The 72,089-nt window shown below is 41.9% G+C and overlaps 5 protein-coding genes and 1 pseudogene across 5 annotated transcripts; all 6 read right to left on the bottom strand.

The window, feature by feature from the left end:
• Window positions 1-16,459: 16,459 nt before the first annotated feature.
• On the bottom strand, window positions 16,460-17,407 carry LOC126007063 (olfactory receptor 6K3-like). The gene has a single exon (XM_049772572.1). It carries the CDS (start codon window positions 17,405-17,407, stop codon window positions 16,460-16,462), a length of 948 nt encoding a protein of 315 aa, XP_049628529.1.
• A 17,186-nt stretch (window positions 17,408-34,593) lies between these two features.
• LOC126007463 (uncharacterized) lies at window positions 34,594-34,709 on the bottom strand (annotated as a pseudogene).
• A 6,505-nt stretch (window positions 34,710-41,214) lies between these two features.
• On the bottom strand, window positions 41,215-42,153 carry LOC126007062 (olfactory receptor 6N1). The gene has a single exon (XM_049772571.1). The coding sequence runs from the start codon at window positions 42,151-42,153 to the stop codon at window positions 41,215-41,217; it is 939 nt and encodes a 312-aa protein (XP_049628528.1).
• Window positions 42,154-50,905: 8,752 nt separating this feature from the next.
• Window positions 50,906-51,859, bottom strand: LOC126006745 (olfactory receptor 6N2). The gene has a single exon (XM_049772270.1). The coding sequence runs from the start codon at window positions 51,857-51,859 to the stop codon at window positions 50,906-50,908; it is 954 nt and encodes a 317-aa protein (XP_049628227.1).
• Window positions 51,860-58,461: 6,602 nt separating this feature from the next.
• On the bottom strand, window positions 58,462-59,403 carry LOC126006750 (olfactory receptor 6N2-like). Its single transcript, XM_049772274.1, has one exon. It carries the CDS (start codon window positions 59,401-59,403, stop codon window positions 58,462-58,464), a length of 942 nt encoding a protein of 313 aa, XP_049628231.1.
• A 4,553-nt stretch (window positions 59,404-63,956) lies between these two features.
• LOC126007061 (olfactory receptor 6N1-like) lies at window positions 63,957-64,901 on the bottom strand. The gene has a single exon (XM_049772570.1). The coding sequence runs from the start codon at window positions 64,899-64,901 to the stop codon at window positions 63,957-63,959; it is 945 nt and encodes a 314-aa protein (XP_049628527.1).
• Between the last annotated feature and the right edge of the window lie 7,188 nt (window positions 64,902-72,089).

Raw genomic sequence — 72,089 nt, 5'->3', positions numbered from 1 at the left:
GAGCTGGAGAGAAAGACCTCATCCTCCATCCCTCCATCAGTCAACCTCTTCAGGGGCTGACTTGCAGCAGTCTCACTCATCTATGTGTTTTAAGAAAAATGAAAGATATTCTTGCAATAATTTTCAGAGATGAAAGAAAGGAGGGCTGAAAGTTCCAGCCCACTTCGTGAAGCTGCCACAAAAAGTGATGAGTGTAGTTAGAGAAATAACTACATTGAGAACTATCCTAGCAATGTGAATGAATGAGGGAAGTAGAAAGCCTGTCTCAAGTACAGGCGGGGGTGAGGTGGGGAGGAGGGAGATTTGGGATTTTGGGGATGGGAATGTTGTACTGGTAAAGGGGGCTGTTCTTTATGTTTCTATGTTTTTTGAAACCCAACCACAATCATGTTTGTAATCAAGGTGTTTGAATAAAGATATTGATTAAAAATAAAAGAAAATAGTCTGATAAAAATTAAAATAAGGAGCCAGAGCTGTGGCGCAAGTAGTAAGGCATCTGCCTTGCCCACACTAGCCTAGGACAGACTGAGGTTGGATCCCCAGCATCCCATTTGGTCCCCCAAGCCAGGAGTGATTTCTGAGTGCATAGCCAGGAGTAACCCCTGAGCTTTTAAAACAGTTGCAGTGCTCAAGAGATAAAAACAATGTATCAAAAACATGTAATAAAAGTTGTAGCTTCCCACAGGAGCAATAGCACAGCAGTTGGGCCTTTGCCTTGCACACAGTTGATCCCAGGTCAGATGTGCTTTGAATCCCAGCATCCCATATGGTCCCCCAAGCCAGGACGATTTCTAAGCGCATAGCCAGGAGTAACCCCTGAGCTTTTAAAACAGTTGCAGTGCTCAAGAGATAAAAACAATGTATCAAAAACATGTAATAAAAGTTGTAGCTTCCCACAGGAGCAATAGCACAGCGGTTGGGCCTTTGCCTTGCACACAGTTGATCCCAGGTCAGATGTGCTTTGAATCCCAGCATCCCATATGGTCCCCCAAGCCAGGAGCAATTTCTGAGCGCATAGCCAGGAGTAACCCCTGAGCATCTCTGGGTGTGGCCCCCAAACCAAAAACAAAATAAAAATAAAAATAAAAGCTGTAGCTTTCATTATTTAATTAAGTTAAATTTTAGAAGGTATACATTACTTTATGGAACAATTTAATAATTAAAAAGGAACAATACACCTGACTTGCATGATGCAATCTCATTATAATTTATTAATCAGTCTATGTATAATTTAAATAGTATTTTAAAATGACTAAATTAAATAAAGATATTAAGAGACTGGGAAATTTATAGGAAAAAAGGAAAGTATTCTTTTCTGTAACTGAAATCTGACTACAAACATGTATGTAATCATGGTTCTTAAATAAAATATCTCATTTCTGCCATGTTCCTGTCATGCTGGTTTCTCCATTTGGTCCTGGGCTTACCCTTCAAAACTCTGTAGAATTCACAAGATAGAGAGCATGCTTCTTACACTCTCCAGCTCTGCTTATTGTCTCCCTCAGACATAAATCAGCCTTGAGAGATGCTCTCAGAGTGTGAGACTCCACCGCACTCCTCCACCAGTAGCCGAGTTCTATTCTTGCAGCATTGAGGGAGAGGACCTGTTGAAAAACTACAAGTCCTGCTGGGGCCGCGGAATCGCTTTGCCCTGCCCTGCCTTTGTTCACTCTGAGGACTTCGGAGAAAAACTCCTATCTCTGTCTGCCTGAAACTGTGCTTCTGAACTTCCGAAGGTTTCCTCAGGGGCCTAGGGAGCGCACCCCCAAAAAACACTGCATTTTGAAGCTGGTGAGTGCGTGCATTCTGGGGCCGCGCTTTGCCCTGCCCTGCCTTTGTTCACTCTGAGGACTTCGGGGAAAACTCCTATCTCTGTCTGCCTGAAACTGTGCTTCTGAACTTCCGAAGGTTTCCTCAGGGGCCTAGGGAGCGCACCCCCAAAAACACTGCATTCTGAAGCTGGTGAGTGCCTGCATTGTGGGGCCGCGGAATCGCTTTGCCCTGCCCTGCCTTTGTTTACTCTGAGGACTTCGGGGAAAACTCCTATCTCTGTCTGCCTGAAACTGTGCTTCTGAACTTCCGAAGGTTTCCTCAGGGGCCTAGGGAGCGCACCCCCAAAAACACTGCATTTTGAAGCTGGTGAGTGCCTGCATTGTGGGGCCACGGAATCGCTTTGCCCTGCCCTGCCTTTGTTCACTCTGAGGACTTCGGGGAAAACTCCTATCTCTGTCTGCCTGAAACTGTGCTTCTGAACTTCCGAAGGTTTCCTCAGGGGCCTAGGGAGTGCACCCCTAAAAAACTGCATTTTGAAGCTGGTGAGCAGCTGCATTCTGGGGCTGCGGGATCGCTCTACCTTGCCCTGCCTTTGTTCACTCTGAGGACTTGCAACTAGAGGCAACAGAAGCGCTCAGCCGCTTCGCTTCCCTTTGCAGCCGCGAACTCTTCCTAATCAATGAACCCCACCACAACACGCAGGAAAAACCACACTACAAGCGTGACAATGGGGAAAACTCGCAGGCAAACACCTTCCATAGAGAATGAAGACGAAAGCTCGGTTGATCTAATAAATTACAACCACCTGATTAACCTTTCAGATAAGGAGTTTAGAGTAGAAATATGGAATATGTTTGTAGACCTCAAAAAGAGCATAGATCAATCTGAAGAGAACACAAAAACAGAAATCAGAAAACTCCAAACTGAAATAACAGATCTGAAAAATACGGTTGCTCAACTGAAAACCACAATGGATAGCCTCACCAACAGGGTATCAGCAGCTGAGGAGAGAATCGGAGTACTGGAAGATGAGATGCAGAAAAGCTCAATACAACAGAAGAAATTGGAAAAGAACATTAAGACAAACGAACAGGCAATGGAAAATGTACTCAAGGCATGCGAAGAGATGAAAATAGAAGTCTTTGATAAACTCAACAGAAACAACATAAGAATCATTGGAGTCCCAGAAACCCAGGAAGGAGATCTCCAAGAAGAATCAACTGTCAAAGACATCATCAAAGAGATACTCCCAGAGTTAAAGCCTACATGCAATCAAATACTGCATGCCCGAAGAATACCAGCTAAAAGAGACCCAAAGAAAAACACCCCAAGACACATCCTCGTTACAATGACAAATCCCATAGATAGGGATAGAATACTGAAAGCAGCAAGATCAAAAAGGGAAATTACATTCAAAGGAGCATCCCTAAGACTTACAGCAGACATGTCACAAGAAACTCTCAAGGCCAGAAGACAGTGGTTGGATATTGTGACAAGATTGAATGAAATGAATGCCTCCCCAAGAATACTGCACCCAGCCCGACTCACATTCAGGTTTGGAGGAAGAATACACAGCTTCACGGATAAACAACAGCTCAGAAACTTCACAGAAGATAAACCAGCCTTAAAGGAAAAACTGACAGGTCTACTTTAAGACAAGAGAGATCAACAAACACAGCAAACTTATCTACAAAGATGACATTAAATCCTATGACAATCATCTCCCTCAATGTCAATGGACTAAATTCACCAATTAAAAGACACAGAGTGGCAAAATGGGTCAAAAAGATGAATCCAACCTTCTGCTGCCTACAAGAAACACATCTGAATAGTCAGAACAAACATAGACTCAAAATCAAAGGTTGGAAGAAAATTATCCAAGCAAACAACACCCTGAAAAAAGCTGGGGTGGCCATATTAATATCAGATGACACCAACTTTATACTCAGAAAAGTGGTAAGGGACAAAGATGGACACTATGTACTAATCAAGGGATATGTGCAACAGGAAGAAATCAGACTATTAAACATATATGCACCCAATGAGAGACCAGCAAATTATCTAATACAATTACTGACAAATCTGAAAGAAGAAATCAATAATAACACAATCATTGTGGGAGACTTCAACACAGCCCTATCAACACTTGATAGGTCAACCAGACTGAAACCCAACAAAAACATACTAGCCCTGAAAAGTGTTATGGAAGAAAGAGGACTAGTAGATATATACAGGACACTCCATCCCAAAAAACCTGGATACACATTCTTTTCCAATGTACATGGGTCATTCTCCAGAATAGACTACATGCTGACACATAAAACATACCTCCATAAAATCAAGAGGATAGAAATCTTGCAGGCTACCTTTGCTGACCACAAGGCTCTGAAATTAGATGTGAACTACAAAGCCACACAGAAGAAAAACTTTAACAATTGGAAATTAAACACCCTGCTACTGAACAACCAGTGGGTCCGAGATGAAATCAAAAAGGAAATCAAAACTTTCCTGGAAACAAATGATAATGAAGACACAAACTGCCAGAATCTATGGGACACAGCAAAAGCAGTCCTGAGAGGAAAATTTATAGCTCTACAAGCACACATCAGGAAGGAAGAAGGAGCATACCTGAATAACTTAATGGCGCAGCTTAAACAATTAGAAAATGACCAACAGAATGAACCAAAAATAGGGAGACAGAAGGAAATAATAAAGCTGAAAGCGGAACTCAATGAAGTGGAAAACCAAAAAGCAATCCGAAAGATCAACGAAAGCAGAAGCTGGTTCTTTGAAAAAATAAACAAGATTGATAGACCATTGGCAAAACTGACAAAGAAAGAGAGAGAGAGAAATCTGATAATCCGTATTAGAAATGAAAAGGGGGAGATCACAACAGAAATTGCAGAGATCCAAAGGATAATCAGAGGCTACTTTGAGAAACTTTATGCTACAAAACATGAGAACCTAGAAGAAATGGAAAAATTCTTGGACACTTATAACCTTCCACATTTAAGTAAGGAGGATGTAGCATATCTAAACACCCCCATCACTACTGAGGAAATTGAAACTGTAATCAAACATCTACCAAAAAAGAAAAGCCCAGGCCCAGATGGTTTTCCTAATGAATTTTTTCAAATCTTTCAAGAGGAGCTACTACCAATCCTAGCCAGACTCTTCCATGAAATTGAAAAAAGGGAACTCTCCCAAACAGCTTTTATGAAGCCAACATTACCTTGATACCAAAACCAGACAGAGATGCTGCCAAAAAAGAAAATTACAGACCAATATCCCTGATGAATGCTGATGCAAAGATCTTCAACAAAATCCTGGCAAATAGGATCCAATGCATCATCAAGAAGATCATACACTACGACCAAGTAGGCTTCATCCCAGGAATGCAAGGATGGTTTAACATCCGTAAATCTATTAACATCATACACAACATCAACAACAAGAAAAATAAAAATCACATGATCATATCAATAGATGCAGAGAAAGCATTTGATAAGGTCCAACACCCATTCTTGATCAAAACTCTCAGCAAGATGGGAATGGAAGGAACCTTTCTCAATCTAGTTGAAGCCATCTACCACAAGCCAATGGCAAATATTATCCTCAATGGAGAAAAACTAAAAGCCTTTCCTCTAAATTCGGGTACAAGACAAGGCTGTCCTCTCTCACCACTCCTCTTCAATATAGTACTGGAAGTTCTTGCTATAGCGATCAGGCAAGAAAAAGATATCAAAGGAATTCAGATAGGAAAGGAAGAAGTCAAACTCTCATTGTTTGCAGATGATATGATACTCTACTTAGAAAACCCTAAAGACTCTACCAAAAAGCTTCTAGAAATAATAGATTCATACAGCAAGGTGGCAGGCTACAAAATCAACCTACAGAAATCAATGGCCTTTTTATACACCAATAATAATAGGGAGGAGATGGAAGTCAGGAAAGCAATCCCATTCACAATAGTGCCACACAAACTCAAATATCTTGGAGTCAACTTGACCAAAGACGTGAAGGACCTATACAAAGAAAACTATAAAGCCCTGCTCCAAGAAATAAGAGAGGACACACGGAAATGGAAACACTTACCCTGCTCATGGCTTGGCAGGATTAACATCATTAAAATGGCAATACTCCCCAAAGCATTATACAGATTTAATGCGATCCCCTTAAAAATACCCATGACATTCTTCAAAGAAGTGGATCAAACACTTATGAAGTTCATCTGGAACAATAAACATCCTCGAATAGCTAAAGCACTCCTAGGGAAAAGGAAAATGGGAGGCATTACTTTCCCCAACTTTAAACTGTACTACAAAGCAATAGTTATTAAAACAGCATGGTATTGGAATAAAGACAGACCCTCAGATCAGTGGAATAGGCTTGAGTTCTCAGAGAACATTCCCCAGGCATACAATTACCTAATTTTTTTTTTTTTTTTTTGTTTTTGTTTTTTGGTTTTTGGGTCACACCCAGCAATGCTCAGGGGTTATTCCTGGCTCTACGCTCAGAAATCACCCCCGGCAGGCTCAGGGGACCATATGGGATGCCGGGATTTGAACCAGCGACCTTCCGCATGTAAGGCAACCGCCTTACCGCTGTGCTATCTCTCCGGCCCCACAATTACCTAATTTTTGACAAAGGAGCAAGAAATCCTAAGTGGAGCAGAGAAAATCTCTTCAACAAGTGGTGCTGGCAGAACTGGTTAGCGACTTGCAAAAAAGCGAACATAGACCCCCAGTTAACATCATGTACGAAGGTAAAATCCAAATGGATTAAAGACCTTGATATCAGACCAGATACCATAAGGTATATAGAACAACATGTCGGTAAAACACTCCATGACATTGAGACTAAAGGTATCTTCAAGGAGGAAACTGCACTTTCCAAACAAGTGGAAGCAGAGATTAACAGATGGGAATACATTAAACTGAAAAGCTTCTGCACCTCAAAAGAAATAGTGCCCAGGATACAAGAGTCACCCACTGAGTGGGAGAAACTATTCACCCAACATCCTTCAGATAAGGGGCTAATATCCAAAATATACAGGGCACTGACAGAACTTTACAAAAAAAAAAAAAAACATCTAATCCCATCAAAAAATGGGGAGAAGAAATGAACAGACACTTTGATAAAAAAGAAATACAAATGGCCAAAAGACACATGAAAAAATGCTCCTCGTCACTAATCATCAGAGAGATGCAAATCAAAACAACAATGAGATACCACCTCACACCACAGAGATTGGCGCACATCACAAAGAATGAGAACAATCAGTGCTGGCGGGGATGTGGAGAGAAAGGAACTCTTATCCACTGCTGGTGGGAATGCCGTCTAGTACAGCCTCTATGGAAAGCGATATGGAGGTTTCTTCAAAAACTGGAAATTGAGCTCCCATTCGACCCAGCTATTCCACTCCTAGGGATATACCCTAGGAGCACAAGAATACAATACAAAAACCCCTTCCTCACACCTATATTTATTGCAGCACTATTCACAATAGCCAGGCTCTGGAAACAACCAAGATGCCCTTCAACAGACGAATGGCTAAAGAAATTGTGGTACATATACACAATGGAATATTATGCAGCCGTCAGGAGAGATGAAGTCATGAAATTTTCCTATACATGGATGTACATGGAATCTATCATGCTCAGTGAAATAAGTCAGAGGGAGAGAGAGAGACGCAGAATAGTCTCACTCATCTATGGGTCTTAAGAAAAATAAAAGTCATTTTTGTAACAATCCTCAGAGACAATTAGAGGAGAGCTGGAACACCAGCTCACTCCATGAAGCTCACCACAAGAGTGGTGAGCACAGTTATAGAAATAACTACACTGAGAACTACCATAATCAAGTGAATGAATGAGGGAACTGGAAAGCCTGTCTGGAGTACAGGTGGGGGTGGGGTGGGATGGAGGGAGATTTGGGACTTTGGTGGCGGGAATGTTGCACTGGTGAAGAGGGGTGATCTTTATAGGACTGAAACCTTATCACAATCATTTATGTAATCAAGATATCCAAATAAAGAGAAAAAAAAAAAAGAAAAACTACAAGTCCTGAGAATTCTGGCTGCCCCCTGCCTTTCCCCAGGCTCAGCCCAGAGTTCAGTTCTTCCCATTCCCCAATTGTTCTAGCAATAAAAGTTAGTTGTACTATGTTTCTGTGATTAAAAATGCCCCTATATACACCATGCATCATGCATGCAGATTCATGTATCTACATTTCAGGTCAAGAAGTTCTATAAGTAGAAAAGATATTATACAGGAAGAACAATAGCATTTGCAATAAGCTTTTGTTATGACATCTTATTGATTTTCATGGATGAGAATAAGTAGCATGTCCTAACTCTGTTTATTTAACTTGGCTTTTTAAAAGAAAGTATTTGGCCCACTTAATAGGCAGATTTAATAGTAGTTTTCCTTTTTCCTTTTTCTTTTTTTATGGGTGAGGGCAAAGCTTGTGTAAAATCACCCCACATGTCATTTCTCCAACCTCAAGTGAACGAGCATAAAGCAAAGTTGCTGCATGAAATTATCCAGACCAGGCTGAAGGTGAAATACAGGTATTCTGGCAACATTCTATCTTATATTAAGAACAAGTTGCCTGCCAGAATGGTCATTTTTATTAAGTACAGTACTCCCAGGTGGGGAAATAAGAACAGATAGCTCAGGCTATCCTGAGCCAGTCCCCCAGGTTTACATGTAAGACAATCTCTGTTTTGGGGTAAAACCAAGTTGTAAACAAACAGATACAAAGGAACTAGGGATGATCTTTGTTTTGGGTGAAATCAAGCTATAAACAAACAGATAAAAAGAAACCAGGTTTTATCTTTGTTTGGGATAAAATAAGGTGGAATCTAATAGCCTGGTGGCTCTCAGTGGTTACTCTTTGATCTGTTCTCAAAAATCACTACTAGTGGGGGGTATTCTTATTATGACTGAAACCCAACCACAATTATGTTTGTAATTACAGTGTTTAAATAAAGAAATTATTTTAAAGAATAAAATACTACTAGTAAGCTCAAGGGACCATATGGGATGTCAAGGATCAAACCCAGGTGAACTATATGCAAGGCAAATGCCATATCTGCTATGCTACAGCTCCATATCCAGATTTAATAGTCCTTAATTATGTTTTTCATTTGTTTTTTGACCATTAGCCCGTTAGCACTGGACTCCCAGCTTGGAGCTTGGAGGTCACTCCCACAGTGCTACAGGAATCATTGGCATTGAGGCAGTAAAACCCTTGGATTTCTGCATGCAAATATTGGGTTCTAGTCCTTTGACTCATTCTCTGGCTCTTCTTCGTAGAATTTGTTCAAGATCTAGACTTTGTTCTACATGAAAGCTTGTTGTCTTAAATAAATAAGGATGGATCTGGATGGTGAAGGATGGAGGCCTTTGTTCTTAGCCCCGGCCACGTGGCTTTATCCCCCATTCAGCTGGCGGGTTTGGGGTCCAGGAAAGCGATGGGTATTGAACTCACTCACAGGCAGGCATCAGGAAGCATCAGCTTTATTCATGCCCTATTCACCACATGTGTGTGGCCTATCTCATAACCTTTCAAGCATTCAGCCATTCTTAGCTACCCTGCATCTTAATTCCTTTCAGCCATCTTTCCTTTGACCTCCATGCTGGTCAAAGACCAAAAGGGCAAAGACCCAGCCTAAAGCCAAAAGGGCAAAGACCCTAATTCCCTGGGTCAAAGGCTTTATATAACCTTCCAAGACCACTTCCTGGAATGGGAGGGGTCTTGCAGGTAAGGTTACACCTAATATTCAGTTCCCAAGACCCCTCCCAGAAAAGGGCGGGTCTCAGATATGTACACCTAAATCCAGGGTGGAGTTACAAAAGCTCTGAAGATATATCAAAATAATTTGATATGAAAGAAGTTTTACACTTACTTTGTGAGTAATTTTGTGAATAGACTCTACTCAATCAAAAATTGACTCTTGGCCCCAGGAGTATAAGTAGTCTTCTGTCTTTAGAGAACCCCCCCCCCCCCACTACTATGCTCTCCTTAAATTTCTGTGACATCCATATGGTTTCCTTTGTTGGGAAGGGCTGGTAGCCTAGAAAGCAAATAGATGAATTTATACATTTTTGGCAGTTTTCCTGGAGTGTGCCACAGAGTTCTGAACCCCCAGTCCTGGTTCTAACAAACCTGCATTTCTTTCTCAAAATGGGAAATATCTTGAAATGTAGCATGCTCCTCCAACCCCCCTGATGACTTCTCTGAGGACATGCCCTGATTTATTGGGAAGGGGTGGTTGCCTAGAAAGAAAATGAGATACAGGTTGGCCCAAAAGTTGAGGGTAGGTCAGCCATGATGGGGTCAGGGGTCATGTGCAAGAATAGGAATTAAAAAATTGGAACCTTGCCCCCCATCTCACTCAGCACTTTGCTGCCTGGGTCAGAAGGACTCAGAGTTAGCGCCCACAACAGAAGTGAGGTGAAGGAACTGGTTCCTCTACTACATCCTTCAGACACAGAAATATGGGAGCTATTGCTGTCTGGGCTTTGTGTACATGCCAGGGTTGAGGTAGTGGATCCAGGCAGTTTTATCCACATTAGAAGGTTTTTTTTATAATAATATTTTATTTAAGAACCATGATTACAAACATATTTGTAGTTAGGTTTCAGTTACAGAAAAGAATACTTTCCTTTACCAGTATAACCTTCCCACCACCAATGTCCTCTATTTCTTTCTTCCCCCACTTTCATCCACATTTGAGACAAGCATTCTATTTCTCTCACTCATTACCATTGTCATTGATAATTGTTAGTGTAGTTATTTCTATAATTGCACCCACCACTCTTTGTAGCAATGGTCCTCAAACTACAGCCCGCAGGCCACATATTGTATTTATTCCCATTTTGTTTCTTCACTTCTAAATAAGATATATGCAGTGTGCATAGAAATTTGTTCATAATTTTTGTTTTTACTATAATCTGGCCCTCCAACAGTCTGAAGGACAGTGAACTGGCCCCCTGTTTAAAAAGTTTGAGGACCCCTGCTTTGTAGAAATCTTTATATCTATTTTCTCTGGGTATTATTACTATCTGTTTTTTATTTTTCTTAAATCCCTTAGATGAGTAAGACTATTCTGTGTCTGTCTCTCTCCCTCTGACTTATTTCACTCAGCATAATAGTTTCCATGTCCATCTATGTATAGGAAAATTTCATGACTTCATTTTTCCTGATGGCTGCAGAGTATTCCATTGTGTATATATGGACCACAGTTTCTTTAGCCACTCATCTGTTGTCAGGCATCTGGATTGTTTCCAGATTGTGGCTGTTGTAAATAGCACTGCAATGAATATAGGTGTGCACTTTTTATTGAGTTTTTTTATTCCTAGGACATATCCCTAAAAGTGATATAGCTGGATCATATGGGAACTCATTTTCCAGTTTTTTGAGGAATCTCCATATTGTTTTCCATAAAGGTTGGACCTAGACAACATTCCCACCAGCAGTGAATCAGAGTTCTTTTCTCCCCACATCCTTATCAGCACTGATTATTCTTGGTTTTGCACAAAATACAATAGCAGGGTTCTTACCTGAAAATTGTCGATTAAATCTTTCAGTGTCAGAGACTGTTTGCTGCCAAACTGCTCTGCCAACCAGCATCTCCTGTATCCCCATTACTGACCACTCTGAGACTTCCACCAGTCCTTCCCTTCTTACCTGGGATGGCTGCACTACTTTTCTGAGTCTGAGCCACATCCATGCAGGAGAGTGTCATATGTGCAGTCCTGCAACACCTCTGGACTCCCTATGGTGCAATTCCTCTGATTTTCCAGTCCCTGTCACAATTCCCTTTCCCTGATCAATTATGGCTCCCCTCCCAGGGACTTAATCAAAGATGAAGTTCCCAGATCTCCCCCAGGAAGGACCTCATTAGAAAGACTGACAGAGGTAAGGCATGTAAATATACTGTTAGGATAATCAGGGAATGTGGACACTCTTTCATGGAGATGACTTTTCAAGGAGCTAGGGAATTTCTTGCCTCCCTCATCAGGACAGAGACATTCTAATATTTGGGAATTTCCTAATTTATACCAGCTTCTTAAGTTTCACCATTGTACTTATTTGTGTGATATTTTTAAAAATATATGGATCAATGTTCAGAGATAAAAGAGAATAGGGACAGGAGGACCAGTCTACAGTAGGAAACTTATTACTAATACCAGTGTAGTTAAGGGTAGAGATGGGACCACTATGACAATGACATTTGGAAATGATCACTCTAGAGCAAAATAGAAAAAGAGAGAAAGAGAGAGGGGTGAGTTGGAGAAAAATCTCTGCCACAGAAGGAGGTGAGCAGAAGGCAAGGGAGAAGCTGAGACGGAATCTGGGGACAGTAATGGCAGGAAACATACAATGGTAGAAGGTGTTGTACATGCATGATTGAAACTAAATCATATACGACTTTGTAACTGTGCTACAAAAGAATAATTTTTCAATTAAAATTTTTTTATTAAAACATTCAAAAATAAAATAAAGTATTTTTATACAAGTACATCATTCAAGCTGTTCACCTGCTATTTCCAGCTTTGGGAAGCCTGCTGGCCCAGTCTGCCTACTTCTGTAACCAATCTGCACATCACTACCTCTACATAGCTATTCTAATCAGAGCCTCTCAGCACTCAGAGAAAAAGAAAGAACCCTCAGGACACACTAAGGACAACTTCTCACCAGTGATTCAGACTTAAGTATCAGCACTCTGAAACCTTAAACCAATTTTGTTCTTTGCTGACCCAGCCCTGGAGATCTCCTCAGGGTAACCTCAGGAATATGGAATCCAATCTCTAACTCCACTATCCTCACAGATCCTAGGGCAAAGCTAGGATCAAGTCTTTATGGTCCCAGGAAAAGTTCTGTTCGATAGCAGTTGTTGTAGTCAGTCTTCTGTAATTAGAGATCTTGGTTTTTGCAGATTCTAGGTTGAAGCATCTTCTGATTTGATCTTACTGCTAGGTGATGTGATAGGGCAACCTTCCCTTAGATAAAGATTGTTGTTTCTTCGTTATTAGGGTATCATATGAACCTACCTTGGTTCAAGTTAGTGCCAGAGTGGTATTAGGGTCTCTACGGGGGAGAGGGTGTTATGATTCCTCATGTTGCTGCAGGGAAGTGTGCAAGTTCTAAGGTTGGGTTCCGGGGTTCGAAGTTGGATTGTCTATGTCCAATCTCATGAGGTCTAAATCGAGTTCTCATGACAAATATTCATGGTGGAAGGCACCCTTGCATTATAAAATTTATGGGTTCTTATCCTTATAAGATACGAACATTTTTCTATATATAACATTTCCCAATTTTAATGTGCCTATGCAAAAAGAAATGATGGCACATTATATTGTTGGTATGTTTGTGGGTAAAAATAACATGCTATATAGTTTCTGTGCTCTGGTTTTGATCTGAAGTCTTATCTCAAGCAAGACTTTTTGACTCAAATCTCCTACTAAGTAGAAACAGAACAAGAGATAAAAAAAAGAGGGGGGATTGGGGAGTACCTCTACATATGGAAGTAATTACTAAGAGTTATAACTATTAAGGAAATGCATCAACAGAAACTGACAAAAACACAGATATCCCCATTAAATTTTTGAGATGGTCTGAGGGGGGAATAAGATCCAGGGTACATTTTCCTCCCACAGAATGGTCTTGTGGAGTCTGAGAAATGGTTTGCAGCAGTCAGGGGTCTGGTAGTGTTCTCGAATTGGGGGTTCCTTTAGAGCTGGATCTTGTAGCAAACTACAGTCCACACTGAGGGCAGGTAGGAGAAAAAGGGCCACATTGAATGAGTTGGCAGGAGCGGTGGCTGTATCTTCTTGCTGGAGTGAGAAATGGGGGGCAGAAAGGGTGACCTTTCACTTTGAGAACCAGGTGGCAGCTTGCTTGGTAAGGGAAAGATTCCAATTCCTGAGGAGTAAAGAACTAAGGGTAAAGAGTATTAAATAGAGAGCAATAATGGGTCAGGGTTAATGGGGTGAAAGATGGAAGGTATTTCATAAGGTAGTGAATGGGGTGGAGGGGATAATATATAATAGGAACGATAAGCAATATAGGCAATGATTGTATACAATATAAGTTAGACAAACATAAAGTCCACCACCTATCCACTTCCAATCACTTATAGACAGAAATTGGAGATCTATTTATATATTATAGTTGTAGCCTGACCCTTATGGTATGGATCATAGTACTTAAAAACAAAATGGGACCAACACATCATGGGTTAAAGGTATTCCAATTTCTAGTTACTTCATCAATGGTGGGGATAAACTTTGCTAAATCTGAGTTTCAGGGCTTGAGGCCGGTGAGGTGGCGCTAGAGGTAAGGTGTCTGCCTTGCAAGCGCTAGCCAAGGAAGGACCATGGTTCAATCCTCCAGCGTCCGATATGGTTCCCCCAAGCCAGGGGCAATTTCTGAGTGCTTATCCAGGAGTAACCCCTGAGCATCAAACGGGTGTGCCCCCCCCAAAAAAAGACTTTCAGGGGTGTTTTGTACATGAAGCATTTTAGGATAAGCATAATTTTCATGTCTAGAGTACTAAGCAATATGATAGTGAGCACTATAAGAAGATCTACCCCATGTACTATCATCTACTGTGTCTTGTGCACCAAGGTTTCTTTCCTGAAAGAAAAATGAAAGTGTGGGCAGTATAATATAATAGTAAGACAGCTTGAATTGGAAAAAATGATAGTAACTTGCAGAAACATAGTCAATGAATGGGGCTTGTAACAAGAGTCTATATTGTGCAGTTTCCTATTTTGGTGGCCTCTATCAACATAAGCATTAGATAATAGTAGCAGAAGTAATCAAAAGGGAATGGATAAATTGTAGTATTTTGTTAAGACCTTGTCATAAAGAGGACTATAATTGGAGTTTAATATGATAGAGCATTAAAATGATAAATTAGGAAATCCAACCTATATTTCCAAAATCCCTGTGGACGAAGTTGAAGAGTTATTTTATATATAATAAAATTAAAGCATAAAACATACTGATAGTAAGTACTGCAGTGGGAGTCTCTAGCTTCCAATCATATTCTGCCCTTGTTTCTGTAGATAAAAACATTAGAACATTATTATAGGGATCTGTAGTGAGAGATTTATTGGACACCTGTTCAATCTACACAGCTGTTTCCTTTTTGCAGGTTTCTTTGTAGTATACAAGAATGAAAAAACTTTGTGATTCTCTTCCACTTGATTTTCATTTTAATTGGAGCACTAATGTTTCTAAGATCTCACTGTAAGACTGCAGCTCCTGAAAGTTATGTCTAGTAATTTTCATTTGAATTATATAACTAAAGAAACATGTACTGAACTCTTTATGCAACATTATTTTCTGGGAATGGTGATAAAGTGGGGTCCCAGGCTGTGGGATGGGAACTTCTAAAATAGTTCTTCTCAGCTGGTCAAAACTGCCAGGAAAGCTGACAGACACTTTCTCTGTGCTCCAGTGACATTTCATGATTCTGTGTCCTATGTCTTCTTTCATAAAAGATTGAAATGCCTTACGCAGGAGCTGTAGTGATGGCATAGCAGTGGGCTTTCACACAGCCTTGCACCTGGCCAACCTGGGATGGGCCCAGGTTCTATTCCCAGCATCCCATGTGGTTCCCTGAGCCTACTAGAAACAATCTCTGAGCACAGAGCAATAAATAACCCCTGATTACTGCCAGTTGTGGCCCAAAACTAAAAAATTAATTATTAAAAATGCCTTATCCAGACACCAGTGTTCCTATTAAGGTGCAGGAACTTAGTCTTGTGAAGGAACTCAGTGGTTCAATAGATACCATCTATACGCTTCAGTGTATAGAGAATGTCTGGAACAAAAGGTAGTAGAGGCTGGAGTTCTAGAGCAGATACCTGGGTAAATAAACTTTGGAGCAGGGACCACAGAGCAAGAAGTGCCCAGAACCTGCAAGAGTGATCTAAACAGGAATGATTTACCATGACTTGTACATCTTCATATCTTTCCATAATTTAAGTGTTTCTTTGGGGAGATAAGTCTATTCACATAATCACCTTTATCTTCAATTATCTGAGTGCATTGGCTTTTTATTTTATAAAGAACCAAACACACCAATGGGTGGTTTATGATTATAACCAAAAGGGTCAACTCTAATGATAGGACACATGAAACAAAGCTATGGTCATGGTACCCACATTACTGGTGTGTACTCAGAAAGAAAAAATGCCAACCTGCTCAGAAGAAGCTGAGTTCTGGCTCAACAAAAGCCACATTCAACTCCTTATTTACATTTAAGAGACCATAGATCTGGATCAAGACAGTTCATAAATTCAAACACAGTCCAGCATGTTCAAGACCTTTAGTTCCATGCTGCCCCCACCCCTGGCCTTGGGAAGCCCAGCCAAAAGTTCAGAAATGCAACCAAATGACAGGGCATGGCAGTTGCAGATGCAGCAGATGTGCAACCGGAACACCCAAGGTTTAGTCTGTGGTGATACCACTTCAGAAGATTAACTCCGCATCTGAAAACTCTGGTAGTACATGTACAATACCTACCCTCACTGTGTCAGGTAGAGGGGAGCCTCAGATACTGCTGCTACCTGCAGACTAGAAGAACACCTGCATTCAGAAGAAAGGAGGGTGAAGAAATAGATGAGACTCACTGACTGAGCATGAATCTTGGGACATTTCTGAGTCAGTGGCTAGAGGATCCCTCGAGGGCCCGGGAAGAGCAGAAGACCCTTGTGATGGCATCCTTCATGTCCTTGTTTCTCAGGCTATAGATAATGGGGTTGCAGAGAGGGGCCAGCACAGCAAACATGAATGCTGTGGCTTTGTCCAGGGCTGGTGGGTACACTGCTGAGAAGCGCATGTACATGAGTGAGACGCTGCCAAAGAACAGCACAAAAACTGCAATATGAGCTGCACAGGTGGAGAAAGCCTTCCACCGATTTTCCCCAGAGGGGATGCGCAGGACCACCATGATGACCCTCACATAGGAGAGGGTGATGACACATGCACAGATCAGGATGGTTACTGCATGAATAATGTCCTCCACCACGATCATAGATGTATTTGTGCAGGCCAGTTTCAGCACAGGCTCAAAGTCACAGAAGAGTTGGTGGATCTGGTTGGGGCCACAGAAGGGCAGTGTAGAAATCCACACTATCTCAGGGAGCAGCACAAGAAAGCCACATACACAGGAGCCAGCAGAGAGTTGAGCACAGAGCCGTGGAGTCATAATGGATGGGTAGCGCAGCGGGTTACAGATGGCCACATACCTGTCAATGGCCATGGTAGTCAGCAAGATCCCCTCAGAGTTCCCCAGTGAGTGGAAGAAGTACATCTGCAAGAGACAGCCAAGGAAGGAAATGGTCCTCTGCTCACTGATCAAGTTGGTAAGCATTTTGGGGATGGTGGCTGTGGTGTACCAGATCTCCAGAAAGGAGAAGATGCTGATGAAGTTGTACATGGGGTTGTGCAGATGGGGGTCCAACTGCACAGCAAAGAAGATCATGGAATTTCCCACAATAATGAACAAGTAAATAAACAGCAAAAGGAGAAAGAGCAGGAGGTCCCCATTCTCAAATAGAGGGAAATCAGAGAAATAAAACTCAGTTACCATAGTTTGGTTCTTTTCCATTCTGCAGCTGTTTCTCAGGACAACCTGGCACATACAAACACAAGCAGTCAGGACTCTCTTGTGCACAGCACCTCTGTGCCCAGACCAGACTCCCTGTGAGAAAGAGACTGACATTCAGATAACAAAGTCATACTGACTGATAAACAGTCATGCTGCCTGATAGCACCTGCCTTCTTTTGGCCATCACACTAGGATCTCACTGCTCTGAGTTAGCAGTATATCATTCATCCACTCCACTGTCGTGCAATTGGGCAGTAACCATCCAGGGCATAGAGACCATTCAGAATTCCCTTTACCATCCATTCAAAAATAACAGAAAGTGTAGAGCTTTGTTAAACTGATTTCAGTTCCACTAACCCTAAGCCTCACTTTGATGAGGTGAGAAAGTTGGACAGGAAGTGGAAACTGCTACTCTTTAGTGACATGTAAATTTAAAATTTTTTAAATTTGGAAGAGACCAGTCAAGTGGAGCAGTACTTGGACAGCTCTCTGTCCCCATAATTCCTGTGTTTTCTGCAAGAACAGGTAGCATTTCTCCCCCAGCATTACCCACTGCTTTTGAATTTCTGACTTCACTCATAAAAATTTAAACTTCCTGGTCAAAATTGGTTTCATAGATCAGTGATGGGGAATGATCACATATGAAACCCACCCCCCATCAACTGTAAAGGACTTTTCTCAGAGACACCCCAGTCCAGGTATAGGCCCATTCCTGTTAAATTTCTTGAGTAAACAATCCAACTTACAATCTTACAACTGATAGATTCTCAGAGTTGCAGGATGCAATTCTGACACACACGAAGCCCTGAGCTTGTTTCCCAGCATGGCACAGCTTTTAGAAGCCCTGAACCTGTCTTTCGAGGCTCCCAAGTACCCTGTGTGTACACCTATGCAATTAAATAAAGCTACATGGGGCCTGGCGCGGTGGCGCTAGAGGTAAGGTGTCTGCCTTGCCAGCGCTAGCCTAGGACAGACCACGGTTCGATTCCCCGGCGTCCCATATGGTCCCCCAAGCCAGGAGCGACTTCTGAGCGCATAGCCAGGAGTAACCCCTGAGCGTTACCAGGTATGGCCCAAAAACCAAAAAGAAAAAAAAACAAGGTTTTTTAAAAAGGGGAGTAGAGGGGGAAAAAAAAAGCTACAAAAAGTATATATATAGCCTGTGAGATGCATTCCCAGTTCAGGGTAAAACCACTGCTGGAGTCCCAAACTGTGCTCACCTCTTACCCCATAGCTTCCTCTTCCAGAGGCCATGGGGCCACCCCTGGCTTCTGTTCATCTTCAGCTTCACTGCCATGCAGCCAGGAGAGGTTGGTTATAAGTGCACTCTGAGGCACTGTGGAGTCATAGGGAAGCAGATCTTTCCTCTGGAAGGTCCCCCTGGAGCCTTTGTGCCCCTGTGGCTAATTAGAGGTGATGGTTTCTAAGCTCTGTTGGGGCCACTCCAGGAAAATGATGGTTTGGATTCTAAGTAAGAAGTATGGTAGAAAATGCATGTCAGGCCACCCCAAGCATGGAGCAGAATGTGCAGGTACCTAGTGATTGGGGTGGTGACAATTATCACTATAAGAAAGTATGTGCGCCACTCTAGCTCAGTTGGAAAGTGCTGGGGACCAACTCTGAAGTGAAAAAGGTGCCAGAAGATTTATTTTCTTTTTTCTTTATTTTTTTTCATAATATTCTTTTTTGAAATAATAACTTTATTTAAACACTGTGATTATAAATATAACTGTAGTTGGGATTCAGTCACAAAAAGAACACCCCCCTTCACCAGTGCAACATTCCCACTACCAATGGCCCCCATCTCTCTACTCTCAACCCCCCTGCTTGTATAGGAAACAGGTATTCTACTTTTTCACTCATCATGTCATATCTGGGAGCCTCCTCAAGGCTAAACAAGTTTTTCTTTACTTTTTGCCCGAACCTCACTGATATAAGCCTAAGGTTGACATACTTTGTAGTAATTTTCTCTTCATGAAACAATTACCGGCACCACACACTGATGAGTTTCCTTTCTTTTCTTTCTTTCTTTCTTTTTTTTTTTTTTTTTTTTTTTTGCTTTGAGTTTCTTTTCTTTTTACTCCCTTTAAAACTGGATTCAGAGGAAAAGGAAAACTTATTTCTTCTTTTCTTGGTTGTAACACAGAAGGGCTCTTCAGAGCTGAGATTTGGGAGGACCTGTAAATATATTTTGGTGGAACTTCTACCCCCACCTGTGTTTTATTTACATGTGAGATATCCACCAGCTTCTGTCCCCAATACCACACCATCTCCCATATGCACTACTGGGATTATCCCCCTAACAGATGTGAGAATAGATTCTGAGCATGGTCAGGTATGACCCAACAAAAACAGCTATTAATATGTGTGTGTTTCACCAGAGTGGGCTCTGGAACCCAGAGGACTTATCATCCCAAAGTGTGAGAGTGCTAGATGACAGATTCCTACTGAGAAGATAATCCCACCCTGCCCATTTGGTAGTGAAATTTCCACCACCACCCCTTTTAAAAAAAAAAATTCTTTCATTTGTTTTCTTTCAAATTATTTGTAGGTCATACTGCTCAGTGCTCAGGGCACATTTCTGACTCTTTGTTCAGGGCACTTGTGTGGTGGACCAAAATATTCTGGAATCAACCTTAAACTAGGGTGGGTCATCTGCAAAACTGTGCTCAGCACTGTGAGCCTTGTATTGCCCCTCTATAGCTTTAAATCCCAGTGCCTGACATAAAAAGACTTTTCCCCTTTTGGTGATGGGAACCCCCCCAGATGTTGTGTAAATATTTAACTAAAATATTATTGTCAACAACATGTAAACCACTATGATCAAAATAAAAATTATATTAAAAAAAAGAATACAAAAAAAAAGACTTTTCCCCTTAATCTATCTTTGCTCTAAACTGCTTCTTTTCTTCGATTCTCCCTAGAAACTCCAGATCAGATCTAATAGAGCTAGGTTTTCAGGCAGAACATTGGTGTCTCTCTTCTTTTCATTAGGATATGCATATATTTATGAAGTAGATACTTAAAAGATAAGCTAGGCTAAGTAAAGGGGCTATACATATGGGATGGGACCCTTATTTCCCAGAACACTGGCACCACTAAGGAATGCTCTCTTGTAACCACTCTTATTTCTGATATCTTTGCCAAAGAAGATTTCTCTGACTACATATATTCCAGTGATTTTGCAACAGCTGGCCTTGTCCCCTTTGATATATAAAAGTTTGAGTGGGTAAATTAAAATATGTAGGTACCTTGCCAAAGAATATAATTTTATTATGATGATCGCTGTCCTTTAATAAATAATGTAAATTAAGGATAGTCAGAGCTGTTATTCCATGAGACTGTGCTCCTTGACCCCATGGTTTTCTCTCTTATATCTGTCTTGTTTTCTAATCCTTGCCATGTTTCTAGTCTCCTCGCTGTGCTAGGATTGGGATGTCATTGGATTTCTCTCTTTTTGAAGATGTATACTCCTTGCATTCTCTCTCTGTCCTTCTTTAGAGTTATAGTGCAACAGGTAGGACATTTGCTTTGCACACAATTACCTAGATTTATTTATGGAAGCCCATATGGTTCTCTGAGCCTTCCAGAAGTGATTTCTGAACACAAAGAAAGGAGTAAACCCTGATCACTGCCAATTGTGACTGCCCCCCTTCCAAAAAAAAAAAAAACAAACAGTAAAAAGAATGAAGAAGGATAGATTAAAGATAATTCTAAACACAGAGTTTGGGCTAAATGTTGTGACAACTTCCTGAGAAACTGTTGTAAGTTATTTGTGTATGTATCTTAGGAGATGAAGGGCAGAACTAGAGTTTTAGGAAGAATAAGAAGGATTATCAAAGCATGGGGCAAGCAGAAGTGTAGATGCTGAGACCACAGAAGAGCATGGCAGAAAGGAGGGTGAGAGAGGAGGAAAGTTCAGGATGTCTTGTTCTGCCCCATTTTCCTTCATTCTCTTACTGACTGGTGCTGAAAAATATAGCTTTGAGGATGGATACCTGACATGCCTTCTGGGTACTGGTTCATTGAGTCAAAATCAATGGGAAGTTGATATTTCTCTGAACTTGAGTTTAGGGACAAGGCATATTCTGGAGGCTGGGATGAGAGCAGGGCCTCAGGACACCTCCAGCCAGGTGTTTACTCCACCTCCCAAACCAAAGCTACTCCTTGACCACATCTGGTGGTTTTCAAGGGTTTCTCTTGGTTCTACACTTAGTAATTACTCTTGGCTGCCTTGGAGGATCATAGAGTAACAGCGATCAAACTCAGATTGGCTGTGTGAAGGCAAATGCTCTGCCTGCTGTACTATTGCTCCAGTTCCCAAAGCTGCTTTTCACAGGCTCTGAGAAGGTGCTACCACTAACTCACTGCTTTCCTGTTTTAAATACACCATGTTTACAAAAAAAAAAAAAAACCCAAGTAGGAAGACATGCATCAAAACCTTTAAAGAATGAGTATTTTATTATTGTTGATGATGGTTATGCCACACATAGTGGTGTTCAGGGATTATTCCTAATCTCTCCAGTCAAGAATTACTCTTGGTGGTATTCAGAGGACCATATGAGATGCCAGGAATTTAGCCCAGATCAGTCACATGCAATACAAGTACACTACCTAGTGTATTATTTTCTCTGGCTCCAACAATGAGTGCTATGATATTGTTAGCCAAACAACAAAAAGAAATCAGCATTCTACTCCCCCAAGGAGTCAGAGATCTGGACATATCCTGAAACCTTAGTTCCTGTGAATTCCAGTCAAACTTTCCACCCCTGAGGCTCTAGAGCCCCAGAAAATCGAATTGAGTTGAGACATTCTCCCCTAAAATGTTTCAAAAGGGGTAGAGAGAGGGCCAAAGAGATAGTACAGCAGTAGGGCATTTGCCTTGCATGCAGCTGATCCAGGATGTACCCTAGTTCAATCCCTAGCATCCTATATGGTCCCCCAAGCCAGGAGCTATTTCAGAGTGAATAACTGGAAGTAACCCCTGAGCATCACCAGGGTGTGACCCCCCTCAAAAAAAGGGGGGGGGTTAGGGGTAGGGAGATTTTCTTCTACCTTGGGACACAGTTGCTGAAAATAAGGTTATCAGAAACTATTTTCTATTTTGGAGTGTTCCTGAGACACTGCATAAAAGCAGAGTTAGTGCAAAGGGTCTGGAGCACAAGTGAAGAAAGCTTTGTCTGGCCTGGGCTTCCCATTGCAGGAATGCCCAAGGCTAGAAACAATTTCCTGTGGAGGAAATGGGTAGAATTTTGGTTTTTGTACTTTATTCTGAATTTTAAAAAATCCAGAATGGGCTTTAGGAAGAGGGCAGGTCAATTTGAATACCCATCAGAAGAAGATGCTGAGATTGCTGAAAGTCTTTCAGACACTGATGTGTTGACAATTCTGGAATCAGAATATGATTTCTGGGCAGAGATAGGCATTGAGCTGTACTCAGGCTGAATCCCAACTCAGAGCCTTAGAGACCTCAACAGTGCCTTGTGCCAACATAGCTTGGCTTGAGTGAATTAGGCTGTTGCTGAAAGCTACTGAGAGGGTTAGTCCCTAGGCACCTGAGCAGTAGTGAGAAAGAACAGAGCAACAGGAGAGGGTAGACTTTGCCATCATAGCACTTGTGGGCACCAAGCCTGGGCTTTCTGTCTTTCCAGGCAGTTTCCCCAACCCTTTGGTTTTTGATTGTTCTCTTCTTTTTTTACACCAAACTTTTTGAGGCAAGGAGTCTCTTCAGGACACACCATTGGCTTCTTTTCTCCCACAGATCCTGACTCTGCTGTTCTGCAATTTGTTCTGGTGCCCAAGCATACAACCATCATCCTCTCAGTCCTCCCTTCCTGCTAAGGCTGGAGGCATAGGAAGTAGCTACTGGCTGTGGATCCATTTCATGAGGCAATTGCCCTACTCTTGCAAAGACACACTCACATTACCTCTCTGCTAAAGCAAGTGGAGAACATGGAAGCTCAGAGTAGGAGACAGAGGATGGAGCTGGTTCTTGTGCACTGGGGATTGCACACATGATGAGAGGTAGCCTTAGCCTCTAATCCATCACGGTTTAAATATGGCTATGTCCTGATTTCTGTTGTGTCTCTGAAGCACAGCAGACATCTTGGGCCTTTTTTCTGTTTACTTTGTCCTGGGACTTGATCTTCTCGGCATTCATCCCTGAGGGCTCATCTTCTTCAGAGATGAGTCACCCCGCCTATAGATAGAGGAAATAGCTGGTTTCTGCTCTGTCTCTGAAGCACTGCAGACATCTTGGTCCTTTTCTCTGCTCGCTTCAGCCTGAGACTTGATCTTCGGCATTCATTTCTGAGGGCTCTTCTCCTTTGGAGGTGAGTTGCCCTGCACACAGACAGAGGAAATAGCTGGTATCTGCTGTGTTTCTGAAGCATAGCAGACATCATAGGCCTTTTTTTCTGCTTGCTTCAGGCAGGGACTCTTTGGCATTCCCTGAGGGCTTGTCTCCTTTGGTGGTGAGTTGTGCAGCCCACAAAGGGTGAAGCCAGAGGACCATGGCTGCTCTGCTTTGCTTCGTGGATGTGAACATCATCTAGCCAATGAATACCACCACAACACATAGAAAAGCCCATAATGCAAGGGTGACAGTGGAGAAACAAAGCAGGACAACACCAGCCATAGAAAATGAAGATGGCAACATTAATGGCCCCAAAATGGCGAACCACCTAGTTAGTCTCTCAGATATGGAGTGTAGAGAAGAAATATGGAGGATGTTCACAGAACTCAAAGAAAGCATAGATCGAGTTGAATGGAACACTAATAAAAATCAAAGGGATATGAAGATAGAAATCAGAAAACTGAAATAACAGGTCTGAGAAAATCAGTAGACTAATTGAAAACCTCAGTGGAAAGCCTCTTAAACAGGGTAACAGCAGCTGAGAATAGAATGAGTAAAATGAAAGATGAGATACATAACAACTCCATACAGGAGAAGAGATTGGAAAAAAAGACTTAAAGCAAGTGATCAGGCAATGGAAAAATTACTCAAAGAATGTGAACAGATGAAAATAAAAGTCTTTGATAAAATCAACAGGAACAACTTAAGAATCATTGGAGTCCCAGAGACCCAGGAAGAAAATCTCCAGGAAGAATCAACAGCCAAGGACATCATTACAGAGAAACTACCAAAGCTAAAGACTACATGCAACTAAATACTGCATGTGCGAAGAGTACCAACTAAAAGAGACCCAAGGTAAAGCACCCCAAGACATATCCTAGACAAAATGACGAATCCCACAGATAGGGATAGAATTCTGAAAGCAGCAAGATCAAAAAGGGAAATTACATTCAAGGGAGCATCCTTAAGACTTAGAGCAGACCTGTCACACGAAACACTCAAGGTCAGAAGGCAGTGGTGGGACATATTGACAAAACTCAATAAATATATGTTTTTACTAGAATAATGCACCCAGCCAAACTCATGTTCAGGTTTGAAGGAAATATACATAACTTCAAGAATAAATTCAGAAACTTTACGGACTCAAAACCAGACATGTGTAAATGCCTTAATGCTGTGCTATCACTTGTGCCTGAAGCACTCATTTCATTGAGTCCCATCCAGCAAGACTCACTTTCAGGTTTGAAGGAAGTATACATAGCTTCGTGGAAAACAACAGCTCAGAAACTTTGCAGACTCAAAACTAACCTTAAAAGAAAAACTGAAAGGTTTACTTTAAGACAAGACTGACCAACAGACACACCAAACTTCTACACAAAGATGGCACTAAATTCCATGACAATTATCTTCCTTAATGTCAATGGGTTAAATGCACCCTTTAAGAGACACAGAGTGGCTAAATGGATCAAAAACTCAATCCAACCTTCTCCTGCCTAAAAGAAACACACCTGAATATTCAGAACAAATATAGATTCAAAATCAAAGGCTGGAGGAAAATCATCCTAACTGGAGTGGACATACGAATATCAAATGACACAAAATTTACACCCAGAAAAGTTGTAAGGAACAAAGATGGACATTTCATACTAATCAAGGGATATGCACAACAGGAAGAAAATGACGCTCCTAAACATATATGGACCCAATGAGGGACCAGCAAAGTACTTAATATAATTGTTGACAAATCTTAAAAAAAGATACCAATAGCAACACAATAATTTTTTTATTAAATATATTTTTATTTAAGTAACATGATCATATTTGGGCTACAGTCATAACCAGAACACCCCTTTCACCAGTGCAACAATACCCCCGCCCCCCTTCCCATACCTTGCCTGTATTCGAGACAGGCATTCTACTACAGTAATTTGTTTTTAAGTTCAGTAAGTTGTATTCTTTTCCTTAAAGGATAAGAATAAAAAAGTATAGTAAAGGTGTGATAGTGGCAATCGCCAATGTTTGCATAGGTCCAGAAAAATGGAGAAAATGGAAAAAAAAATCCTTGACCTGATTACAAAGAAAGCCTCACCCCAGAAGTTTATTGGCATAAGACAGACTCTGGGTTCCAGGCATACCAGTCTATCCAACTCCAGTCATTTTCAAGGTTCCGGTGAAATTTTTTCACACTTTAGCTATAGTTGGTATCAGACTTTTATATTTAAAGACTCTGGATTCTGTGCATTTCTTTCGTCGATGTCAGGCTGATGTAGATCATCCTCTAGTTTCAGCATATCATTAAATGCAGAGCAATCTGCCCTGCATGCAAACTGTTGCTGAGTCACCTGGGTGAACAACACAATAATTGTGAGAGACCTCAACACTGTCCTGTCACCTCTGATACATAAACCATATTGAAATCCAACAAAATATACTAGCTCTGAATATAGAAATGGAAGAAAGTGGGCTAATAGATATGTATAGGGCACTCCATCCCCAGAAACCTGGATACACATTCTTCTACAATGCACATGGGTCATTCTCCTGGATAGACCATATGCCGGCCCATAAAACATATCTCCAAAAATTAATAGGATAGAAATCATGCAGACTACCTTCGCTGATCACAAGGCACTGAAACTAGATGTAAACTACAAAGGGACACAGAAGGAAAACTTTAACACCTGGAATTTAAACAGCTTACTACTGAATAACCAGTGGGTAAAAGAGGAAATCAAAACATTCATTGAAACAAATGACAATAAAGACACAAATTATCAGAATTTAAGGGACACAGAAAAAGCGGTACTGAGAGGAAAATTTGTAGCTTTGCAAGCACATATCAGGAAGGAATAAGGGGCCTATATGAATAGCTTAATGAAACAATTTATAAAATTAGAAAATAATCAACAAATGAAACCCAAAATAGGTAGGCAGAAGGAAATAACAAAGCTTAGAGCAGAAATTAATAAGTGTAAATACAGAAAACAATCTGAAAGATCAATGAAAACAAAAGTTGGTTTTACAGACAAACAACGGGTCAGAAACTTTACAGACTCAAAACCAGTCTTAAGAGAAAAACTGAAAGACCTACTTCAAGACAAGACTGACCAAAAGGCACACGAAATTTCGATATAAAGATGGCATTAAATCCCAGGACAATTCTTTCTCTCAATGTCAATGGACTAAATGCACCAGTTAAGAGGCAGAGTGGCTAAATGGATCAAAAAATTCAATCCAACCTCCTGCTGCCTACAAGAAATGCACCTGAATAGTCAGAACAAACATAGACTCAAAATAAAAGGCTGGAGGAAAATTTTCCAAGCAAACAACACCCATAAAAAAAAAACTGGAATGGCCATACTAATATCAGATGATGCAAACTTTATACTCAGGAAGGTTGTAAGGGACAAAGATGGACATTTTGTATTACTCAAGGGGCATGTAAAGCAGGAAGAAATCACTCTCCTAGAGTAAATGATCATGCAAGGAGTCTAGAGTTAATCCAATGACAGTATACTTCAGGGGTAGAGAAATCCTGTATCTCCTAAGTCAAGGGAATTCCCTCTACAATATCCCCAATAGTTACTGTGCCTATGCAGGGGGGTAAAGAAAAGGAAAAAAAAAAGCACAAACAATCATTTTTTCATATGTTTATTTATCAATTTATCGATTTTTGACACCTTTATTTTGGTGTGGAGACTAAGGTTGATGTCTCCAATATTATTTTATTTTAGCTTGTCTTTTTCTTTTTGCACTCGAGCATGATTTGATTTCAGAACCGAGACTATTGTGTGGTGCCTGTCTTTATTGCAGTAGTGTTCACTGGTTATTTAATTCGATATTTCTTTTTTATTGTTGTGGTGTTTCAATTACCTTTTTCACATCCTCTCTCAAACTAAGGTTGGAAGCCTCATTTTTCAGCATATTTGACTTTTGACTTCTTTTTTATTTTTTTCTCTTATTTTGTACCCCAATCTATTGCTTTTCTTTTCTTCAAACAAAACCACATACCTCGATTTATCTAGCTCTGCCTCTTAAATAGATGGGGAAACAAGGGAGGGTTCCAGAACCAAACAGATATGTGATCACTAATAGTAAGCCAGACAAAGAGGGGTCTACCTATTCTAGCAGCCCAGGGGGGTGATGGTGGGGTATATGGGTTGTAGAAAGGGAACTGGAATGGGGAGGACATATTTGGTGATGGGTATTCCCCTGATTTAATGTTAATATGTACCTAAAATACTACTGTGAAAGATATGTAAGCCATTATGGAAAAAAATTTGTGTTTTTAATCAGAAACTTTCTTTGACTTACATGTATTATTATTGTATTAATTATATTATATGGTATGTTACTATATTATGTTATGTTAGTTTACCTCATTATGTTAATTAATTTTGTCTCTTGAATAAATTCTTACAATAAACAAAAGAAATCACTCTCCTAAACATATATGCACCGAATGAGGGGCCAGCAAATTATTTAATACAATTGTTGACATCTCAAAACAATAATATCAATAACAACACAAAAATTGTGGGGGACCTCAACATGGCTTTGTCAACACTGGATAGGTCAACCAGACTGAAACCCAACAAGAATATACTAGAACTGAGAAGAGAAATGGAAGAAAGAGGCCTAGTGTGTGTGTGTGTGTATATATATATATATATATATATATATATATATATATATATATAGCACTACATCCCCAGAAACCTGGAGACACATTTTTCTCCAATGTACACGGGACATTCTCCAGGATCTATACATGCTGGCACATAAAACACATCTCCATAATATCAAGAGGATAAAAATTTTGCAGGCTACCTTCACTGACCACAAGGCTCTAAAATTATATGTGAATTCCAAAGGGACACAAAAAATAAACTTTAACACCTGGAAGTTAAACAGCCTCATACTGAATAACCAGTGGGTCTGAGATGAAATCAAAGAGGAAATCAAAACTTTCCTTGAAACAAATGATAATAAAGACACAAACTATCAGAACTTATGGGACACAGCAAAAGCAGTACTAAGAGGAAAATTTATAGTTTTGCAAGTTCACATCAGGAAGGAAGAAGGGACCTACCTAAATAGCTTAATGATGCAGCTCATAGAATTAGAAACTGCTCACAAAAATAAAAGGGAAACAAAAGGAAATAACAAAGCTGAGAGCAGAAATCAATGAAGTGGAAAGCCAAAAACCAATCTGAAAGATCAATGAAAGCAGAAGTTGGTTCTTCGAAAAAATAAACAAGATTGATAGACCATTAGCAAAACTAACAAAGAAAGAAAGAGAGAAAAACTTGATAACTCGTATTAGAAATGAAAAAGGGGAGATCACTATCGATATTGCAGAGATTCAAAGGGTAATCAGAAACTACTTTGAGAAACTCTATGACACTAAAAATGAGAACCATGAGGAAATGGATAAATTCTTGAACTCTTATAACCTCCTACTGTTGATTAAAGAGGATGTAGCATATCTAAACAACCCCATCACTATTGTTGAAATTACAATGATAATCAAATGTCTGTACCCAAAAAAAAAGCCCAGGCCCAGAAGGATTCATTAATGAATTCTTTCAAACTTTTCAAGAGGAACTACTACCAATCCTGGCAAGAATCTTTCATGAAACAAACAAACAAACAAACAAAAAAACGGGAACACTTCCAAATAGCTTTTATGAAGCCAACATCAACTTGATACCTAAACCAGGCAGAGATGCTACCAATAAAGAAAATTACAGACCAATATTGCTGATAAATGCAGATGCAAAGATCCTCAACAAAAGGCCTCATTAAGAAGATCAAGAAGATCATCCACTACGATCAAGTAGGTTTTATCCCAGGAATGCAAGGATGGTTTAACATCCGTAAATCTATCAACATCATACACAACATCAACAAGAAGAAAAATAAAATCACATGATCATATCAATAGATGCAGAGAAAGCATTTGATAAGGTCCAACACCCATTCTTGATCAAAACTCTCAGCAAGATGGGAATTAAAGGAACCTTTCTCAATATAGTTAAGGCCATCTACCACAAACCAGTGGCAAATATTGTTCTCAATGGAGAAAAACTAAAAGCCTTCCCTCTAAATTCTGGCACAAGACAAGGCTGTCCTCTCTCACCACTCCTATTCAACATAGCACTGGAAGTACTCGCTATAGCGATCAGGCAAGAAAAAGATATCAAGGGAATCCAGATAGGAAAGGAAGAAGTCAAGCTCTCACTGTTTTCAGGTGATGTGATACTCTACTTAGAATACCCTAAAGACTCTACCAAAAAGCTTCTAGAAACAATAGACTCATATAGCAAGGTGGCAGGCTACAAAATTAACACACAAAAATCAATAGTCTTTCTATACACCAATAATAATAAGGAAGAAATGGACATTAAGAAAGCAACCCCAGGGCCCAGAGAGATAGCACAGTGGTGGCGTTTGCCTTGCAAGCAGCCGACCAGGACCTAAGGTGGTTGGTTCAAATCCCGGTGTCCCATATGGTCCCCCGTGCATGCCAGGAGCTATTTCTGAGCAGACAGCCAGGAGTAACCCCTGAGCAACTCCGGGTGTGGCCCAAAAACCAAAAAAAGAAAAAAGAAGAAAGAAAGAAAGAAAGAAAGAAAGAAAGAAAGAAAGAAAGAAAGAAAGAAAGAAAGAAAGAAAGAAAGAAAGAAAGAAAGAAAGAAAGAAAGAAAGAAAGAAAGAAAGAAAGAAAGAAAGAAAGAAAGAAAGAAAGAAGAAGAAAGAAGAAGGAAGGAAGGAAGGAAGGAAGGAAGGAAGGAAGGAAGGAAGGAAGGAAGGAAGGAAGGAAGGAAGGAAGGAAGGAAGGAAGGAAGGAAGGAAGGAAGGAAGGAAGGAAGGAAGGAAGGAAGGAAGGAAGGAAGGAAGGAAGGAAGGAAGGAAGGAAGGAAGGAAGGAAGGAAGGAAGGAAGGAAAGCAACTCCATTCACAATAGTGCCACACAAAGTTAAATATCTTGGAGTCAACTTGACTAAACTCTCCTCAAGATGGGAATGAAATGAGCTTTTCTCAATATAGTCAAGGCCATCTACCACAAGCAAATGGCAAATATTATTATCAGTGGAGATACACTGAAAGCCTTTCCCCTAAATTCTGGTACAAGACATGGCTGCCCTTTCTCACCACTCCTATTCAACATCGTACTAGAAATATTTGCCATAGTGATTAGGCAAGAAAAAAAAATCAAGGGCCTCCAGATAGGGAAAAAAAGAAGTCAAGCTCTCTGTTTGCAGATTACATTATAATATACTTAGAAAGCCCTAAAGACTCTGGCAAAAAGCTTCTAGAAACAATAGATTCATATAGCAAAGTGGCAGGCTACAAATTTAACACATAAAAGTCAATGGCTTTGTACACCAATAATGATAGAGAAGAAATGGACATTAAAAAATCCCATTCACAGGGACCCGGAGAGATAGCTCAGCGGCATTTGCCTTGCAAACAGCCGATCCAGGACCAAAGGTGGTTGGTTTGAATCCCGGTGTCCCATATGGTCCCCTGTGCCTGCCAGGAGCTATTTCTGAGCAGACAGCCAGGAGTAACCTCTGAGCAACGCCGGGTGTGGCCCAAAAACAAACAAAAAAAATCCCATTCACATTAGAGCCCCACAAATTCAAATATCTTGGGGTCAATTTAACTAAAGAGGTGAAGGACCTATACAAAGAAAACTACAAAAGCCTGCTTCAAGAAATGAGAGGACACAAGGAAATGAAGATACATGCCCTGCTCATGGATTAAAAGGATTAACATCATTAAAGTGGAAATACTCCCAAAGCATTGTACAGATTTAATGCAACCTTTCTAAAGATACCAATGACATTGTTCCAAGAAGTGGATCAAACACTCCTGAAATTCATTTGGAACAATAAACATTCATGAATAGCTAAATCAATCCTTGGGAAAATGAATATGGGAGGCATTACTTTCCCCAATTTTAAACTGTATTAAAAAACAATAGTTATCAAAACAACATGGTATTGGAATAAAGACAGAATCTCAGATCAGTACAATAGACTTGAGTATTCAGAGAATGTTCCCCAGACATACTATGAGCTAATCTTCGATAAAAGGGCAAGAAATCCAAAATGGAGCAAGGAAAGCCTCTTCAACAAGTGTTGTTGGCACAACTGGTTAGCCTCTTGCAGAAAACCTTACTCAGACCCCCATCTAACACTATGCACAAAGATCAAATCCAAGTGGATTAAAGACCTTGATATCAGGCCTAAAACCATAAGGTGTATAGAACAACACATAGGTAAAACACTATATGACATTGAGACTAAAGGCATCTTCAAGGCAGAAAAAGCACTGTCCAAACAGTTGGAAGTAGAGAAACAGATGGGACTATATTAAGATTAGAAGCTTCTGTACCTTAAAGAAAATAGTGCCCAAGATACAAAAGCCACCCACATAATGGGAGAAACTATTCACCCAATAGCCATCAGACAAGGGGCTAAAATCAATAATATGCAAGGCACTGACAGAACTTAATAAGAAAAAACATATAGCCTCATAAGAAAATGGGCAGAAGAAATGAACAGACACTTCCTCAAAGAAGAAATACAAATGGTCAAAAGACACATAAAAAAATGCTCCACATCACTAATCATCAGGGAGATGCAAATCAAAACTACAATGAGGTACCATCTCACACCAAAGGGACTGGCATACACCACAAAGAACAAGAACAAAATTGTTGGTGGGGATGTAGAGAGAAAGGAACTCTTATTCACTGCTGGTGGGAATGCCGTCTAGTCCAGCCTTTATGGAAAACAAATGGAGATTGCTCAAAAAACTGGAAATTGAGTTCCCATATGATCCAGCTATTCCACTTCTAGGGATATACCCTAGGAACACAAAAATGCAATACAAAAATCCCTTCCTCACACTTCTATTCATTGTAGAACTATTTACAATAACCAGACTCTGGAAACAACCCAGATAACCTCAACAGATGAATGGCTAAAGAAATATACACAATGGCATATTATGCAGTCGTCAGGAGAGATGAAGTCATAAAATTTTCCTATACGTGGATGTACATGGAATCTATTGTGTTGAGTGAAATAAGTCAGAGGGAGAGAGATAGACCTAGGATAGTCTCACTCATCTATGGTTTTAAGAAAAATTAAGGACATTACTGTAAAAGGTCCAGAGACAATAGAATTAAGGGCTGGAAGGACTGGATCACAATTTGAAGCTCACCATAAAGAGAGGTGAACACTGTTAGGGAAATAACTACACTAACTGCTGCATGACAATGTTAAAGAAGGAGAGAAGTAGAATACCTGTCGCAAATCCACGCAGGGGTGGGGGAGGAAGGAGGTATTGGTGGTGGGAATGTTGCACTGGTGAAGGAGGGTATTCTGTTTATGACTGAAATCCAACTACAAACATGCTTGTAATCATGGCGCTTAAATAAAGATTTAAAAAAACTGGCTATTTCAACCTGCCAGGGAGAGAGTTCTTGACTGTAATTTCCTTGATACTCCCCACCAATGCAGCAAGAGGGTGCCTGCACAGACCAACAAGGCTGACTCTCTTCTCATAGTTACTATTGAGTCCCATTGTAAACAGGAGTGGAGTGAGTTGTAAAGAAACTTGTCAGCTTCCAGACACAAGGTGCAGAGAGGGAGTGGTCTCAGGAATGAACAGTGCTCTGGAAACAGTCTTAAGGTCTATATGTTTTCTTTCTATTGAGGTACCTCTATTCATGTTCTTATTCCTCCATTACAGTGAATGATCCCATATCAAAGAGAGGCCAAGCGTGGTGCAGCCACACCCAACCAGTGACTTGTGCTGTTCCTGATTCAGGAGTGGTGGCAGCAGGTGTTGGCTACTGTGACTTGGCCACTTTTGCAAAAACCTCTCTGCCATTTTCCAGCCCTACGTGCTGTTTGCTACAAAACCTCTGGGACAGCAGGAAACAAGTAATAAATAATTTCTTAGCCCAGGGGAAAGAGAAACTCAGCCTGGAATGAAGTTAGATTTCCCCAGTCCACATTCTTGAGTTAACGAGGTACCTTTTATTGCTTTGTGCAGCATCGGGTTTTTACAAAAAACTTTGCCCCACCATACATCTGTTAAGAGTTTAGGAATGTGGCCAAACCGACTTCCCAGGATCTGGCATGACTGCCCCCTGCCCACTTTTTTAGGGAATGATGTTATGTTCCTGTTCCAACCTACCTGTCCTGTGTTTATACCTTATTTGGAATAATGAGATAAGTCTGTGCACTGAAGAGAGTGATTGACACTGCCTTTTGCCTGCCCCCTGTACCTTCTCTATATAAGAGGGTGCTGAACCCCATTAAACGCCTTTGAACGAAATTTCCTGTCTTGGGCTTTATTATTAACCTCTCTTAGATTTTTTTCAAGGTGTGGCTGTGTGATCTGAGCTTTGCAAAATAAAGATGCGGTTGTTCGTGAGCCTCTCATCCACTCTCTGCTGGCCGGGCCCCTTCGGGGGGCTTATAGGACACCCGCAAGCAGGTATCTTAGTTTCTTCATTTTCTAGGTTATTTAATATTTTCAATAAGAAAATATTTAGTAATGAAGATGCTCATACTCAAACATGGGAACTAGGAAAGAATTTTGGAAAGTAGAGGATAAAGTAACTCCCCAGCTGAGAGAATTTTAGTATAGGACTAATTTGATTGTGGATAATTTTGAGGGTTATATGAACTTTTTTTGTTACTGGTCAAGTGACAATGTGACAGAGAATAAAAGTTTGTACAAAGTTTCCTTGCTGGTTTAGGTCTATGAGTTAACAATTTAACCCTTTGTCTGATGTATTGCCAAATATCTCTTTTTGTTTGGCCTTGTTTCATTTTTGCGTGTCATCCTTGCGCAGGGGCCATTTTAATCTTCTCTGTATCATTCCAATTTTAGTATATGTGCTGCCGAAGCGAGCACGGCCTTGTTTCATTTTTAAGTGGCTGCCCCAACAATGCTAACATCTTAGTCCTGGTTCTCACTCAAGAATTATTCCTGGAAATGGTGGTTCATCTAGGATACTGGGAATAAAACCATGCTCAACAGAGTGCAAGGCAAACAGTCCACCTGCTTTTCTTTACTATCTTAATGGCCCTTTATCTTTTTGTCTCCTTACTCATTATCTTTCTGTATCCTTCTCCTTAGAAGCCTTGGATCTGGAACAAAATTCATGGTTTGGGGACACTGATAGCTTCCCTTCCTCTGGAAGAGCCCAGATGTTTGCAGAATAGTTTAAACTGTGGAATGTATATAGCCTCAATAGAGCTGCTTGCAGCAGCTAGCAAGGAAACCTTGAGACTTCCTTTTTCATTCCCTTCAACTCAGTCAACCAGGCAGATGGTTCCTGGGAGCCAGACCCCAATGACAGAGTTTCGAATCTTGGTGTTCTTGCACATGCAGGAAATCTTCATGCCCTGGCTGCTCATCTATGTCTGCATCATGACTGGGAATAAGGCCATCATCCTGGAGGTACAGTGGATACAGTGCTATAGAAACCTATTTTTTCATCAATATGCTGTCATTCCTGGAGTTGGTGTTAGGCCAGACCCACAAAGACCTGGAGACACCAGAGACAAATAAATATATTAAGTTTATTAGCTCTGTAATAAGGACCCCAGGCCGAAGAGACATGGAGGCCTAGAGCAGATTTTTAAGCACACATTCAGTCTTCTATACAAAGGTAGGAAAGCCAAATTCAAACCTCAGTGAGGTAAAGAAAACAAGGTCTAGAAACATACTGGTCAGCTTTTGATACATCTAATTTATGTGCTATTTTTATGCTAGTGAGGGTTATCAGTCTTGTGGGAAAGTCCATTTCTAGCATAATGGCTTCTGTTTTTTCCCTTATCTTTTATTTACAACCCATCTGGAAAGTGCCCCTTTTGAGATTTAATTGTTTTCCTCATGTGGTGAAACTGTCACACAATCTCTGGTTTCTTTCCTTTAAGCTGTTTCTGAACAGACCAAAAGTAAGATATGCTGACATACTTGTGACATATATACACATCCCACATTTATCCTCACTGTTAGGATCTATTGTCTGATTTATAATTTGCTGTGAACCTAGGAGTATGGTGTGCCTTTGAACCTCCCTTTGGAACATTAGAATATAAGTATAAACTTAATTGCTATTTTGCTTCTGTGAACCTGGCCATGCAGTGAACCAAAGTAGAGCCATGATAGGCTCAAGTTAGAAATAAGTGCTTGTTTGGCACTTGTTGTAACTTTGCAATAATACTGGACATGCCTGATACCAGAAATTGGCCTCCTGGTCAATATCAGGAAATACCAAAAAGATGTGAATATACATATAAGGCTAAACAGCAATGGACAGATGATATCTGCACCCTAGGCCTGGTGACATCCACACTATAGTTCTGACACTATACCCTGGATTTGGAGGCACATGATTTCCCTTAGCTGAGCCTACAGCCTGCCCTATCCATTTGTCTGATGCAACTTATATACAATAACCAATCCTAGCCTTTGTCTGATGCAACTTTGTACTAAGGACCAATAATTTTAAAGATCAACTTCCCCTAGATTAAATTCTAGGTATCCTATAAAAATGGCATTCAAGTCATTCTCAGGTTCTTCATTTCTTAGAAGCTGTTTAGACCCAAGCATGCTGGAATAAACTAACTTTATACTTTAAGGTGGCATATCCAGTGTCTGAACTTAATATTTGGGGACTCGGCCAGGATCTGGTTATCTAAAAGACTGAGGGACAACAGAAAAATAGGTAGGAAAGGGTCAAGAAAATCTGGTAAATTCATGGTGTGTCTCAGTGTGAAAAAATCCAGAAATGATTTAAGGTATATTTTCTGGTAAGGGCTTTTGTGAAACATCTGGCAATAGACCTAGATAGATGTGCTGGAGAGTTTCTGTCAGGGAAGCAGGAAGATATTCCTTTTCCTTCAGTTAGGGGCCCTTTGAAAATCTTAGGCATATTCTGACTGAGTTTCACTGGGACAGGACCTGTCAGGACCCTGTAGTCCAAAAGAATGTTTTGGGGGGCATATTTTCTCTGCCAATCTATACCTTCCCTCTGCTATTATCTGTGTGTCCAGTTTCATTCTGAGTTTGACAATTCATCTGTGCACACTCTTCTTTCACTTTACAGGAATGAGTCAATATCAGTTTACCCTGATTTCCATTATTCTAGAGAGATTCAAGAATGTCAAGAAGCATGCTTCCACTGGCATTGGGAACCATCAGGGTAGTTAACATTACTGGAAAGGTGAATGCTTCTTAGTACAGGGGTTCTCAGTCATGACAATTCCTTTACTATATTTGTCAAATTTTGTCTTATCTCTGTCAGTTTGTGTTCTGTGTTGATATGGAATTTTGTTTAAGTTTATCAAAAAGTGTGTGTGTGCATGTCCTTTGGCTTGATATGTAAACCTAATGTTAATTGCTCTCATAGAGACAGACAAGCCAGTGTGTGGCAAGGGATAGGTAGTAAATTCTGAACAATTCTTAATGGCCATCAAGACTTAAATTTGTCCTAGTAAAAGTCTGAACTTTTTATACAATTTTAGTCTCTTTCCTGCTACATTTAGATAAGATGGGGGCAGAAGTAGACAAAATGAAGTTATATGCATAGGTGTGGCAAGCTCAGGTGGGGTGCAGGCAGAAGAGCTGCCAAGTTCAGAGTGTAGGTAGAAAGCCACTGGACACAGGTGCTATCTCTGAGACTGCCTTCACTGCTGCCACAAGCCTGAAGGTAAAAGCATGAGACTAAACCCATTCTTCTCTTCCTATGCAGTATTCTGGCTTGTAAATATTTCTATGGGATTGCAAATAGTATGACAGGGGGCTGGCATGGAACCAGGCAGTTAGGCTGGATGAGGCAGTCAGTAGCCAAGGGATAAAGACAGGGGTGCCAGCCTAGGGCCTTCCAACTGTGGGAGTTAGCAGAAGTTTTAAATTTGCTGATGAGACCAGCAAAGGAGTGCTCTGAGAAGTACAAAGGAATTATTAAAACATTTTGCACTGAATTGAGGCCTCTCTGGACAAGAAGCTAAAGAGGAAGCATTGAGATAAGAAAACCCTAGGTGTAGCTACCCCTTTTTTTTTATCTCCTACCCTCAGTAACTTATGACCAAAGTGCTGATAACTAAAATTAAAAAAAGAAAAAATTTGGGTTTTTTTTAATTTCTACTGGAGAATAATTTTCTGACCTCAGATATTCTTTTTGATGATGAAGCTTCTTTTGCTTATTTATTTTTAGATAATAACTTTATTTAAGAATGAAGGATTGGGGGCCAAAGAGATAGCATTGAGGTCCTCTGTGCCTGTCAGGAGTGATTTCTGAGCATAGAACCAAGAGTAACCCCTGAGCGCTGCCGGGTATGACCCAAAAACAAAAACAAAAACAAAAACAAAAGTTAAGAATGAAAGATTGTGTAGAAAATGTTGAAAAACATTTTGGTTAACCTATGTGAAAAGGGTTGGTCATTAAAGAGCATTTATAAAGTGTGAAAATATCAATGGGTCATGATAATATTATAAATGCTATTTGAATGTAATGGTAGTTTATTGTTAATATTTAAAAATTGACATATTGATATGACAAATTGATATAAAGGTCTTTAATAAATATCATAAAGGACAATTAGTCATATTAGATGTAAGTCTATTAAATTGTTTTCAAGTTAGAATAGGGTGGTTTCAAAATTTCCTTCTAGACCCATAGCCCTTGCTTAGGAGGAGAGTACAGAAAAACCACTGAAACAAGTCAGAGCAAAAATGACCCTGCTCTGATCTGGTTGCCAGTTGCAAACAGAGTGGTAGGACCAACCAGTAGAAGAATGGAAAAGAAGCTAGAAATTATTTAATGTTTTTGTATAAAGAATTCTATGAAAAGGAGCTGAGATACTCTAAATTCATATTGCAGTGTTCAGGGAAAATTGTATCTATAGAAATTATAGGAATTCTTAGTGTGGAAAGTCCCCTACATATTAGTCAAATAGTTACAATGTTGTTTTGTGTTCTATAAAAGAAGATTAGCTCTTTCTCTTTTCTTGGCACCTTTAGTATTTTTGATGTTTCATGGCATTATGTTGATTTGCATAAACAGAAGCAGGAAATTTTCCTTTCTGTAGTGGGGACTATTCCACATGCAAAAAGGAAATCTTGAATTCCAGAGTCCTCTTTTATAAAAACAGAGGTGAATGGGATTGAGGTTAAAGGACAGGAGTAGGTCCAGTAATAATTTGTATTGTTACAAGGGCTCTGTTAACCTTGAGGAGACTATACGGGCAAACTGATGTAGGAAATCAGTGATCTCATATGAAGATTTTAGCTTAATTACACTTACCTAAATATTGTCTTGGATGTTTTCCCCTGAAGAAATGGGCTGAAGATGTTGTAGAGTATGGTTTATAAGAGATGTGCTGTTTCCAATGTGTCCTGGCCAACTCTGTGTGACCATCTTCATAATCCAGTTATTGCAGAGATGGGGTTACTGTTAGTAATAGTCTAGAAGTGTCTAAATCTGTCTAATAATATTAGTCTAATACTGTTAGTATTAGACCACTTATTAATTTTATTTTAGCTAATTGTTTACTAAATTATGGGATAAATATTTATAACTTAGTTATAAATAGATATATAGATATAGTTACCAATATTTATTTAAAGCTTAATCTCTACTCTTTTCACACATAATGCAGATAAGTACTAGGTACTATATTTTGATTTATTATTATATCTGGGATTCCTGAGAATTATCTACACACAATTTAAAATGTCCAGGTGATCAAAACAGATTTTAATTTAAGATGTTATCTTTCTTTTTTTTTTTTTTTTGGTTTTGGGCCACACCCATTTGACGCACAGGGGTTACTCCTGGCTGTGGGCTCAGAAATCGCCCCTGGCTTGGGGGGACCATATGGGACGCCAGGGGATTGAACCACGGTCCGTCCTACACTAACACTTGCAAGGCAGACACCTTACCTCTAGCACCACCTTCTCGGTCCCACAGATGGTATCTTTCTTAAATAAATATTGTAAATAAATTTTATTGGAAAGTTGCCTAGAATTGAAAGTTTTCTTATAGTTCATATTTGTCCTCTACTTACAAGTTCATATATATGACAAATTCCCAGCAGCAGCTAAAATTTTATCTTCCACCTGACCTTTGCATATACTAAGTTATAAATATTTCTCCCATATTTTAGTAAACAATTAGCTAAAATGAAATGAATAAGTGGTCTAATACTAACAGCAATCCCATCTCTGCAATAACTGACCTCATAAATTAGGTTATGAAGACGATCACACAGAGTTGGCCAGGACACAGTGAAAGCAGCCACATCTCTTATAAACCATACTCCACAACATCTTCAGCCTACTTCGTCAGGGGAAAGCATCTATGAAGATTTTAGCTTAATTACATTTTTCTAAATATTGTCTTAAGACTCAGAGACATTGTGATAGGTCTGGCACAAATAAAATATGTATAAAACAAAAGAGATGAAAGTTGTTTTTACTATCAGTTGCGTGCATTATACACACTATGCTTAGAAACTCATCACAAATTTTCTAAACAATGGCATAGAAATAATTTAATAAATAATAAAATTGAGACATAGATTTTGTATTATTACTAAAGATCAGATCATCAGTAGGCAGCAGAATAGACTAAGATTTTAGTTCAAGTACAATATCACTTTGGGTCAGAGATAGTATTGGGTTAAGTGTTTGACTCACATATAGGTAGCCTGAGTTCTATACCTGGAACTGTATATCATTCTCTGAGCCGTGCCATGAGTGATCCGTGAACACAGAACCAGGAGTAAGACCAGAATACTACAAAGTGTGGCCCAAAATGCAAATACACACACATCCATAATGGTTGTTTTTCTGCACTATATTCACATTAAATGATCTAATATAAAATGATGCATATACAATAGATACTATACATGGTACATAAAATGTTCAATTTTATTTAACAAATATAATAGTTTAAAATTTAAAAGTGCATTTATTTATGTGGAGTTTCCAATCAAGTTGATTAGAAAAATATACATGCAAATTTTGAATAAGATTCATATTTTATAAAGTCCTTAATATGTTCACAGGTGTCTGTTATGTAGGATAAATGCCCTACAATGGGGCTATTGCTATGAAGGAGTCATGAACAGGTGACTGAACAAGACATAGCACCAGCGTATAGTGAGAGGACACTCACAGGTGAAGGGACTGCATAGTCACAGGAGTGCACATTGGTGAAGGGACAGTCAGGTAAAAATCCTACAGAGGTCATAGAGATGGGCACAGATGAGGCAGGATGTACATATGAATATTCTGCAGAGTGAACAGGCACAACTGTTCACAGGATCATACATTCATTCTTCTAAGTTCAGAGTCCTCTTGAAAAGGTCCCCAATGTGATTCTCCCCACATCCCCAAAGCCTCAGTTGGACACCCACATCCTCCTGAATTGCCGCTTCACAGCCTCCTTGAGCTCCTTATTGCGCAGGCTATAGATGAAAGGATTAAGGAAGGGTGTGAGTACAGAGTAGACCACGGCCAGCGCACGGTCATAGTCCAGCGAGTAGCTCTTCTTGAGGCGCACGTACATGAAGAGGATGCTCGAGTAGAAGATGAAGACTACAGTTAAGTGAGAGGCGCAGGTGGAGAAGGCCTTGCGACGGCCAGCTGCCGATGGCATTCGCAGCACTGTGCGCAAGATGTGTGCATAAGAGCTCAGGATCAGCAGGAACGTTGCCAGAATCTTGCAGGAGTTAACCACGAAGTCCACCAACACATTGATAGATGTGTCAGTGCAGGCCAGACTCAGCACAGGAGGGAAGTCGCAGAAGATGTGGTGGATGCGGTTGGGGCCACAGAAAGGGAGGCGGGACACCAGGGAGATTTCCACCACCGGTCCTGCCAGGCCTCCTAGCCAGCAGCAGGCAGCAATTCTGGCACAGCGCTCTGCTGTCATGAGTGTGGGGTAGTGCAAGGGCCTGCAGATGGCCAGGTAGCGGTCATAGGCCATGGCGGTGAGCAGGTAGCACTCAGTGGCACCTAGTGAGTGGAAGAAGTAGATCTGCAGGAGGCAGCCTGAGAAGGAGATGGTTTTTCTCTCACTGAGCAGGTTGGCCAACATCTTGGGAATGGTGGCTGCAGTGTAGCCAAGCTCAAGCAATGAGAGCACGCTGACAAAATGGTACATGGGAGTGTGCAGCCTGGAATCCAGGCGGACCACCAGGAAAATGAGCAGGTTGCCAGCTATGGTGGTGAGGTAGATGAGTAGTAGTAGCAGAAACAAGTACACTTGAACGCCCTGCAACTGCGGGAAGCCCAGAATGAGGAACTCTGTCACGCGGCTCCAGTTTCCAGAGGTCATGACTGCCCAAGCATGGCCTTTAAGGGATATAGCGGGGAGGAGAAGTAAGTGCCCGAGTCCTGACTAGAACCCCACCCTAAAAGGCCTCTCCTAGTAAAGTGCTCCTCCCAGGAAATGCCTAAGTGACTATAAGTCCACATGCGGCCATATTGTAGCTCTACCTAGAACACTCCATCATAGGACACAGGACCTGCATTGATCACACCCCTGGGACTAGTGAGTCCTTTATGAAAAGATTGAGTTCTATACTGGAAGGTAAATGGCTTGTCCAAACTCTAAACAGAAATAAACCATTGATACTCATAAAACATTGCCATTATTCTGGGCCAAGACACATTTAAATTATATATTTTCTTCTACAACTTTCTGGCTATACCTTCCTCCCCACATAGTCCAATTCCTTAAAAGTTCCCATCATAGTCTCATTCTCTTTGTGCCCATTGAGTCCTAAGCAAAGCTCAGGAAGTCAAGGAAATAAATGAGCACAGAAGACCAAAAGACAGACCTTGCCTGCTGTTCCTGCTGCAGCCTGAATTCCAGCCTCATCCAGTTGCACCCAGCTGCTCTGGCCTGTGCTTCACAGATGACCATCTTGGTCCCCACATACAAAGACAGTGCAACAGTACTGGGGCATTCTCTGTGCACAAGCATGTTACTTTGATCCAGGGATTTAAAAGGTCAATGAAAATTGCTGGGAAACTAGAGCTTTAACAAGGAAACAGAAGCAATGAGTGTTGCTCAAGCTCTACACTGGGATGTGCAGCTTTCCTGAAGAAACATGCTTGATTAGGAAGCAGCCTTCTTTTCTGTCTAAGAGATAACAGAGGAGTCTCTCCACTCAGGCACCAGGAATCCTGAGCAAAGCTCACGGGGTTCTGGTTTCTCTAGAGCTACTTCCTGGGTGGGGATGATGGGTGGGTCCTGAATAACCCTTTACATTCATGTCTGCCCCATTCAGCTCCTACCACAAAGCATGGAAAGCCCTCTGCCCCTAAACCTGCACCTGGGTTTCCAAAAATGTTCTTCGTACCTCCTACCCTCCTTTCTAAGTGTTCTTCTTTCTAAGTGTTCTAAGTGTTTCTAAGTGTTAGCATATCCCTAATGCTACCATCTTCACTGAGGGCCCAGATCCACTTAATAGCAGACACATGTGGAGGAACCCCAAGTTAAGGCCTCATCTCAGCAGGTTCTGGGTGAATGTGGCTTTCTGTACCCCCAGGGCTCTGAGGGTTCCTGAATAGGTTAAGCTCTCTTCCCACTGAAGATGTCTCCTCTCAGTGCTACTCATTTGTTGGCTTTGAAGACTATACCCATTCCACTCTCCTTAGTTGTTTCTTTTATTTATTCTTCTCTTTTCTAACTGTTATGTATACCATTCCCACTGCAGAGAGACCACAGGTCCAAAGGAAGATTTAGGAATTATCACTCCTATGTGGCCTTAACAATGAAAATCATTGCATCATTGGAGAATATCTTAAATCTATCAGAGTGGGAGCATTGAAAAATATCTTAAATCCGTCGAGTCACATTAGCCCATAAAGATAAAAGTGACTTATATGGCACGATCAAATCAGGATGAGAAAATGAGGGTACACTAAAATTGACATCCTGTTTCCTTATTTGAGGAGAAAGAGTGTATATTTGCTGTTCCTCAGGGGTTACTCATGACTCTGAGCTCAGTCCTAGAGGACTCAGGGGATCTTATTTGATGTTAGAAATCATATCTGGTTTGGCCATGTGTAAGGCAAACATCCTAACAGCTGTGCTACAGATTCAAAATGTGAAAACACTGCTCTGCCAAACCATGAAACTCTTCACCCAAATTCACTGGTCAACCCCTGTTTCTGCCTGAGACTGAGGGTGAGAACCTCTACTTTACAAAGAAGCTCTCTGCTATCAGAGAATGTGGGAGACTGTAGCCCCTGCCCAGACTCAAGCTTTGGGCAAAATATCCACTAGATAGAACCCTGCATGTGTGTGCCCATTAGACATGTGTGTTGGCCACAGACATTCCTTAGAGTCAGAAGACCCCAACCAACTTCTGAAAGAGTCCTCCTTTCTCAACCCTTTCTCCCTTGACCATCCAGTAAGCTGACCACTTTGCCTTGGAAAACCCTGCCTTTCCTCCCCCCCCCCCCAACCCAATTTACAGAAATGTCTTCAAGCCACCTCAGCCCTGATATTGAGGACTCCGATATGGAGTTGCCAGTCATTCCACCATAATACATCAGAGCTGTGAGATTGATAAAATAGAAATCCCATGGGGCCGGAGAGATAGCACAGTGGTGTTTGCCTTGCAAGCAGCCGATCCAGGACCAAAGGTGGTTGGTTCGAATCCCGGTGTCCCATATGCTCCCCCGTGCCTGCCAGGAGCTATTTCTGAGCAGACAGCCAGGAGTCACCCCTGAGCACCGCCGAGTGTGGCCCAAAAACCAAAAAAAAAAAAAAAAGAAATCCTGCAAATTCAGATAACTCCTATGCTACCCAATATTCATTTCCTCCCCCAACTACTGATGAAACAGTAGTTCCATCATGGAAACCACTTCATTCCTTCTATTACAGAAGGCTCTCAAAGCAAACCCCTTATCCCTAATTTAGGTTTCTAATGCAAAGTCCCAAACTAATTAGAGTTAGAGCCAAATGGGAAGGAATTAGGGGGAGATATTTTTTCTGTGTTTTTAGTTTTCAAGAAATCTGAGATTCCAGAAATGGGGAGTTGAAAATAGTCCATTTGATGGTTTAAACCTCCAGTGAAAGCATTTGGAAGCAAGGCGATCATTATATTTTTTATTGGTATTCTGTTTATTTTAGGGTCATACCTGGTGATGCTCAGGGGTTTTCCTGGCTCTATACTCAGGAATTACTGGCAGTTTCATATGGGGGGGTGGCAGAACATATGAAATACTGGGGATCAAACCTGGTGACCATGTGCAAGGCAAATGCCCTACTCATAGTCAGTACTATCTTTCCTGTCCCTATCTTTTCAGGTTTTTATGATAATGTGCCCCCCCCCCCCAGCAGCATGTCTCCAGGCCCTGATAAGGGAACTCTCTCCTGTTTCTGAAAGCTCTCATAGAGTCAGAAATGCCTTTGGCCAGTCCTTACCTAGAGCTGAGGGTACATGCTCTGCTCCCTGTCTGGTTTTCTCAGAGCTGGAAGGAAACACTCTGCTTACCTTTTCATCTCATTTAGTTATAGCAACTGCTGGCTCTCCAGGGACTCCAGAGCTATCATAGGGCAACCCGGAGGGGCCTTAGGGAGTGATTCACAGGTTTATGCCATTCCTTTGACCAAATTAGGGGTCCTGGCCTGGAATTAGACCTCAGGAGGGACTGGGGGTTGGAAGGTCTCTCAGGATGGAGCTGCCTGCTGCAGTGCCTCCCAAGCCTTGATATTAAAGAAGCCCAAGATAGTGAAAAACATTCAGAACTAATACTGATTGTCTGGGACCTCCGAGGGTCTCTATCCTGGTGGAAGTACAATTAAACCCTCACACTGTCCAGCATATGGGCATGCATCAGCCCAATCTGCTAACTCCAAACAGTTCATCAGCTCTGATTAGCTCCAACCAGCTCTGTTTCTAGCCCTGTAGGGACTCCATGAACTTTCCACCCCATCACCTATGTCACCATGGTGGGATGGGGGAGCATCTGTCCTGAATTTTTGAAGCCTGGTGGCCCTGTATGTTTTGGGATAGTAGAACCTGTCTTAGGGTCCTTCTGGTTCTGCAGTTACAGTCTATCTCCATTCTTACACTGACCAAACTTTGTCACTTTTTCATTCTGACTTCATTGATTGCCCCCAAAAGGAATATAATGTATCATCCCAATATTAACCTTTTTTTAATATAGGCTACTTATTTGAGACAAATATGAAGTGTCTTTCTTGGACACTACTGTTTTTTTTTTTATTATTTTACTATATGTGTCCTTGCTTCACACAATAGACTATATGTGGCTATGGTCCTTGCTGATGAAATATTCTTGCTTCTTCTACGCTCCTTGCTTTTTTATTAGTTCTACATCTTCTTTATCATTTCCCTGTCTTAGCCACACATAAATAGACTAGTTTGAAATTAGATCATAGCTAAGGCTGTGATATTGACATCGAAATTTGATGGGTTTTATATTTTTATTTAATTTAATTTAGTTTAATAATATTTATTATTATGAACATGACTGTAGTTGGGCTTCAGTCCCAAATAGAACACCCTCTTTTACCACTGCAACATTCACACCACCAATGCCCCCCATCTCCCTCCACCCACATCCCTGTCTGTATTCAAGACAGGCATTCTACTTCTCTCACTCATTAACATTCTCATGGTAGTTGTTAGTGTTTCATTTCTCAACTGCACTCACCCCTCTTTGAGGTGAGCTTCATATTATGAGCCCTCATCTCTATTGTCTTTGGGCATTATTGCAGTAATGTCTTTAATTTTTCTTAAAACCCATAGGTAAGTGAGACTATTCTGCATCTCTCTCCCTCTGACTTATTTTACTCAGCATAATAGATTCCATGTACATCCATGTATAGGAAAATTTTATTTTCCTATGACCTGTGCAAATAAGTTCATCTCTCTTGATGGCTGCATAATATTCCATTGTGTATATGTACCACAGTTTCTTTAGCCATTCATTGTTGAAAGGCATCTGGGTTGTTTTCAGAGTCTGGCTATTGTAAATAGTACTGCAATTAATAGAGGTGCGAGGAAGGGATTTTTGTATTGCATTTTTGTGTTCCTAGGGAGTGGTATAGCTGGATCCTTAGGAGTGGTATAGCTGGATCATATGAGACCTCAATTTCCAGTTTTTTGAGGAATCTCTGTATTGTTTTCCATGAAGGTTGGACTAGACAGCATTTCCATCAGCAGTGAATGAGAGCTCCTTTCTACCCCATCTTCGCCAGCACTGATTGCTCTTGATTATTGTTTTGATTTGCATCTCCCTGATAATTAATAATGTGGAACATTTTTTATGTGCCATTTGGTCATTTGTATTTCTTCTTTGATAAATTGTCTATTAAAATGATGGAACAGAACTTCTAGAACTGTAAAGAAAGACTCCATCCTAGAATCCATCCAATGACCTGTGCAAATACCAAGTTCTCTAGTTACAAAGGCCTGATTTTATCATCCACTACTGGGTAGAAAATTCCAGACACCACAAAAGGACCTAGGGGAGAGTAAAAGAGCATGTACAGAGCCTATAGTTATTCCCATGACAGTATACTTCAAGGGCCAAAAAAACCTATATTTCTAAGCTCCCCAATATTTGCTGTGCCTATGCAAAAACAAAAAAGAACAAATTATTTTTTGTTATTGTTGTTGTTGTTTTTTTATCCGGGACCATGATAATTGTTTGGTTGTTGTCTTTGTAGCTGTGGTCCTTTTCATTTTTTTTGTATTGTTGTTATGTTTTTCTTCCTTTTTCTCTTTCTCTCTTAAATTGATAATTATAACCTCTAGAAGGACTCCTCCCATTTTTGCTTGTTTGATTTTTGCCCCACCTTTATTTCCTTCAAACAGAACCACATAACTTGAACCATCTTGTTCTGCCTCATAAATTAAGGGGAAAATAATGGAGGGTACCAGGACCAACAGTCGTATGAACATTGAGTAGAAATAAAAAATGATCAGACTTAAATACCAAATCCAAAGCCAATGACAACAGAATCGATACTCAATCTACAACAAGCTACAACAGAGGGACTATGTATACAACAGCCCAAGGGATAAAGGCGGGGAATATGGGATGCATGTTGAGAAAAGAGGTGGAGGGAGGATAACATTGGTGGTGGGAATTCCCCTGATTCAATGTCACTATGTACCTTAAATATTACTGTGAAAGATTGGTAATCTACTTTGGTGAAAATAAAAATTATTTTTAAAAAATTGTTCTTTTCTTCTCATTTTTGATGGGGTTAGATGGCATGGAAATTTGTATGTGGACATAAGCCATTTGGAAATTAACTGGGGGGAGCAGTTATGGGTCATGAGACAAATGTGAGTATAACTTCAAAATAAGTTGAAAAATAGTTTCCTTAAAAAGACACCTAGGGGCCCGGAGAGATGGCACAGCAGCGTTTGCCTTGCAAGCAGCCGATCCAGAACCAAAGGTGGTTGGTTCGAATCCTGGTGTCCCATATGGTCCCCCGTGCCTGCCAGGAGCTATTTCTGAGCAGACAGCCAGGAGTAACCCCTGAGCACCGCCGGGTGTGGCCCAAAAACAAAAAACAAACAAAAAAATTAAAAATAAAAACACCTGGTCTTTTATCTTTTGAGATGCATAATTCATAATCTCCAGTCTTGTCTGTGCTTGAGTTGCTCAGCAGATTTTTTGTTTGCTTGTGTTTGTTTTAGGGCCACACTCAATGTGCTCAGGTTCCAGTCCTATTTGGTTTGGTGTGCAGTGACTGGGTATTGCTTAGGTAACCATGCACCACTGTAAAGAAGCACACATTCTTTATTCTAGCCTCTAGAAAAGATTATTATAGAAACTGCAAGGGTTAGCAGAGTTGCAAATGGATCAGGAATCACCAGGGGCTGGAGCTGGAGAAGCTACAGGGTTAAAGTCTGGAGAATTTGGGGAATAAAAAATTTTTCTCATGCTACATCAATTTCTGTGTAAATCCTAATCCTGAGACCTAGGAAGGCACCAAATTTGAAAAGGCCCTACTTGCCTGTAAGGGAAGGTCTTTTCAAAGCTGCCTGTACTTGCAAGAGAAGGCATTAGTAAAGCAGTACTTGCAAAGGACGACATTTGAAGTTACCTATACTCATAAAAAAGAAGGGCATTAGGACACTGAAAGTCACCCGTCCATGAGGCACTCAGGAAAAAGGAAACAGCATAAATATTATTTCAGACTTAACTTTTTTTTGTTTTGTTTTGTTTTGTTTTGTTTTGTTTTGTTTTGTTTTTGGGTCACACCTGGCAGCGCTAAAGGGTTACTTCTGACTCTATGCTCAGAAATCGCCCCTGGCAGGCACAGGGGACCTTATGGGATGCCGGGATTAGAATCACCGTCCTTCAGCATGAAAGGCAAACACCTTACCTCCATGCTATCTCTCCGGCCCCATATTTCAGACATAACTTTAACTAACATCCTAAAGACTTTTCTTAGAGCCTTTCTTAAAGATTACTCAGATTTATATAAAAACACCTTAAGAACATTTGTGTAGATTCAAATATTATTTATTTAGTCTTACAGAATAATTACCACTCTCAAATCTATCTTTGCTGTTAACTTATGTGTAGTCATATCAAGAGTTAATATTTCAGCCCCCAGTTCAGCATAAACTGGAACTAGGCCAAAACTGACCTTCCTGAAGGAACACCCATGCCCTGGGTCCATAAAGATAAGCATACAGCTTATCCTGGGCTTTATGGTTAGGGTCCAGTGAGAAAACTAAATGGGTATATCTGCAATTGTAATGCCTTGCCAAGAAATTTTTTATGTGTTCTGCTCTAGCCCAGAAAGACTAGACTAGAATAAAGAGTCAAGATGGAACTTTACTTATGAGTGTCTGTATCTCTGATTTCATTTCTGCTAAATTAATGCACACACAACTTTTTGACCAGTGACACCAAGAAATCCCCATGTCCCGACCAAGCAGTCCATGACATATTGTGATTGCATTAGTGGTTACACTACACAATGTGTTTATCTCAACTTATAGATATTCTACAGAAAAAAGTGAATTTTCTTTGTATTTCATTTTTTGTTGTTGTTTGCTTAGAGATTACACCTGGTGGTTCTCAGGAATTACTCTGTGTCCAAGGATCAATTCTAGTGAGGATTAGAGAGACATATGTGGTGGCAGGCTGTGAAGCAGGATCATCTGTGTGCAAAATAAAAGCCTTTTAATCTCTATGTTATCTTGCTAACCCCATGTATTAATTTTTTTAATGAAAGAAAAATCTAAATGCATACAATTTCAAACTTCCTAAATCTGGTTTATATTTGCATTTTCTTGCCTGGGTTAATTTGTTTATTTGACATCAAATAATTTTCCTTAATTATTAGTAATTTACTCAACATACAAAAGAATTTGAAATTCATTTTAATATTTATTATACAAATACTATATTAACACTTCACTAAGTTCCTACCATTATAAAAATCTCTGTGTTTCTCAACTGTATTACTGCAGTTTTTATCTGAGATTTTTCAGACACATTGGGAGATTGTTAAGCCATATCTAACATTGCTCAGGGACTGCTTCTGGGTATATCCTGCCAGTGATTAGTTGGTGTCAGGAACAGAAACAGCATCAGACGCATGTAAGGCAAGTGTCTTAACCTTTGTCCAGTATCTTCCATCCCTGACTTTTTAGGCAGCCTCCCTGTCCGTGCTTGGGAACCTGTACCATTCTCACAATACTTACTGACCTGAAGAGTAGGTGCTCAGATTTTGTGATACTGATGCTTGGGCCTAGAGATCCTGGGGAGGTCAGTAGAATCATCCCCTGGTTCTATAGGACAGAAAAGACTGGGACACACTGAGGATATACCTGGGAATAAGTCATAAGAGCACAGAGCCAATGCAGAACTATTCATTATGTCAGAACTGTCTGCATTCAGATAAGAGCTATGGAGAGCATCAGACTTTAGAGCAGAGAGGAGCAAGGTAGTTAGACATTCAGAATTGTTTCAAATGCCTACAGGAGACATTTTCTGGCCAGGATAACCATGAAGACCAATGTGAGTCCAACAAAAGGACCAGTGTGATTGAATGAATGTCTTTGGGGAGGTCAATGGTGAGAGGGGTTGCTTTTGTCCCCTTTGCGGAAGATGGTCCTCTTAATGGCCTTGATGAGCTCCTTGTTTCTGAGGCTATAAATGATAGGGTTTGCCAGAGGGGTGAGGACAGAGTAGACAACAGCCAGTGTCCTGTCCATAGTCAGCGAGTAGCTCTTCTTGAGGCGCACATACATGAAGATGATGCTCCCAAAGAAGATGAGCACCACAATGAGGTGGGAGGCACAAGTGGAGAAGGCCTTCTTCCTTCCGGCTGTTGTCTGGATTTTCAAGACCGCTCCAATGATCCTCCCGTAGGAAGTCATGATGAAAAGGAAGGTAATAAGGATGATGAAGGCATTGATGGCAAAGTCGACAAGCACATTGGTGGATGTGTCCTTGCAAGCGAGACTCAGCAAAGGGGGGAAATCACAGAAGATGTGAGGGATTTTATTGTCACCACAAAAGGGGAGCTGGGACACCAGAATGACCTCAGAGATGGGACAGAGGAAGCCACATGTCCAGCAGCCAGCTGCCATCTTGAAGCAGAGCATTGGGGTCATGATGGATGGGTAATGCAGGGGCCGGCAGATGGCCAGATAGCGGTCATAGGCCATGGCAGTGAGTAGGTAGCATTCAGAGGCCCCGAGGGAATGGAAGAAGTATGTCTGCAGGAGGCATCCTGCAAAAGAAATGGTCTTTTTCTCACTGAGCAGATTGGCCAGCATCTTTGGGATGGTGGTGGCCGTGTACCACAGCTCCAGGAAGGACAGCACACTGACAAAGTGGTACATGGGTGTGTGCAGTGCTGCATCCAGCCGGATGACCAGGAAGATAAGTAGGTTGCCACAGATGGTGAACAGGTAGGCCACTAGCAGTAGGAGGAAGAGCCAGCCCTGGATGTGGCCCACCTGGGGGAAGCCAAGCAGCACAAATTCCACTATGTGGGAGCTGTTGTGCAGCTCCATGTGGACTGTTGTGGAGAGGGCAAGACAAGGACTCATGCAACTTCTCAACTCAAACTGCTCCCATCTTAGACTCTTTCTAGCCCACACTCCTCGTTGCTCAGACTCTTCCCAGCTCAGGCTCCTTCCATCTCAGACTTCTCCCAGCTCAGATGCCTCTTAGCTCAGTTGTCTCTGAACTCACAATCCTCCCTACTCACTGTGTTTTACAGGAAGGACTATTTCTCCCCTTTACCCAATTGCCTACTTCTCCAAGGCCCAGAAAAGGTGTCTACAATCACCCAAGGACTTTGTATTCAGCATTTACTAATTATCCTTTATCCAGTGAGATGAGAATGTTCATCTTTCTGCCTGGCAGACAAAGAAACATACAGTGAGAACTAAGGTATTTCTAGTCATTTCTTAAAACCCAGAAAAAGCACATCACAGACCAGCCTAAACTATGCCACCACCTCATACAGGCATTCCCCTACCATGGAGTGCCTGTCCCTCCCTGACTTCTGTTTTCTAGCACTGTTTTCTCCTCAACATCTGACAACTCCCCCGATCCCACTATTACATCCCGCAAAAACTTTATCCCTACCCCTCAATATTCTGACCCCAAACACTCTTTCCAACATTATGTCTGCCAAACAGTCTCCCCTATCTCTAAATATTTTGTCCAGCAATTTTCAATCCCAAACATTTAGCTGCCTGTCACTGTCAATATATCCCTTTATCTCCCCTATGGGGGATCTAGAGGTGACTTTCTGGGTGAGGTGAATGTATCACTGAGTTCTTTTTATCATACGATCTGCTCTGGAAATGTTTATGGAAGACTCAGATACAAGACACAGAGATTCATCAAGGTGGAGCCCTGCCACATGGGACCTAAGGTCTCTGGTAAACATTGGGAGAGTCACAGACTGGAGTGTATTAATCAGGGCTCATAGACTAAGAGACTGCTTGGGGGTTCACATTTTGGGGGGTCAGCATGGGGATCACAGACTGGGGGACTATAATAAAGATTCAAAGACAGCATATCAGCATCGGTTCTTAGGCCAGAAATCTGCATGAGGGCTTACAGTCTGGGATCAGCATGGAAATAAGAGGCTGGGTTCTTTATGGGTGTCACAGACTATTAGCATAATGGTTCACATTCTAGGGATCCACATGTGGGAGTCAAAGTTTGGGGACATGCATGAGAAAGTTTGCATACTGGGGGACTGCATGGGGTGCTCACAAACTGGGGTTTAGCCATGATTGGGATACTCAGGAAGTTTACGAAGACCCTGAGAGGAAGAGGCCTTGGAGCTGAGTCTTTCTAAGAGCAGAGCTCAGTGGAAAAGAAAAAAATAGGAGTCTACAGAGCCCACAGAGTCAAAGGGACTGACAGAATCCTAGAAATTAATTACAAACACTGAGTAGCAGCAAGAAAGAGAATTGCTAGTGTTGCACTGAGGAAATAAAGAAGGGACAGACATAGTTGAGAGCACAATCAGGGTGTTCCATGCTCCACAGCCATAACTATTCACATGCATGGAGTCATGACAGACAAATGGTCATCTTTTTCTCAGCTATGTACAAGGAACAGTTTAGAGTACCTGTGGAGCTATAAATTCCACAGATATATAGACAGATGGATAGACAGATGGACAGATAGAGCCACACACACAGCCACATTTGTGCAGGGAGCCATGTCAGGCACTTAGCCATCTTGTCTTCAGCCACACACAAACATGATTCAGGCTTACAGAGCTGCCAGATTCCACAAAGACACACAGACCAATGGACAGACAGATAGATACACTGCCATCCCACTTTACTGAATCTGTGACAAGGCACAATGACACATAAAATTTCCTCAATATATTCTCACTGTCCAACCCAGCAGATAGTTGATAATCAACATCCCATCCCTCTGAACCCTAAAGCATCAGCTTTAGGCAGGACAATTGGACACTCAGAGACTTATGGTCAGGGCACTGCTTCTGGAGATGTTTCATCTTAATGAATAATGAGATGAGATATCCTCCTCATTGCCCTCTATGTATAAGTGCTTGCCCTCTCTTTTCCTCACCTTCCAATTACCTCACATCTCCCAAGCAGCCCTCAGCTCCCAACCTCTCCACCTTGATCCTCTCCATCCACACCTGCTTCTCATCCTATGACCAAAGTCAGATGCAGCAGGAAAGGCTTTATTTCCTCCTTGCAAGCTCTGGTTCCACGGTGCCAGGTGTGGAGAGCCCCTCCTGAGCTCATTACTCATCAGTAATACATCTGCAGCTCTCTCAGCCCTGGCAATTCAGTATTTGTAGAGGCTTTCACTGAGCACTCTGGAGCCCTCTCTGGTCCTCCAGAGACTCTGCCCCCAAGGCAGGGTCCCTAGAGGAGCCAAGGCTTCAGGCACCAGAGGCACAAGCTTGAGAGAGCCCAGAGAAGGGAAAAGCTGCTCAGGACTCCCTGAGGGTCTGGTATTCTGGTGATCCTCCCTATCTGCCCTGGCAGTGCTCACACAGTGTCCAGGTAGTATAATATAGACCCTTATATACACTGTGGAGAGTGATGTGGAGCTTTGGTGTTATATGCCTAGGATATGTAGTCAGGGTACAGACACACATGCAAAGATAGAGTTACAGACCACTCCTGTGTTGCTCTTACATTCACAAACCTACCTGGTGCTCACTCAGGTGCCCCATGCTAAGTCACTTGCCCTACGCTTACTCCTGCCTGTGTTTACTCACTGTTGCTCCCTTTGCTCAATCACCTGCTCCATCCTCAATCATCTGCCGGATCTCTTTCACCTGTCATGTGCTTACCTGACCTCTGCTCACTCACATGCCCTGTCTTCTTTCAGTGGTCACTTTACCTGTCCTGTACTTTCTTTTTTTTTTTAATATAAATCTTTATTTAAGCACTATGATTACAAGCATGTTTGTAGTTGGGTTTCAGTCATAAACAGAATAGCCCCCTTCACCAGTGCAATGTTTTTACCACCAATGCCCCCCTTCTACCATCCCTGCCTGTATCATGACAGGCATTCTACTTCTCTCATTCTTTAATATTGTCATGCTAGTTGTTAGTGTAGTTATTTCCTTAACAGCATTCACCACTCTTTGTGATGAGCTTCAAATTGTAAGCCGGTCCTTCCAGCTGTTCCAGCCCTTAACTCTATTGACTCTGGGCCTTATTACAGTAATGTCTTTCATTTTTCTTAAAACTCATAGATGAGTGATACTATTCTGTGTCTATCTCTCTCCTTCTGACTTATTTCACTCAGGATAATAGATTCCATGTACATACATGTATAGGAAAATTTCATGACTTCATCTTTCCTGATGGCTGCATAATATTCCATTGTGTATATGTACCACAGTTTCTTTAGCCATTCATCTATTAAAGGGCATGTCGGTTGTTTCCGGGGTCTGGCTATTGTAAATAACACTGCAATGTGTTCTGTACTTTCTTACCTGCTCTGTGCTCACTCACCAGCGCTGTTTATTTATTTTTTTTTAGAAATCAACGATGTTCATTGTTCTACACACTTCTGTAAAAAAATCTAATAGAGAAATATACAAATCCTTTATGATACTCATCTCCTGAATTGACTGGAGGCATTGAAACTCTTCTCTAGAGAAAGTACTGGCTGAGAACCAAAGTAAGCAGAGGAAAGATAGGTAAAATATGCAAATGTAGAGACAGGAATCCAAATCACAGGACATTCCCTGGGATGGGGTTGGAGCCTCTAAAAGGGCAGGGGTTTAGAACAGGGGACAAGGCCCAGAGTGCCAGATTTCTCTCCCTTCTGACCTGAATCTTTTGCTCACATTTAGAGAAGGGATCTATAGCTCACCCATAATCCCTGTGAGAAGCCCCCCTCCTATGCATTTGGGGACCTTTTCTGTGCTCACTCACCTGCTCTGTGCTCTCACCTGTGCTATGCTTTTCCCTTGGGCTCCAGCAAAATTCCAGTAAATGGTCCTGAACCCTCCCTTGGTCTCCTGTCAATTTCTATCTATGCTGTGAGCCCAAGAACCTTGCAGTCTAAAGCTAATTAATACTGTAACTAGCTGGCACTTTAATGGCACCACCTTATTGTCATTTTAAACTTTGCTGCAGCAGTAGTTAGATTAAATTTTTTTGTTAATATTTCTTTTGTGTGTGTGTGTGTGTGGTTTTTGGTCACACCCGGCAGTGCTCAGGGGTTATTCCTGGCTCCATGCTCAGAAATTGCGCCTGGCAGGCACGGGGGACAATATGGGACACCGGGATTCTAACTGATGACCTTCTGCATGAAAGGCAAACGCCTTACCTCCGTGCTATCTCTCCAGCCCCAATATTTCTAATCTGATCCCTTGCTCCCTTCTACCATGCTTGTCAAACCTGTAATTTGTTTTATTTTTCCAGGACTCAAATTTTAATTGATATCTACTTTTTATTGTCTATTTTTTGCTATATTGCTTTTGCTCCAACTTCTATTTTTCCTCTGTTACTTTGTTTACCCTAACCTTTCTAGTTTTGATGATGCTTGTTAATGAGTTTTGAAGTTTTTCTATAATGTAAGCATTCATATCATGACTATGTATTAAGATATACTTTAGCAAAAAAAAATATACTTTAGCATGCCGTTAGGGATAATTTGGTTTGCACGCAGCCCTCCTGGGTTGGATTCCCAGTACCCCATTTTGTCCCCCAAGCTCTCTTGTGATCCCTGACCACAGAGCCTGGCATAAGTTCTGAGTAATATCAGATGTGGTAAAGCAAACGAAAAGTAAATAAATAAATAAATAAATAAATAAATAAATAAATAAATAAATAAAAGTTGTGCTTTAGCTTTAGTTCAAATTTTTTAATGTTTTGAATTTATTATATGTTTATATATTATTGTTTAAATGTTTTCTGCTCCATTTTTAGATCCATTCATGGTTTAAAAGTGTTTTTTAAGGGGCCGGCGGGGTGGTGCTTGAGGTAAGGTGTCTGCCTTGCCAGCACTAGCCTAGGACGAACCGAGGTTTGATCCCCCGGCGTCCCATATGGTCCCCCAAGCCAGGAGCGACTTCTGAGTGCATAGCCAGGAGTAACCCCTGAGCATCACCGAGTGTGGCCCAAAAACCAAAATAAAAAGTGTTTTTTAAACATTAAGCAAATGGGAGCAATGTGATAGTAAAGCAAGTAAAGTTTCTTGCTTTAAATAACACCCACCTATAGCCTTCATATGGGCATACAATCCCTGATCACAGAGTCAGGAGTAAGCAACAAGAAATGCTAGGTACAAACAGACACACACACACACACACACACACACACACACACAGACCCACACACACAGACCCACAAAATTAAACAGGAAAGAAAGAAAAAATCAGGGCTTTCTCATTTAAAATTCATCATTTAATTTTTTTACTAATTTAATGAAACCAGTCTTGTAATATTAATTCCTTTCACATTATTATTTTATTTTTTGAGACAACAATGTTAGATATACTACACAGTGTGAAGCTAATTAAAGTGCCAATACATCAGAGTTATCATTTTCCTTTCATTTCCTCCTTTTAATAAGAGTGTCAAGCTGCATACTCAACATGTGTCCAGCACACAGCCCATGTGGTCACTGTTTTGTGAACCGCAGAACAGAGTGAACCCATCAAAGGATATATTTTGGAGATGGTTTTGCTGATATTCCTCCTTAATCTTTTCTGTGCTTATGGCTTATTTGCTGCCAGCATACTCCAGATGGGGGTTCACACAGCCTACTGCAGTAAAGGGTAGGCCAGCATCTCACCTTTTGCCACCTGCACACCAGGAAGCTCTTAGAGCTAAGGTCACCTGCTTCTTGGGAATAAGCTCATTTTGTCCCAGCAGAAAGCATAGCATACTGTGAGTATGAGTATAAACATGAGTGAGCATGATCATGACTAAGAACATGAGTGAATGTGATACCTGGGCCTCTTCAGGCCTACACCAGTCATAACCCTGTGTTCAAGACCCGCTGATGCTCAAGGACAGTCTCAAGGGCAGTGTGAGACCCTGGTGCCCTCACTTTAGCCTCCAGTACAGCCAGAATTCTGACCTCTGCCTCACCAAGAATGCTGTATTTACATCTGCAGGACCCTTGGGTTTGAGATAAAGTCCCTAGGGGTATGATTTACAGTCCAGCCTAAGTCTATGTCCTTTTTCTTTTTCAAACTAACTGTTGACTTTCAGATCATCTGCAGGAGATGTGGATCCCCATGGCAGCTATCCGCACCAAGTTGTCTGCACAGTCTCCCTATGAAAGGGCATATCAGCATATTCCCACTTCTCTCTTTCTTTCTATCTCTCTCTATGTGTGTATATATATATTTTATATATTTATACATATATATTTATATATATATATTTTTCTCTCTTCTCTCTCCTATTTATCAGCGCCCAAGCATACTCTCTCCTGGACTGGACTTGTCTACAGCTACAATTCTCCCTCCCTCTTTCACATGCCCACTACCTGCAATGTTGGGTCCTATGGCAGTAAATTGACAGAGGGTTTTTAGAGGGCCCACCTCCCTCTCTCTATCTCAAGCCTAGACACACCATATTTCCATTAGAAGCTGACTTGCTACTACTGGGGATAAATTTACAGCAGAGGTTCAGAGTCCCTGGAGTGTTCGGAACCTCTGGAAGATCCTCCATACGGCTTCCTTCACCTCCTTGTTGCGCAGGGTATAGATTATGGGGTTGAATAAAGGTGTAATCAAGGCATAAACCAAGGCAATATACCTATCAGTGCGTTCCATGTGGCTTCCAGAAGCCCCCGAGTAGACTATGAAGGCAGAGCCGAAGAACAGTGCCACTACTGTCACATGTGAGGAGCAGGTAGAGAAAGCCTTGACTCGACTGGCCCCAGATGGCAGCCTTAACACAGCCCTAATGATACCACCATACAGACCCACAATGCAAAAGAAGTCAGAGCCATTGATGGTGCCGATAAAAGCGCTGATGATGCGTTTGTGCCAGCCTGTGTCTATGCATGCCAGGCGCATGAGAGGAGCCAGGTCACAGAAGTAGTGAGCTACCTCAGTCAAACAGAAAGGCATGGTTGCCATAAGGCTGGCTGGCACCAGGGCAGCTGAGAAGCCAGCTGCCCAGGAGGCACCAGCCAGCGCCACCCGCAGCTGTGGACTCATGAGTAAGTGATAATGCAGTGGGTGGCAGATGGCTAGGTAGCGATCCAGTGCCATGGCACCCAACAGGTAGCATTCAGTCAATCCCAATGCATGGAAAGCATAGAGCTGGATGAAGCATGCAGCTGAGGGCATGGAGGTTTGCCCCCAGAGAAGTGAGCGCAGCAGTGTGGGGGCTGTGGTACTCACATACCACAACTCCAGGAAGGACAGCACGCTGAGGAAGAAGTACATGGGTGTGTGCAGCCCGGGGTCTGCCTTCACTAGCATAATGATGAACAAGTTCCCCATCAGTGTGAGAATGTATACACTCAGACTCCCCAGGAAGGCTAGTGGTCTCAGGGAGTATGGGATCATGAAACCAGCAAGTAGGAAAAAAGGGGTGCTTGTGTGGTTGGCCTGTTCCATGGTGATAGCCCAGGAAAAAGGCACAGTGGGCACTCTCAGGTCCTTACTCTTGAGAATGTTTCCAAAGCCTAGAAAGGAAAGGACCTAAAATAAAGTAGCATTCTCTGGTCATGTGTCACTCTTCAAAGTGGAGCTGAAGAATGACTGAAAGATGCATGAAATCTTAGCTTGCTGCAGACACATCAGGGTGCAGATTAACAGCAGTTTAAAACTGTGAAGCTAGACACTTGGTCTTTTTTTTTTTAATTAACCTTCTCACAGTGTAGCAAACGGGTCCTACGAAAGATGTACATTTTTCCTTCATATGAACTTCACAGAATGGTCCATACTGCTTTTCCTCCCTAATGACCTGTGGGACAGAGCCATGCATCCTATGGGGTAGATTCAGAGATGAATTCCTCAAAACTCAGGAATGTCCAAGGAAGTCTGAGCTGAAAGGACTGCCTATATTTGACAGAACTCTTCAATCTATACATCAAAAAAGGAGGGGCCGGAGTGGTGGTGAAAGCCGTAAGGCATTTGTCTTGCGTGCACTAACCTATTAGGACAGACCATGGTTTGATCCCCTGGTGTCCCATATGGTCCCCCAAGCCAGGAGTGATTTCTGAGCACATAGCCAGGTGTAATCCCTGAGCATAACCAGGTGTGGCCCAAAAAGCAAAAAGCAAAAAAAAAAAAAAAAAGGAATCTTCAGTGCATTTTAAGAAAATGTCCTCAAAGGCATTGTGTTTAGGAAAGTGGGTGAATAAAGGATGAGCTAGTACCATATGGTGCCATCCAGAGGCTGCAGGGAAGAGAAATGTTCACTCTTTTTGAGTGTTGCCACGGCTTTGCTCAGATTCCAGGTGAACATATTGTCCTTTTCAGCATAGTCTCAGTTTTATTTCAGACCAGTTTTACTTGATGATAATTAAGTTCGCAGAGCCCAGGTTGTAGGTGTCACTTAAAGATTCTGAAGTTGTTTAGGGGTAAAGGGGTAGGTAGTCATCTGCTGGCCTAGTTTTATTCCCTACATAAATGTCCCCTCCTAGCGCTCTGCATCACCCATCTCTGCTCGATGCACTGTCCTTACCTTACCAGGTGCTGTGGCAGCATCTGAGCACATCGCATGCACTTCAGTGTCTGACAGCCCCATCTTATATATCTCCTTCCTGGAGGTGCTGCCCTCAGTGATCTTTCTGTGTCCCTATGTGACTGCTCTAATTAGTTCCCAGGGCTCACACAGGGCAGAGTTTGGCTCAGGAGACAGTAGCATGTCAGCATTTTCTCAAGTGACCATTTTGTCCTCTGCAGCCCTAATGGTCTGAATGCTTCTAGAGCCATTGCCTTTTTGAGTTCTGGAGCTCTGCCAGTCAGCCCCATGTATCCCTGTAGGAGAGGCAGCACTGTTGTGCTCCTTGTCCACAGGAGAGCCATGTGAGCACTGAGAAGTGAGTTTCAAATATTATTGTACAATCCAGAATGTGATCCAATCACAGAGCACATGTCCACTCTGCACAGGTCCCCAAGTTCAGCTGCAGCCCAGCCTGAAGCCCTCAAAGTTCCTGGTCCAGCATTCCCTGGAGCTTGATCCCTCTCAGGAGAAGTGAGACAAAGTTAAGTGTGCTGACACTACAGCCCAAGGAAAGGACATTTCAAGAACTATGTGGATATTTATAGGAAATGAAGTGAAGACACCATTATTCCCCCTTCACCTTGCATTTAAGAGCCAAATGAGGAAGCAACCAAAGTTTCTCCACAGAAAGTTTAAAATGAAGCATCCCTGATTCCGTTTAGGCAAAGAGAAGAAGAAGAGCAGCTTCCACACAAGAGTGAAAGAACCCTGATATTTCTTGATAAAATAGATAGGCAAAAGAGGAAAAGAAGGCTAGAAAGCTTTGAGTGGAATGCCCCCACTCCCAACAAAAGCAATGATCACAGTCAGAGCTCAAGATTTCCCTTGTTCCCCCTCACAAGCAGCACACAACATTTCAGGGTGTCAGCTCTTGTTCTGAGATAACCCTACAAGGTTTAAGCTAAATGGGGTTCTGGGTCTGCTTTCTGATCCCACAAACACCTCTGGGTCACTTCCTGCACTGAGTTGAATTCATAACTTTCCAAGACTAGTGATGGAGAGGGCTGCAGGAGGTTAGGTGATGGCAACAGGACTTTTCCCTCCAACTAAAATGGAGATTTGGGGGAGGGAAGATACACTTGAAACCAGAAAGGAGCTTCTGTTTTTGTCATCCAGGGAGGCAAATAGCCAAAATGTAGCACAGCTGGGCCTTGTTGCCCACCAGCTCCTTGACCTTCCATTTGATGCTGGCATCCAAGTTGGGTAAGCTCAGACTTGCTTCCTTAGAAAGTGACCTTCTGGGGCTGGAGAGATAGCATGGAGGTAAGGTATTTGCCTTGCATGCAGAAGGATGGTGGTTTAAATCCCGGCATCCTATATGGTTCCCCGAGCCTGCTAGGAGCAGTTTCTGAGCATAGAGCCAGGAGTAACCCCTGAGTGCTGCCGGGTGTGACCCAAAAATAAAAAAAGTGAAAGAAAGAAAGAAAGAAAGAAAGAAAGAAAGAAAGAAAGAAAGAAAGAAAGAAGAAAGAAAGAAAGAAAGAAAGAAAGAAAGAAAGAAAGAAAGAAAGAAAGAAAGAAAGAAAGAAAGAAAGAAAGAAAGAAAGAAAGAAAGAAAGAAAGAAAGAAAGAAAGAAAGAAAGAAAGAAAGAAAGAAAGAGAAGGAAGGAAGGAAGGAAGGAAGGAAGGAAGGAAGGAAGGAAGGAAGGAAGGAAGGAAGGAAGGAAGGAAGGAAGGAAGGAAGGATGGAAGGAAGGAAGGAAGGAAAGAAGAAGAAAGAAAGGAAGAAAGGAAGAAAGTCACCTTCATGAAAGAAAGGAGGAAGGTATGAATCCATTTGCCCTTTGATTACAAGACAGAAGCAGCAAGAAAAGTCTTTGGATTCCTGCCCATAAGAGCTGAATCTTGGAATTCAGGCCAATGAGTCCATAAACTGACTGACTTGGCTAGTAAAAACTTAGTGTTTCTTATTCAGAGGGAAGTTTCCATATCAAAATGTTCTTGTGAATTGTGTTACTAATCCTGCCCTAATTAATAATTGTGCCCCACCCTACAGTGTGACCTGGTGATAGTATATTGGATTATTCCATACTTGGTATTCTGCTCCCACCTTAGGATGGTACCTGATTCTTGTCAGTAAAAGCAAGGGTCTGAGGAAGGCTGGGGCTCATTCTTCAGTCTTCTTCCACTGAGCTGCACTCCATCTTAGGAGCATAAAGCTTTTGTGGTTTGAATTCTTTGCTTGAGCACTGAACCCATTCTTGTACCTTTTCACTGTGTGAATTATTCTCTGCGGATTTCTACAACTGGAACTGTTCCTCCTGACCAAATCGGACAGGGGAATCAAACCTTAACCAATCTAGAGAATGTGACACTTCAGTGAATGGCACACTGTAGTGGTGATAAGCAAACAGGCTCTGCTTTGACAGCTACGCAGGCCAGGAGGAGGAAGGCAAAGTAACCCAGGAACCACTTCTCTCCCTTAGCACTGCCTCTGTAAGAATCCAATTGCCACTGAGATCTCTGCAGAGCTGAGAGATAAGATCACAGCTGCTGCTGAGCCCTGCATTGAAAAGCCTGATCAGCAAGCTCTGCAAATTTATACCTAGGTTTGCCTCTAGGATTTTATTGTTTTGGGTTTGTTTGTTTGTTTTTTGGTCACACCCTATTTGGTACTCAGGCTTTCTCCTGGCTCTGTGCTCAAAAATTAATTCTGACAGGCTCAGATGACCATATGATATGCCCGAGACTGAAGGCATCTTGGACAAGTGCAAGGCAAATGCTGTACCTGCTCTGTCCTTTGCTTCTAGGTTTTTAAGTTTGTTTAATTCTGTTGCTATTTGTCAAAATCGCCAGACATTTCTTCAACATTCTCCAAGGTGAAATGTAGTTGCTATGAGAGCATCCTGCACTCCTTTCCTGCTCCTCGAATGAGAACTGCTACCCAGTCAAACTTGGATTAAGGTTTTAGGACTAAGCTGAATTTAGGCAGATGCCTAAATTCTGAGGCCTCACTTTCCACAGCATGCACAGGACTGCCTCCTTTCTATCTCTCATTCTGCAATGAGAACTCAGTTATTCCATAGTAGATAGGAACAAGCCCCTTTCATTGTTGCTTACAGAGAGTACGGGTCACTCTCTACATAGGCCCAGTCTATGCACAGATGAGCCTCCCTGGATGGAGTATTTGACCCACTACACAGCTTGAACCCTTTTGTTTCCTTTTCGACACCCTGCATCTCTTCATGAGCTCAGAAGCTCTTTAGCTACTATAATCTGCTTCTGTAGGATGGCATCACACCCAGTAGGAAGGATCAAAACCCAGACTGTTTTTGCACAGCAATAACTATAGCCCCTGACCTGCATATGCTGAGCTGGTGGGGGAGGAGGGGTACAGGCTCCATTGGCACAAGGTGTAGAGAAAACTGATTTTCACACCAGACCAGATAACTGCCCATGATCCATGTTACTAAGAACTAAGTTGGGACACTGGAGATTGTCAGGGTCCCTTTAACAGTATCCGAACCCTTTGAGACACCCTTTGCATGGCCTCCTTCACCTCCTTGTTGCGCAGAGTGTAGATTATGGGGTTAAAGAAAGGTGTTAGCAGGGCATAGACCAAGGCAATGCATTTATCAGTGCCCTCAGGGCGAGTTTTTGGAGAGCCTACATAGACTGAGAAAGCAGAGCCATAGAATAGTGCCACCACTGTCATGTGCGAGGAGCAGGTGGAAAAGGCCTTGGCTCGGCTGGCCCCAGATGGCAGCCTTAGAACAGCCCTCAGGATGCCCCCATATAGACCCACAATGAACACAAAGTTGCAGCCTGTGGCCACTCCAATCACAGCTCCATGAATATGGTTGTGCCAGCCTGTGTCTATGCATGCCAGGTGCATGAGAGGGGCCAGGTCACAGAAGTAGTGGGCTACCTCAGTCAGACAGAAGGGCAGGGTTGCTGTTAGGCTGGCTGGCACCAGGGCAGCTGAGAAGCCAGCTGCCCATGAGGCGCCAGCCAGTGCCACTCGAAGCTGCGGGCTCATGAGCGAGTGGTAGTGCAATGGGTGGCAGATGGCCAGGTAGCGGTCCAGTGCCATGGCACCCAGTAGGTAGCACTCAGTCATGCCCAGGGCATGGAATACATAGAGCTGGATGAAGCAGGCAGCTGAAGACACAGGAATGTGCCCCCAGAGAAGTGAGCGCAGCAGTGTGGGGGCTGTGGTACTCACATACCACACCTCCAGGAAGGACAGCACGCTGAGGAAGAAGTACATGGGTGTGTGCAGTCCAGGGTCTGCCTTCACTAGCATAATGATGAGCAGGTTTCCCATCAGTGTGAGAACGTATACACAGAGACTCCCCAGGAAGGCCAGGGGTCTCAGAGAGCGTGGGAGCGTGAAACCTGTAAGCAGGAAAATTGGGATGCTCGTGTGGTTGGCCTGTTCCATGGCTCAGGCCTGGGGTGAAGACACAGCAAGCCCCCTCAGGATTCTTCCACTTTTCAGCAGCACCTTTTCCCCCAGCTGAGAAGCATGAGCATCTGTCAGGACATAGATATGGCTGTTAGTGACAGGATTTATGGTCCCAGCACCAGCATGTTGGGAGGATGACTGCATCTGGAGCCATGTGCTAGGCAGTGACTCCACAGCAAAGCTAGCAAGCTTTCCTGCCTCTTATACCCTCAGAAAGCAGTGCTCTGTGATGAAGTGGTCCCAGCACAAGCCTTTAATGGGAGGCACACCTGACAGTGAGCTCTGGACTCTTTGGGCTCCTGAAAGTTCCTCCCAAAAGCTCCAGAGTTCCTTTGGTGACTACATGCAGAAAAAATGAGACCCAGCAGGGCCAGTTGCTCTCATATGGAACCAGTAGCTCAGATGTCCCAGTCAGACCCTGTATCAGTCAGAAAATACCTCAGCCATGGTCCTGATTCTGAGATCTAGTGGTGTAGGTTATCCACACATAAGGGTGGGGAAAAATTGCCCCATAAGCCTTTGTCTCTGTTTCTGACTCAAAACATTTGAACAGATGTTTCAGAAATTTTAGCAGCACAGAAGTCACATCACTGGAGTCATGCAATATCTGGGCTGTCGCCATCACACACTGCTCCACCTCCCTCTCTAAAGCAGGGATATCCAGGTAGGCAGCTGCATTACCTCTTCTCTGGTGGACCCTCTGTCCTTACCTGGCTCTGTGATAGCATGTAAGCAACATAGCATGCTCTGCAGTACCCACCACCCTCAGCACCCCTTCTTATGTTTTCTTCCTGGATGTGCTGTCCCCAGGATCCTGCTGGGTGTCCCTGGGTGACTGCTGATGAGATCCCAGGTGCCACTCAAGGTGCTGGTTTAGGAGGCAATAACATACAAGCTTTTTCTCAAGTGATTCAAGTAAACCCCTCAAGGAATTCACCCACTTGCCAATAGCAGAGGGTGGATGAGGTTGGGGTGATGAGGGTGTGGTGGGCAGTTTGATGCTATGGGACAAAAATTTTTCCTTGAGGACAAAGCAGACAGACCATGAATCAGTGGCACTCAATGACTTGTATGAGAAAAGGAGAGCAGTTCTCATATGATACAGTTTTAGGAAGGAAGAGACAGTCCTTGTGTGGGACATGGTTATAGCAGGTGACCTGTGTGGGACACATTATAGCAAAAATTAACTTCTGTGGACCTGTTATACCAGATTTTTAACCTGTATAGACATGCTGTAGCAGATGGTAACCTTTGTTTTATAGTCATTAACTTGATTGACTTGAGAGACTGAACCCTGTGGGCTTTTACAAATTCAGATTTCACAACTGTGAGCTCCACCCATATTGAGCCCTTTTCTGAAGAAGATAGAGCATCTGAGGGCATGGAGTCTGTCACTGTGGAAGACCTCTAGAACCTCACAAAAGAGTTTGGGGCCAGTGCATAGCACTTTCCTTCCACAGCCACCACCACCCTCTGTTTCCTCTAGCTGATGCCAAAATAGCTCTTCCTCTGTCTGGGAAGGGCAGAGTTTGGAGAGTTGGTGGAGGGTAAACACAGTTTTCCAAAAGATTATATATAGGTCTAGGATACTTAACTCAGCTATTAGGGCCAGAAAAGTGCCTATGGGTTACTTGGGAAAGGAACAAGGTTTTAGTCAGATGTCCCATGCCTTGAAATTAATAGCTGTCATGACATTGCTGGCCCAGGAGGGACCGATACTTTCTACCACTCCAAGAAACCAAGGTCAGTGCTCACCACCAGTGACTTCTGGCTGCCTTTATGGCTTCCTGAAAAGTTTCTTTTCTTCCCATTGCCACTTTACTATTGTCTTAATGACCTTAGCAATACATAACCACAACATTTGAAAGCAAATATATAGCTTTGAGTAATTTAAGAAGAGCATTCCATTGCATGCAAAAACTCCTCTTTCGGGGCTGGCAAGATAGCATGTAGGTCAGATCGTTGCCTTCCATACAGAAGGACAGTGATTCAAATCCTGGCATCCCATATGGTCCCCCGTGCCTGCCAGAGGCGATTTCTGAGCGTAGAGCCAGGAGGAACCCCTGAGCGCTGCCGGGTGCAACTCAAAAACCAAAAAAAAAAAACCAACAACAACAACAACAAAGCTCATCTTTCTTTTCAAATAGTTAAAGGCAGTGCATAGTTTCAAAGTCTGTTTCCAGTTCTCTAAAGCTGTGCTCCATGTCTGTCAAGGGGACTGACCTTGGTTTCTTGGAGTGGTAGATAGTTGGTCCCTCCAGAGCCAGCAGTCATGACAGCTATTGCTTTCAAGGCATGAAGCCATCTGACTAAAAGCTTGTTCCTTGCTCAAGTAACCCACAGGCTCTTTGCTGGCTCTAATAACTGAGTTGTCTCCTAGACCTATATATAATCTTTCAGAAAACTGTAAGGACTTCTCTGATTAAGATAAAAATAGAGCTGGCACTGCTGTTGAAGTTAGTTTTAAGGTCTTAAATTCCCTTTCTTGTTCCTCAAACTTTTTGTTGTTGTTGTTCCTTCAGGCCTTTATACAGGAACTTGTTTATTTCCCCACATTTTATAATTCATAACTGGGCACTGTCCCAGAGCCCTAGAGCCAATGCCTTCTAGAAGCAAATTGGGGACATTGTATAGAGATATCACTCTTGGTAAAGCTCCATTGGAGTTGTACAGAAATTCAATAGCTAATGCAGAGACCTCATTGCAGGATGAAACCTAAGGCATCTTGGATGGATAAACAAGCTCTGGCCTGTTCACAGATATCTGACTTCTACAACTTGTATACCCTTTTATTGCTTTGTTTATTGGTGGGGTCCTAAGCTGTTTTCAGAGTCATTCCTAAGGAAAATCAAACAGACTATGTGAGATGTTCCTTTTACCCAGAAGGCTGAGAGCCATGAGAGCCACATCCAGAGATACTCTGGCGACCATATGGTGCCAGGGACTGAATCCAGTACTATTGTATGTAGAGCCATGCTCATCCCTCAAATCTTTTCCTGACCCATTTTATAAATCATGCATTCAGTTTTGAATAATGCAGGTTTATTAACTAGAGCAATTGATGTGATATCAGATATTCTTTGGGGCTCCAGACCCCTGTCTATCTGCTGGGGATAAAGAATACATTCTTTGGAAGGCTCAGATCTGCTTTTTTTTTTTGAGGTGTTCTATCACACAGCCCACATCCATGAAAGAAGAGGGTATTCCTTTGTACCCATCATTGCTTGTAGATGGGGATGAAACTGGGACTCCAGTCACTCCAGTCACTTTCCCTCCACTCTTATAGGTGAACAGAGGACATGGTGTTTCATGACCCTGGGATCTGTCTGCTTCTCCAGTCCTATCTCTGTCCAGGGAGCTGAGCCCAATTAATTTGTTTCAGTAGTCAAAAAATCTTTTTGGTAACACTGCCTGGTGTATGAGGAGGAGCTGACTGCCCTCTGCTGTGTAGACTATAGCTCAGTGCCATCTGGCTGTGTTAGGAGACACCATGATTTCCTAAGTGTCTTCTCAGACAATCCTGAAAAGCCATATCTGTTCATGCCCATATATGCTCATGCCCATGGTGGGTTTCCCTTAATGGGACCCCTCAGCTTTTGTGAGGACTGGGTCAAAAGATAAGGCCAAATCACATGGACTGATGCTAGAATCTGTGCTGGACACTAGCCTAGTTTAGGAAAACTTCTACGGGAATGAGTAGAGGAAAAGGATGGTCTCTGGTATCCCACTGGGCTTCTGACTGGGTATTTTTAATTCAGGATGTGGTACTACCTCAGGTACTGTGAGTACTGTCACCGGGCACTGTGGGTGCTGTAGGTACTATCATGGGCACCATGAACAGTCACTGGCTGTTGTGGGTCCTTCACTGTAGGGCTATTACTGGGTGCTATTGGTAGTGTCATTGGTACTTTGGACACAGCAACTGGATGCTGTGAATACTGTCACTGGGTGCTGTGAATAGTGGCACTGTGTGCATAGTAACTAGATGCTATGTATACTGTACTTTTTCTAGATTTTTTTAACTTGATACTTTAAGTACTAGAATCACATTCACTTAGTGGATACTCTAATGAAGTAATGTGGTACTGTAACCAAGCTCAGCTCTCATTCCAACTCCCATCCTTATATGGTGTCAAGGCTGCTGGGGTGACAGGTCTTTACTGAACTGGCCCTAGAGGTAGGTCCCTTGAGCTGATACTATCATTTTCAAGTGCTGTGCCCAGATCCTTTCCAGCTGTGTTCTCAGACTCCATCCTGACATCTGACTGTGCAGTGAAGAATGGGCTGGCTCTGTCTCAGTGGCCCCAAGCTCACATGCCTGGTGAATAAACCCCAACCTCTCTCCTGTCAGAGTTCCCAAGCCTGGCTTCAGTCCCCTGGGTGGAGCCACAGAGCAGAGCAAGAGCCTGTTAGGCTCCAGATCTCCAGCAGGACCCAAGGGCAGAGTGAGGCAATGAAGGAAGACTTCCTGAAAACTTTTCTCAGAGCCTCAGGGGAACCCACTAACAAGCACTCTAATGAGATGGAGTGGGAGGTCTGGGGCTGAGGCAGTAGATGCCGCCCAGGAGGGGCCTGCCTATTAATGAAGTTCATACTCAACTTCAGTAATTGCAGGGTTCTCTGAAGAATGCCCAATCTGGGGCTTTAGGGATTTCTGCCTCATCCTTAGTCTCTCAATTACTACTAATTGGGAGCAGGGTAACAGAAACCAGAAGATTAGAAAAGCAGTTGGGCAATCCCTTCACAGGTTTGGCCAGCAATAGTCCTCATTGCCCCTGGAAAGGGCATATGTTTTGTCCTCCAGAAACTGGATGTCAGCCAACCTGTGGCCACTTGGATCAGCCTGGGAGGCTCCAATGGTCATGGGGTTAAACAGGGCTTCCTGATGGCAAGGCAACTTGCTCCAAAGGGTCCTTAGGTGGTTGGCTCACACTCAGGGCAGAACGAGAAGGGTGGAAGTCAGGCTTCTTCCTCCAGGGTGTTAGGGTGAGCTTACAGGAAGTGAAAGAGGTGGAAGTGAGCACAATGAAAAGCCTGTATCCAAAAGGATGCACATGATCCAGAAGAGGGGGATGCTGTCATCAAAATCACAGTGGTCCACCCACACCCACACATGGTATTCTCATCTCCGCAGACAGTACTTCCTTTGATTGCACGTACAGGGTGCTTATGTACTTGGGCACAGCGTTTTGCCTGAAACCACACATAGGGCACTCCCCTTCCCAGATACAGTGTTTCACCTAACCCCACACAGGAAGCTGTACTACACTTCTTGTATTACTCAGAATCTTTTAAATTCTCAGTTACTTTTAGTGAAAATAGAAGAGTTCTGACTCTGCCTCTCTGCCAAAGTTGCATTTCTGTGTCTCAGGCTCTCAGATTCCACCCAACTCTAGAGCTATGTCCAACTTTTTCTATTCCTAACAGAAAAAAAAATTCCTCTGGAACCCTGAGGTTGGATTCCAAATGCACCATTAAATAGGTATAAAATTGGCTGTCATTTGCTGACACTCTTAAAAACTCTTTTATTGAAACCATTGTGATTCACAAAGTCCTTCATAGTTGGATTTCAGACATACAATGAGTCAGGATCAGTCTCACCACCAGTGTCAACCTCCCTCCACTAATGTTGGTGTATATCCTATACTAGAGTATATCCTATACCATCACCCTTTGCCCCCTGACCTGCTCATTTTAGGCGCATTTTAAGTTTAGATTGTTGTAGTTTATTCTCTTTATTCTATTGCTATTGACTTTGGCTTGGATATTTAGTCCTGTCCTATTTTATCTCCACCAATGCACCTGAGATCATTTGGTCCCTAGTACCATCCTTTCTCCCTCCTTCTTAATTTTATAGAAAAATGCACAAATATGAGGTAGAATAGAGTAATTTATATCCCAAGGTTCTATGAAAAAGGTGGAAGGCCTTTTTCATAAAGATAAAAAAGTGGCAGGTTTTTGCATAGGCACAGCAAAAGTTGGAAGCAATAGAAAGAATAAAATGTTTTGACATAAAAACATGGTGTCCCTACCCATGAAGCATCCTGCCATAAGACGAACTACAGGCTCCAGACATGCTAAGCTGTCAAACCTCAAAGTCTTTCTTCATGGTCCCAAAAAAAGTTCTCCTCAATTATGGTTATAGCAGTCAGACTTCAGTAATTAGAAATCTTGGTTTTTGTACAGATCCTATGACTAACTAAGTCAGGGTGTCATGGAGCTCAGGGGTTTAATCCCATGATTAGGTAGTGAGTCATGGAAACCCACCCTGAAATTAAGTTGTTACTGATTCCAAGTCTTCAAGGTGTCATATAAACCCATTCTGGAGCATGTTTGTACCAGGGCAACATTAGAGCCTTTCCCAGTAGAAGTTCAATTCCTGATGCTGATGCAAAATTGTGCTAGTTCCAAAGTTGGAATACAAGGTCTGGGAGTGAATATTGACTGAAGCCTAGTTCAAGTCACTATTGTGGGATTAACTGGATGCCATCATACTCAGTATACAACTTGTTAATCATTGTTTTGAAACATCTTTGAATATCATACCTTAGATTGGTGTTTAGACCATTGGTGTTTCTGCCTCAGAGAGTGTTCTGATTCTTTGAATAAATACCTTGGGTCTCAGGAAAATACTCTCTTGTGTTTCCAGGCTTCCCCAAGAAGCTGCTTGCTTCTTAGGAGTGGAAGGCTTGCATGTTGAAACTCCTGTGCCTATTTCACTCTCTTTAGTGTGTGTGGATTATTTCCTGCATTGATGTTTGCTTCCAGACCCATGTGTTTCCAATGTCCTGGCTTTGGAGGTTGAAGCCTAATTTAATAACTATGACACATGTTCAGGGTGAAATTCCCCCTGCAATAAAAATTTTAGGAGTCCCTATCCCTATTATGTAAGAACTTCTTTCTATGCATAAGATTTCCCCCATTTTAATGTGCCTATGCAAAAAGGAACAATGCTACAGAATACTTCTGGTGCATATGAGAATAAAAACAACAAGCTAAACAATCCCTATAACCTGGTTCTAATGTGAACTCAGAATCCAAGAAAAACTTATCTACTAGAATTTCCTACTAAACAAATAAAAAAGGATGGGGAAAACTACATATACATAAGAAAATACATTGATGAAATTAAAACAGTAATCAAATGTCTGCCGAAAAACAAAA

Source organism: Suncus etruscus, chromosome 4 (assembly GCF_024139225.1).
Source record: "Suncus etruscus isolate mSunEtr1 chromosome 4, mSunEtr1.pri.cur, whole genome shotgun sequence".
NCBI classification, from domain to species: Eukaryota; Metazoa; Chordata; class Mammalia; order Eulipotyphla; family Soricidae; genus Suncus; species Suncus etruscus.
The sequence above is the reverse complement of the archived record's forward strand: the minus strand, read 5'-3'. Positions and strand labels throughout refer to the sequence as shown.

Excerpts from the sequence above, each read along its gene's own strand:
- LOC126007063 (XM_049772572.1), bottom strand. The coding sequence starts at position 17,407 with ATGGAAAAGAACCAAACTATGGTAACTGAGTTTTATTTCTCTGATTTC.
- LOC126007062 (XM_049772571.1), bottom strand. The coding sequence starts at position 42,153 with ATGACCTCTGGAAACTGGAGCCGCGTGACAGAGTTCCTCATTCTGGGC.
- LOC126006745 (XM_049772270.1), bottom strand. The coding sequence starts at position 51,859 with ATGGAGCTGCACAACAGCTCCCACATAGTGGAATTTGTGCTGCTTGGC.
- LOC126006750 (XM_049772274.1), bottom strand. The coding sequence starts at position 59,403 with ATGGAACAGGCCAACCACACAAGCACCCCTTTTTTCCTACTTGCTGGT.
- LOC126007061 (XM_049772570.1), bottom strand. The coding sequence starts at position 64,901 with ATGGAACAGGCCAACCACACGAGCATCCCAATTTTCCTGCTTACAGGT.